This window comes from Spea bombifrons, chromosome 12, assembly GCF_027358695.1.
Source record: "Spea bombifrons isolate aSpeBom1 chromosome 12, aSpeBom1.2.pri, whole genome shotgun sequence".
In the NCBI taxonomy this organism is placed as follows: domain Eukaryota; kingdom Metazoa; phylum Chordata; class Amphibia; order Anura; family Pelobatidae; genus Spea; species Spea bombifrons.
Window position 1 is genome coordinate 26004939 of NC_071098.1, and position 57007 is coordinate 26061945.

Consider the following 57007-nt stretch of genomic DNA (forward strand, 5'->3'; position numbering starts at 1 on the left):
GCCGGTAGTCATCATGTTATGGCTGATCGATGTACTTCAAATGTTTTCTATTCTAGGCAAAGATCTGGCACAGCTTAACAAACACTTGAGCCAAGGAAATGAAGATGTCTGGAGAAAGAAAGAGGAGAATCGGCATTGTAGGTTTTGGTCGCATAGGTAAGACGTTATAACGTTGGTTCGAGGTTGGGGTTGTTTCCTTATTTACCCTGCTGGGGTAGAAGAGGTGTTTGGGTGTGATGATTGCTGTCAGTGTGAGACTGTCTGGGGTGTGAGAGTCAGACCCATCACGAGCCGAGCCTTCGCTCCTGGCGGCTCCCCCAGATCCTGGTGGGTTCATTAACATTCGTTGTTTCAGATCGTGATCTAAACCGGAGGTAAAACAAAGCCTATAATGCGATACTGGAACGTCTCTGTGACTTTACTTACCCGTCATAAACCCACCTGTCCGGAGATGCCAATCCATTCACTTACTATCCCCCAACCTGCATCCGGAACAAACCCTTCGAGAGCTCCAGCCACTAACTTCCCTACATCCCCCCTACCTCCTAATAGATTGTAAGCTCCTAGGAGCAGGGCCCTCTATCTGCCTTAACATGTGTTAAAGTTATTTGTAATTTTGTATATTGTGAATTTTACTGTTTTTGGTAATGTTGTCTCTCTCTATTGTAACAGCGCTACGGCACCTGCCAGCACTATCTAAATAAATGTGATGAATTAATACTGCTGTGGTTTTTTTTGCTCACAGGTAGGTATTTGGTGCAGCGGATAGAAGAAGAAGGTTACAAGCATGACCTGGAACTGGCCTTTGTCTGGAACAGGAGTGCGGAGGGTTTGCAGGGGAGGGTGCCCGGTCATCTACAGCTGCTAGATCTCCTTGACTTAACTGTGTTATAATTACCACCCCCTGGATGCATAGTCACATAATTACCTGTTCCTTATATGTATATATTATTGTCACGGATCCGGATAGTCCGAGCGACTACCTCCGCTGTACTCCCTTAGCCTGGCACTCACAGTCTTTCCCCGGTTCCCCAGTCACTCGCCGAGACTCAGTGTAGTCAACATACAACATAGTAATACACCATGGGGGGGGGGGACTGACATTAAACTGAAACAATGGCGGTCTCTCCCTGGTGGCAGATCCTGGCTGTCTGCCGGAGATAATCCCCTCAGCCGATGATGAGATGATACGCTCGCGGTACTTCGGTGACATCACCCGCGCAGTCTGGCGTGTAGTAATGAGTCTGAGTGCCCGAACGCTCGCGGTACTTCGGTGACATCACCCACGCAGTCTGGTGTGTAGTAGTGAGTGTGAGTGCCGGACCGCGCATATCAGCGTATAGCACGCAGCTACAATTGCAGCCCTGAAGTTTTGGGAAATAAGTGCATGTTATACGCCGGTAAATACGGTAAATCACTTATATAATTACAATTGCCTATAGATATATTTATAATCACAATATAATTACCACCCAGAGGCGTATCTACTGAAAATAGCGCCTATGGCAAGCACTGAAATTGCGCCCCTGTCCAAATATCTAAAACCCATTTACTAGCCCCTGCTGCCCATATATATATATATATATAAATAAATATTAGCCCCTGCTGCCCATATATATATATAAATATTAGTCCCTGCTGCCGATAGCAGGTATCGATCAACACACAAACCCAGATCAATTGAAATTGACTTGTGATCTCAGCACTGAGGGTATAGATCAAATAAACAGAATCAGACATACAAATCCTGTATTTGCAGGTATACAATAATAATATATGAAACGTAGCATCGCAGGTATAGATCAATTAAATACATGGAAACAGCATTGCAGGTATTAATCAACTGAATAAGACATATTAACCCTGTATTTGCAGGTACACATAAATAATGTATGGAAACATAGCATAGCAGATATGGATCTACAGAATAACACAAAAACCCAGCTTTGCAAGTAAAGATCGATTGGAATTCACATAAAAACACGGCATTAAAGGTATATTTAAAACCCCCTAAATTACAGGCATAGATCACAGGTTGCACACCCCAAAGCCAGCCCTGGCGTCCACACTGCCCACATAGAACCTGGCCAGCACCCAGATTACACACATAAGATTTGCAATCTTTGTCACCAAATAGCCCAGCACAAGTCAACTTTGCCCCCAAACAGTCCGACCAGTGCCATCTTTTTCCTATATACACCCTGCCTGTGCCATCTAGGTCCCCAAGGCTCAAACCTCCTGCTAGTGCCATCTTTGCCCTTCCACAATTATACATTTATGATACACAAACACTTTTACAGTCACTCACTAATTCACACTTTAATTCAGACAACTCATCCACACATTAACTCATGCACTCCCTCATTCACTCAATGCATCCACACATTAACTCATGCTCTCCCTCATTCAGACAATTCATCCACACATGAACTCATGCTCTCCCTCATCCAAACAATGCATCCACACATTAATGCACACTCTTTACTTATATCTACCCCCCCTCCCTGCCTTATCACTTTTTAACCCCCTCCCTGCCTTATCACTTTTTAACCCCCTCCCTCCCTTATCACTTTTTAACCCCCTCCCTCCCTTATCACTTTCTAACCCCCTCCCTCCCTTATCACTTTCTAACCCCCTCCCTCCCTTATCACTTTCTAACCATCTCCCTCCCTTATCACTTTCTAACCCCCTCCCTCCCTTATCACTTTCTAACCCCTCCCCCTCCCCACTATATATCCCCCCTACCCACTATATATCCCCCCTACCCACTATATATCCCCCCTACCCACTATATATCCCCCCCTCTACCCACTATATATTCCCCCCCTCTACCCACTATATATTCCCCCCCTCTACCCACTATATATTCCCCCCCTCTACCCACTATATATCCCCCCCTCTACCCACTATATATCCCCCCCTCTACCCACTATATATCCCCCCCCTCTACCCACTATATATCCCCCCCCCTCTACCCACTATATATCCCCCCGCTCTACCCACTATATATCCCCCCCCTCTCACCTTGAAGTCCAGCGACGGGAGCACGATGCTACTGTCTTCCTGCACCGCTCGCTGGTGCCCGCTGCTTCACTGCTGAGTGCCGTAATATGACGTCATATTTTGGCGCCCACCACTGAAGCAGCGGGCACCAGCAAGCGGCTTTTAAACGCTGTCTTCTTTTTTTTGATGCGGGGGAGAACGAGGGGCGCCGAGCGGTTGCTAGGCGCCCCTCTCTCTCCTCCGCATCAGTGTTTAAAAGCCGCTCGCTGGTGCCGGCATTTAATGCAGAGCGCCGCAATATGCCGGCATATTGCGGCGCTCTGCATGACATGCCGCCACCGGGACGGGGGTAGAGGGCGCGTGGAGGAGAATGAGGGGCGACGAGCGGTTGCTAGGCGCCCCTCTCTCTCCTCCGCATAAAAAAAAATAAAAAAAAATATGCCGGTGAGCGGCATTTAAAAGCCGCTCACCGGCGCCCCCCTAGATATGGCGCCCATGGCACGTGCCATGGCTGCCATACCCTATATACGCCTCTGTGTAGATGTATAATTAAATATAATGTGCCCTGCGTGTCACAGATTTGCACTCACAGTGTTTCTCTGTTGTTCAATGCATAGCAGGGGTCACGTGGGGGTCCACAATGGGAAATGTATATCCAAGGAAAAAACACAAAGAGGATCCAGTGGTGTGTTAATGTTTCAAAGTGCAGAAAACACAAAGGGTGGAAGTGTATTTACACTCAGGAGGGTATAAATAAGCCCGTAGTTCCTGGTCACAAACTTGTCCTGTCTGTGTGGTTCTCCAACCAGTGGAACCGATGGTTAAATGCTCATATGTGCAACAGTGTGTCATGCAGTGAATGTCCACAACATAAGTATGATCCAAAAGTCGTCACTCAATGCGTTTCGCCGTATCGGGCTTCATTATTTTATAGCTGTTTCTTTGATCAGATCCAGCATAGTGATATTGAGTAATAAATACATTTTTATCATACTTATGTTGTCACAGTAAAGGTACTATTTTATTCAAACATTTTATTATTTCCACTAAATGTTTAACCCCTTCGCGAGCTTTGCCGGTTCAGGACCGTCGTGACATGAAGGTCGCTAAATGACCTTTGACGGTCCTGAACCGTCATAAAATTAAATAAGCTTAGAAAGTGATCAACGATCACTTTCTTCGCTTAAACGGCGTTACTGTAATGCCTCGATGTCGAGGCATTCAGTAACGCCGAGATCGGCATCGGGGGCCATGTCTGGCCCCTCCCCGGGGCGTCAACAGCCGCCATACATTGTATGGCGGCGGACGCCCTTTTTAAAAGCGTTTAGGAGGCGATCGACGATCGCCTCCTAAACTTAAATGGTGTCGCTGGAATGCCTCGATCAGGAGGCATCCAGCGACACCAAACACTTACCTTTGGATGGGCTGTGACCGCTCCGGAGAGCGGTCACAGCCGCCGCTGCCGGTGATCTTCGCCATCAATCAAGATGGCGGCGGCCCGGGAAAATAAACAATAAAGATGAAAGAGTTAGCTAGACGGTCTCCAGACCCTCTAGAGAACTCTGGCTCCACTTGCAGGTTGAATACAGGTACTGCATTCAACCATGCAAGTCAATGGAACCCAGCTTTCTAATCACTATGTGATTAGTAAAATATTCAAAAAAAAATAAAAAATGGAAAAAAAAATTAAAAAAAAATGTGCTAACATTTAAAAATAATTATGCAGTGATGTCACTAGATGAACCATCCAGTACATTGCAAAATGTGTAAAAAAAATATAAAAAAAGTATTAAAAAAATAAAATAAAATAAAAAATAAAGTTTATTATTTTGAGCAAGTGCTAAAATTTCTCAAAAATCTCAACAAAGAGTTAAAATAAAAGCACTTCAAATACCCAAGGGGTGTCTAATATATATAAAAAAAAATGGCTGATGGGGTAAATTGGAGTGGCCAAGCTCAAAGATAGGGCATAGGTACAGACTGACCAAAATGGAGAAAAAAAGCGCACTTCCCAAATGTGGCATTTTAAATCTCAAACAACCCGACAAACCCATGCATATCGGGTATCACTGCACTCAGGAGATGTTCCTGAACACATATTGGGGGGTTGTTTGACAGTGGCATATACCAGGACCTGTATATCTATAACTAAAATACAATTTGTGTGAAAAAAAAATAAAAAAAAAATACTATTACAAAGTTTGACAAAGTGTAGTTCTATAATTGGTGCATGGAAAGGGTTAAAATAACAGCATTTGGAATACCCTGGGGTGTCTAGTTTTCAAAAATATATGGTTTGAATGGGTTAAATTGAGTTAACCGGCTTCAAAGATATTCCAAAGAGGAGATGGAGGCAGACTGACCAAATGACCACCTGGATTACGCATGCCCCAAAAGTAGTCTTTTACCAGCCAAACAATCTGACAAACCCATGCATGTGGGGTATCGCTGTACTCAGGAGATGTTCCTGAACACATATTGGGGGGTTGTTTTACAGTGACATATATCAGGACCTGTATATCTATAACTAAAGTACAATTTGTGTGAAAAAAAAAATAAAAAAAATTACTATTACAAAGTTTGACAAAGTGTAGTTCTATAATTGGTGCATGGAAAGGGTTAAAATAACAGCATTTGGAATACCCTGGGGTGTCTAGTTTTCAAAAATATATGGTTTGAGGGGGTTAAATTGAGTTAACCGGCTTCAAAGATCTTCCAAAGAGGAGATGGAGGCAGACTGACCAGATTTGTTAAAAAAGATTTGGAAATCATAAAACGCTGCTTGTACTTATTGCCCTATAACTTACAAAAAACAGCAAAAAAACATAAAAACATTGGGTATTTCTAAACTCAGGACAAGTAGTAGAATCTATTTAGCTAGTTTTTTTACTTGCTTTTTTAGGTGAGTAAAAGATTTTTCAAATAAAAGTCATAAAATGTGTTTTTTTTCAATTTTTCACCATGTTTTTTTTATTTTTTTTATAGTAAATAAGATGATACGATCAAAATAATGGTATCTGAAGAAAGCCCATCTTGTCCTGAAAAAAACAATATATAACTTATGTGGGTACACTAAATGGGTGAGGAGAAAATTACAGCTGAACACAAGCACCACAAAAGTGTCAAAACAGCCTCGGTCCCACAGGGTAGAAAACGAAAAATGAGCCCGGTCCTTAAGGGGTTAATCTCATACAATTGTAGGTTTGGGTTTTTGTTTTGTTTTTTTTGATGATAACCTACCAGTGCCTGTTTCTGTGTCACATTATACTGAACTTTTACATGACTAAAGAATTTTTTTAGAAAGATTTGGGCATTGAGCACTATGTATATAAATCTACACTCATGCCAACACACACTCATGCTAAATACATCATGCCAACACACATATGTGCACAATCACTCTAGCATACATAAATACTCCCTCTCTAGCTCTTTTACCTATTCACTCTATTACTTCCTCCTTCACCCCTTACCTTGCCTTCTTTCTAGCTGTGTGAGCAGCCTCGCTTTTACCACTGATCATATAACTATGTGACTGTAACAGGTTCACCAAGAGAGCTGAAGTCACTCCCAGAGATCACCAAGATATATCCTCCTGTTGTCCTCAAAACCACTTCCAGCACCAGTCAGCATGCACACCTTGGAACTCTGCCATGTGTACCCAATAAGTAGACACAGTTACCGTCTATTGAGTACAGCAAGAATGAACATTTTATTGTTGTAAAACAGCCTCATATATCCACAGAACTGCATTAACATAGATAAACAGATACAGCAATCCTATTGATAGGAATAGTTAAACAATGGAGTTCCTACCTGTGCTATCTTTGTTTGACAGCCAGGCTGAAGCCATCTCTGAGTACCTTGGGGCCCTGTATGACAGCTCATTCTGGCACAGTGAGCTTGCTGTGTTCCTACTGCAGCATAATTTTGAAACAGTTTCGGGGATATTGCATTACTGCCTCCAAGCCAGCCGACCCCTGGTCACTGGGGAGAGGTCCATCAAACCAAAATTTAGGCAAAAAGTTTATGACTAATCCTTTAAGAAAAAAACTGAAAAGTTATTGATTATGTCACGACCACGAACACCAAGGCACACACCGTAGAAGTTCTTCTGCCCAGTAGCCCACCACCAAAGGAGACCCTTAGTGACAGGGAGCTGGGACTTGGATGATTCCAACAGTCAGGAACGAACACAGCAGTGCAGGGGTATTGAATTATGGATTCTTTTAGCGTCGAGAATGGATTGTACTTCATATTCTCCGTGAGAGTCTACCAAAAGGGAACGAGGATGGGGAGTATATTTAGTGAATAGTCTGGATGGCCGGGTCGGTACACAAAAGCAGGTAGGAAAATGAGCCAGGTAGCGGGTAGTTAGATGAGCCAAAATGGAAAACCAGACGCAGGCAAAGGCACAAAATCTCTAGGCAATCGTCAGGCAGGCAAAGGCAGTTCTGGACAGCTTCCCAGAACCCCGGCTCTGGACCAGTCCAACCGAGCCCTCTTCACTACAGACAGGAGCAACGCCACTTGATTGGGAGCGGGTGAGTACAGAATACTGGGGATCAATGCTCCGTCGGGCATTATGATGCCGGACGGCAGCAAGATCCCCCGATCTTGTTTTGTGACAGCCCTCTGCATGCGCGCACCCGATTCTGAGGGAGTGACATTACCCCCCTCTCGAGGGCTGGCCACAGGCCGACAACTCGCGGGCTTATCGAAAAATTTCTTATAGAAACTTTTGAGTAAAGTCGGAGCATGAAGAACTCTATGAGAAATCCAAGATCTCTCCTCAAGACCATAACCTTTCTAATGAACTAGGTAATGTATTGAATTACAGATTATTTTAGCGTCGAGAATGGATTGTACTTCATATTCTCCGTGAGAGTCTACCAAAAGGGAACGAGGATGGGGAGTATATTTAGTGAATTTATTACATACCAGAGGTTTAAGTAGAGAAACATAAAATGTACGAGGTATCCTCAGAGAAGTAGCTTGTAAGTAACAGGGTTAATCTTGCGGACAATATGAAATAGATCAATGTATCAACTTACTTAAAAAAGGCCTAAAATTTGCCCCAGCCAAAGACCCAAATCAATTTGAATTATTTCTTGACACTCAGAAATATAGACCAGAAAGACAAGGTATAAATAGAGATATCACCATAGAAAGACAGGACACAAACAACACTATAGAAGAATTTACACACACTGAACTTTAACCCAAATCCAAATTTTACCCTCATAATGAAAGTAGCGAACATATAGGGGTTTTCACAGACCTGATACTAAAAGACATTGAACAATTAGGAAACAAAACTAAAACACATAATTTTAATGAAAATTAACAATTGGCGTTACGTTCCCTAAAAGATAAACATAATATAGTAGTTAAACAGGCGGACAAAGGAGGAGCTACTGTGGTCATGGATCACTTATATTATATAAAAGAATCTAAGTGAATTTTAGAGGATACCACCACATACAACAAATTAAGTAAAGATCCTACAAAAGATTTTAGTATAGCTCTATACGATATATTAGAAAAGGGTTTGGAACAAGGAGTCCTAAACAAGAAGGAATATAACTACTTGAGAAAGGAACATCCGAAATGACCAGTGTTCTACTTCCTACCCAAGTTACATAAGAACCTCAAGGAACCACTGGGTAGACCCATCATAAGTGGCATCGACTCCTTAACATGCAATACATTAGAATACGTGGACCACTTTCTACAAAAATATGTCACCAAGTGTAACAAATCATTTTTATACTTTTATTTTGTTCTGCACATCTTAGGCCTGAATGCAACTTGAGTGCTGGGAACATATGGTATCAATTAAGTGACGTAGCTTAGAGGGTCTTCTGTGGAATGCTGGTGTATCATATGACTGTTCCAATAGGATTCCTTTACGTATACCCTAACCAAATGTAAAGGGGTATAAATTGGCATGACGACAAGGACAAGGTCTCTTTCCACGCTCTCACCTTCATCTCACCAAGAATATTGAACCTACAGTACCTTTTATCATCATTTGTTCCAGCATCGGTACTGTATGAATTGATAATTTTTTATTGAATAAACCTGATTAATAGACATAGAAGCTGTGGTCTTGATTGCTGTTTGATCACTGGAGAAGTTTAGATATTCAAGACAAAGAATATTCTAACACCAAGATCCCAGCATATCTGAAGGACACTACTCACCTTCTCAATACACTCAGGGAAATACAGTGGTCCCCAGGGTGGATATGGGCCACTATGGATGTCTCTTCCTTATATATTGTAATCAACCACAAACAAGGAATAGAAGCTATAAATCTTACCCTATCCAGAGATGCCAATATGAAACCATTACAAAGATCCTTCATTCTGGAATGCATTAATTACATTCTGAAGTATAATTATATAACTTTGCGGTACAGCGATGGGCACCAGGTTCGCACCTAGTTATGTGAATCTGTTCGTAGTGGAATGGGAAAACAACTTCATATGGAATAATAACCCACACGGTGCGGACCTGGTGCTCTGGAAGAGATATATCGACAACATACTGATCATTTGGAAAGGGACAGAGGACAACTTGAAAACATTCATACAATATACTAACAATAATGAATTTAACCTAAAATTCACCTCCAACATTCAGACTGAAAAGATTGAATTTCTGGATGTAGAACTATTCTCTGAAGGTAATACCATATGCTCAAGAAACTACACCAAGCCGACAGATAAGAATGGATACATCCATTACACTAGTTCCCACCATCCTAGGTGGCTCAACAAGATACCAAAAGGCCAGCTAATGAGAATTAGAAGAAATTGCTCGAAAGATGAGGATTTTGAAACAAAAACTGAAGAAATTAAACAGAAGTTTATTGAAAAGAAATATTCGGTCGTGAGGTTAAATAGCAGCCTGCGACAGGTAGAAAATATAAATAGACAGCAACTATTGGAGGGGAAAAGGAAAGACACAGAAACATCAAAAGATTTTAGTTTCTCATTTTTTACTCAGTACAATACCCAAGCTAACAAAATTAAAAAGATTCTAGAGAGACATTGGCACATACGTAAAAACAATGATATTCTAGGTACTGTAATACCAGATAAACCACAAATCATCTTTAGAAAAACAGGGTCACCTAAAACTATCTTGGCTCCTAGTATTCTACCAAAACAAGAAAACAAACAAAACCCACAATCATTCTTAGGGGACAAACCCAAGGGATTCCACAAATGTGGTCACTGTAAAATGTGCACATTTTTACCGAGAAAGATAGATCATTTTATAGGCTCAACAACGGGTCAGACATACACGATAAAACATTTTATCAACTGTTTGTCTAAAAACGTAGTTTACCTACTAGAGTGCGGATGTGGCCTCCAATATGTAGGTAGGACAACTAGACCTATGAAGGAAAGGATCCTAGAACAGAATGGATCTTCGAATTAAAAACTTTTAAAAAGGGAGGTCTTAACATGGAGCTAGATATTTTAGCACATATCTGAACTTAACATACGGATTAGCCAGTTTTTCTATTACATATATTTATGACAGGGAGAATCAATTAATGGTGACAAGCCCCATTATATCCATTTCGTTGTATGCAACAAGAGACAATATGACTAATAATGCCAAGAAACTTGTTTTTCAAACAAAAAACATTTTATTAGTCTAGAATATACATCTTTATAAGAAATGCCCTTTTTTATTTCATTTTATTTTATTTTATTCCTATATGCACTTAATTACATTCGGCACCGGGGTTTCTTCTATCCACAAAGGAAACAGATGTAGCTTTAATCATAAGGGAACTCTTTATCTCTTAATTTTTCCACTTTCTCTTCCTCTTCTCCTGCAAAATATTTCGGGGTCCTCCTCTCCGGCTCACATCACCTACTAGATAAAAATCTATGTATAAAAATCCATGGATAAATATTACTATTATAGTCTATTTTACGATCACAATCTTTTACCCTACCATCTTAACATTCACTTTACAAATGATCATGATCATTTACCCGACTGTCCTAACACTTATTTGTCTCACCGAATACTCACCTTGAAGAGATCTGCGTAAGCCCAGGACAGATGACATCGGGTCAAACGGACGCACTGACGTCAGACGCATAGGCGTCGAAGACACTCCTGAGGAAGCCGCTTTTGGTGAAACGTGTCGAGAGGAACACGGATAGAGCTCTTTTCTTGTTACTACGGACATTTTTTACTTTGATTTTATTTGATTTTAACGGTGTATGATTCCTCTAAGAGAACTACACACACGCACATTGCATTTTATAATTCAACTGGGCAAGGGCCCAGAATAAATTATTTTCGCCAATATACACTGGTTGGTGGATGAGTTTATTCACTTACCTGCTATACATCCCGTGACTGCAAAGGATTGAGGAAACAAAACCATCAGACGACAACTAACTTCTAAACGCTTGACACATCAGTAACAACTGTAAGTGTACATCTATTCTGGCATGCCAGAACTAATAACGTTACCACACCATTGTGTTTTTTATGTCGTTGTTTTTCCTCGTATATATACTTCACACACGGATCGCGGTGGGTTTGTTCATGGATCTAGACCAGCACATCCATATTGTGAGTGCATAAATATACCATACATAAGACCACTGTGTCTCTACTACTATACTATCATAGTCTTTTTTTGTTTATATCTCCATTGGCAACCGGTTTACACAAGCGCCCCCTAGTGGACCAAAATTATCATTCCAACACCAGGAGTGTGTTGTTACAGGTTTGCAGCTGGGTATCTGGGAAAAGAAAGAAAGGAAAGTATATACTTTATTCTTGATAACACCCCCTTTTACACTGGTCTTTACACTTTTTCAGTTCTTATATTCAATGTATCTAGGAGCCAGGTTCATGGAAGGGACCTTGAGTTTAATGTTCCTTGTGGATAGCCATACTCTTATCGCCATTCGTATAAGAAGGAGCTAACCGACGATGCTGATTAGCCTGGTGTTTATAGGTATCAGCGGCTTTTGACAGAGCTTGACATACCGAATTCCACAGAGGAGGAAACATAATGATCAACAGCTGGTACAGAGGAAGTTTCGAAGAGTCCGGTAACACAATAGGATGGTAACCATTGTTACAGAAAAACTGAGAAACTTTGGAGGCTTCATGGATCGAATTATTCCTAGCAAATTCAGCCCAGGGCAAAAGTTGAGACCAATCATCTTGGTGGCCACCCACAGAAGGTAATTTCGTATGAGGAATGAAATGAGCCATTTTAGAGAATCGATCTACAATGACAAAAATGACGGTGTTGCCTTTGAACGGTGGCAGCTCCACAATAAAATCCACTGCAGGTGAGTCCAGGGGCGTGATGGAACCGGCAACGGTTGAAGTAATCCTATAGATTTAGAATGCAAACCTTTGGCAGTGGTGGAAGGAACACAGGAACCATAAACTCGTTACAGTCCTTATCCATAGTAGGCCACCAAAATTGTCTTCCTATAATCTCCTTAATACGGCGAGCACAAGGGTGTCCAGAAGGCAGAGACGTATGGGCCCAACTCAACACTTCTTCCCTATAGGCTGCGGGAACAAATAAGGTATCAGTTGGCTATTTACTGTGAACAGGAGCTTTGGACTGAAACTTAAGAATGCGAGAAACTAGCGTTGATGTCACCTGAGTCTTAACGGAAGCAATGATCTGGGAAGGAGCTAGGATGGGTTCTGGAGTAGGTTTAGAATTAGAGATAGCATCAAATTGTCTGGAAAGAGCATCAGCTTAAATATTCTTGGAACCAGGTCGATATGAAATAAGAAATTGAAACCAGGAGAGAAAAAGCTACCATCTAGTCTGCTGAGGGTTGAGTCTTTAAGCTCTACTCAGATATTCTAAATTCTTGTGATCCGTTAGAATAGTAATGGGGTTCCTGGCTCCCTCAAGGAGATGTCTCCATTCCTGAAGGAACATAATAATGCCCAAACTGTAGCAATGTTATACAAGCAACCTGCAGAGGGTGCTAGAGAGTTCAGTGTGAGTTGTAGTAACTAGAATTTGGAGCTAACCAGCTCGGCATGGTAGTTGTATGTTAGGAAGCTATGCATAATAAAGAAGCCTTTTTTACCCTTAACTGAGAGCGCATCAATCTATGCATAGGAGGTATCTGGATAATACTGAATTTCTAAACTGTAAAAGAAAACCTGGAGTTTTTGAGCAATATACAGCAGAGGCACAGAGAGGCCTTCAGAGCACTGGGAAGCCTGTTTGAGTAGCAGACTTATATACAACAGAGAACACTGTAAGTAAGCTTACTGATTATATCATGGAAGCTGTTCTAAAACAACCAGAAAGCTTGAATCTCAGTGCTGCTAACTTACTGGAGTCAAGCTATCAGACACTTTCAAATCAGTGGTCATGCCATCAGACGCTTTTTCTTTAGATTAGCAAAAGATGCCTTAGACCTGGAAATGTGATTACAATCATATAATGTTACAATTTTTAGTGGACTTTGCAGAGTTCTCACACAAATATATCTCCCTGCAAAATTAGATACGTTTATTAAACAATTTAAAGGTAAATATCCGCTCATATCTAGCAAATTACCTTTTTTAGGTGAATTAAAGTTTTATTGAAAATTTTTGAAAACATGGATAAACATAATACATCAAGACAATAGGGGGAAAGACATAATAATGAGGGTGGGGTAATGGGGCAGACAAAAAGTCGAGATCTTAAGAGCAGCGGCAATATTCTATCACAGCATGTTTACACAAGTCTGAGTAGCGCTCGGTTGAGAAGCAATGCGGAGTGAGGGCAAGGTCAGTCAGACCGCGTTGGCAAGGTGCCGCGTGCCTCCGTGAGAGACCCACATGAAAACGATAACAGGAACAGACCGACGCGAACAAGAATGAGGGAGGAAGGGGGAGGGGAAGGGAGACGGGGGGAAGGAACGGCAAGGGGAGAAGGAACAGTAAACACCGGGAGGGAAGAAGTGCAATAGCAAGAAGTGAGAGCAGCATGGCAGAGGGGAGGGAAAGACACCCAAACGCCCAGTGGGCGATCACTCCCGAAGCAGGGAGGCCAAAACGGGAGAAGATTGGAAGGACAACCAGCTAGCCCACACCACAGTATACGACTCCATCCTGTCCGAAGCCAGATGTACCATCTCCTCCAAGCCCCGAATCTCCTCCACACGAATGACCCATTGGCGCAACGAGGGAACCTCAGAACGTTTCCAATAAAGGGGGATGAGGCTGCGAGCCGCATTGAGAAGGTGGCGAAGGACAGAACGCTTCATCAGCCCCAAGGAGCGCTCCGAGTGAAGAAGGAGGCCCAGTCCCGGAGAAGGCCGAAGCGGCTCACCCGTCACCTCCTCCAGACAGCGAAATATCCCAGTCCAGTAGGGCTGAAGTCGAGAGCAGCTCCACCAGATGTGCAGGTAAGTGCCCCTCTCCACCCCACACCTCCAACAAAGCGGATCACTCCCCGGCATAACCCTACTGATAGCAACCGGAGTCCTATACCAACGAGACATCAGTTTATAAGCGGTTTCTTGGTACCGCGACGCAATAGAACATTTGTGCGCCAAGACGCAAATCTTCTCCCACTCCTGAGCTGTAAGCACCGCACCAAGCTCAGCCTCCCACTTCCCCATAAACGCCGGAGGAACCAAAGAGTCCACTTCCAGAAGAAGGCGGTAAATTGCAGAGATCCCACCTCTAAGGAGGCGATCCCGGCCAGCAAGCTGTTCGAACGGGGTGAGGGGCCGAGTAACATGATGTTTGCCTGGGAGAGACCGTACATATCTCGCCATCTGGGCGTAGCGAAAGCGTTGTAGCAGGGTGCCCTGAATGGTAGGACTAACATGGTCAAAAGCCACAGGGGCATCACCATCCCAGACGGTCGAAACTGTGGCGTCACGGGGCAGTCCCAACGTTGGAAGATAACCGACCTCCAGACCCGGGGCAAAGTCCGGGATGCCAGCAAGTGGAGTAAGCGGCGACGGAAAGGAGGAGAGAGAGCGCCGCTAACACACCGCCTCCGCCACACCCCCCAGGTCGCCTGCACAAAGGGGTTCAGACTGAGGGAGGACTGAAGCGCCTCGGGGCGGAGCCCCAAGCTGCCCCCGAGGGGTATACGCGTATCAGACTGTTCCATTGCCACCCAAAGCTTGGAGGCCGGACGGAATCTCCACTCAAGGAAACGCAATAAATGGGCAGCACGATAGTAGCCAATGAAGTCGGGCAGAGAAAGACCCCCTCTATCTTTCGGGCGCGTTAGCAGCATGTAACTGAGCCTAGGACGACTGCCCCTCCAAACATATCGCGTCACTAGCGCACGTAAGTCCAAGAAAAAAGACTTTGGGACGACAATCGGCAGGGTCTGAAAAAGATACAGGACTCTCGGGAGGACATTCATTTTGATCACACTGACCCGCCCGTGCCAAGAGAAATGAGGGAAGTTCTATCGAGCAAGATCGGCGCGTAACTGTTGGAGAAGTCGGGGAAAGTTTACCCTGTAGATTGACGCAAGATCCCTGGGAAGTTGCACCCCTAGATACTTAAGATGGTCCGGACACCACCTGTAGGGAAATGAAGCGCATACAGCGCGTGATTCAGCCGCCGACAGAGACACGTCCAGAACCTCCGATTTATCGGTATTAATCTTAAAATGGGAGAGGGATCCATAGGTCCGCAGTGCAGCGTGGATGTGGGGAAGGGAAACGACAGGCTGGGAGATCGTGAATAACAAATCATCCGCGTAGGCAGAGACCTTGTACTCGCGGCCAGAACAGATCAGACCGCGGATGCTAGGATTGTTCCTGATTGCCTCCAAAAAAGGTTCAAGAGAGACAGCAAAGAGAAGCGGAGACAGGGGGCAGCCCTGCCGCGTCCCATTGTGGATGGGGAAAGAGGCCGTGAGGGCCCCATTCAGTCGTAGACACGCCGAAGGGGATGAGTACAGCGCCATTATCCAGTGGAGCCAGGCCTGCCCGAATCCCATGGCGCGTAGGGTCTGGAACATAAAGTCCCAAGCGACCCTATCGAACGCCTTCTCCGCGTCAGTAGACAAGAGGAGAATTTTCTGTCCGGTCGAGCGAGCCAGGTGAATCGTGTTAAGAGCTCGATAGGTCCCATCTCGTCCCTCCCCGTCATGAAGCCCGACTGGTCAGGATGGATCAGAGAGCCCAGCACCCCCTGCAGCCTAGTGGCCAGCACTTTTGCGAAGATTTTCAAGTCGCAGTTCAAGAGGGAAATGGGCCTATTACTTTGGCAGAGCAGCGGATCTTTACCCTCCTTCGGCAAGACAGTGATTGTGGCCATCAGAGAATGGGGGTGCAGGAGCTCCCCCAGCCGCAACGCGTTAAGGAGCTTCGTGAAAGGAACCCCCAACTGCCCCCAAAACGTGCGGTAGTAGCGGAGGGGGAGGGGTAAGCAGGACGTAAGGCCCTCGGGCGTTTTAATCCTACTAATGAACAACGACTGCTGTTTGGCACGCATGGCCCGGGCCAGTAGCCGCCCACTCTTATTACCGTGCTCATAAAAAAGGGAACGGGTACGGAGGAACGTCCGCTGAATATCCTGGTTAAGCAGCGATGTTAAATGAAGTCGCAGGTCGTTCAATTCCAGGTAGGTGTGTTCATCACAAGAGCGCTTGTGAAGCGTCTCCAGGACGGCTATCCTCTGAGTGAGGTCCGCGATCTCACGGGTTCGAAGTTTCTTGCGGGCTGAAGCCTTACCGATAAATAGGCCCCTAACGGTGCATTTGTGAGCTTCCCACACCGTGGGCAAAGCCACCTCCGAGTCAACATGATCCCGGAAATACAACGCTAATTGGTCGGACACCTCCTGAACAAAAGCAGCTTCAGAAAGTAGGGAATCATTCAGACGCCAAGAGGTGACAGTGGGCCGATAAAGGCAAGCCCGGAGACGCAGAGTCACTGGGGAGTGATCCGAAATTGTAGACACCGCAATAGAGCATTGCTCAGCAAGGCCCAAGTGATAGTATTCCATAAGGATAAGGTCTATCCTAGAATAAGTGCGATGCGGGGCAGAATAGCAGGTGTAGTCCCGCTCCCCTGAGTGGAACGCCCGCCAACAATCAACCAGGCGATACTTCCCCAAGAGTGAGTTAAACTGTTTGACATGGGACGGAGGGGCACCAGCGGCACGCGAAGTAGAGTCAAAGCGAGGGTCAGGCGTCACATTAAAGTCCCCCCCCACCAACAGGATGCCCTCCTTAAAGGCCATGAGCTTACGGAGTATGCGCGACAGGGTAGAGCATTGTCTCTGGTTGGGCAGGTACACGGAAGCGAACGTGAAAACTTGATCCAGGATCGTGCCCTTGACAAATGTGTATCTACCATCAGGGTCAATCTGGGAAGCAGACAGGAGGAAGGGGGTCCGGCGGGAAATAAGGACCGCCGTCCCACGTGACTTAGAGCCAGAATAGTTACTGCAGTATACCTGCGGGTAGGCCGGGTGACGGAGGGAAGGAGCATCCGCCCCGCGAAGATGGGTCTCTTGTAGGAGAACCACAGAAGGGGCGGGGTTACGAAAGCTCCGGAACACCCGAGACCTCTTCTCAGGAGAGTTAAGGCCCCTCACGTTGAGACTCAAAACCTCAAGGTTTGACTGGCGAAAGGCGGGGGCAGGGGAGGGCATAGCGAGGAGTCAGAGAAGGAAAGGAGAGAAAAGTCAAGGGGGGAAGCAGGGGTAAAAGAGAGGAGGAGGGGAGAAGAGAAAGAAAGAGAGAGAAAGAGAAGAAGAAAAGAAAAAAAAAAAAAGGGGGGGGGAGGGTAAGGTAAAAGAGGGGAGGTAGGAAGGGAGCACAATAGGAGAAGGAGGGGAGCACAACACGAGAGGGGGAACACTGAACACAAAAACGTAAGCAAGCGCTAGTAGCGCGCAACAGCAGGAATCGGCGAGAGCAAAGGCGTTGCAGCCAATCTCTCAAAGTACGGGATACCGATCTGCAAGGGGTAAATGGAAGCGCTACTGCAAGTGGCAGCAAGGCAGAAAACTGAAAAACGTGAAGTAAAAACTCCGCAGTACTTCGCAGTACTTCGCAGCCATAGCTCACATAGTGAAAGGAACCAAAACCATCCGGAACAGAACTAAAAAAGCCCAAAACATATCATCGAACATTCGGACCAAACTCCCCAGAGGCGAAGCGCATGTGGGAGTAGTACAGATAACAGGTGTCGAAACGTAAGGAGCAAGACTAGCAGTGACCCCAAAATATGTACCAGGTGCGGACGGAGTCTGGCCCCCTCGGAGGTAGAGAAAAAAAAAAAAAAAAACCGTGATCAGGGAGCGATGCCGTACAGCATGCTCGGGTAGCCCACAAAACCCTCCAACTTAGCAACCAACCCGCAAATGTGTACAAATCATATTAGTTATAGGAACAACAGAGCAAATGAAGAAAACATCTGGTTATCAAATATAATCAGGTACATACAGTAGCCACCCAGCGGAAGGTCAAGTGTAATGCATTTATGTAGTGCAAGGCGTACATAGATAGATAAAATAAGAAAAAAAAAAAAAAAAAAAAAAAACGTGGTCAGGGAGCGATGCCGTACAGCATGCTCGGGTGGGCCACAAAACCCTCCAACTGAGCAACCAACCCGCAAATGCGTACAAATCGTATTAGTTATAGGAACAACAGAGCAAATGAAGAAAAACATCAGGTTATCAAATATAATCAGGTACATACAGTAGCCACCCAGCGGAAGGTCAAGTGTAGTGCAAGGCGTACATATATAGATAAAATAAAAAAAATAAAAAATAAAAAAAAAAACGTGATCAGGGAGCGATGCCGTACAGCATGCTCGGGTGGTCCACAAAACCCTCCAACTTAGCAACCAACCCGCAAATGTGTACAAATCATATTAGTTATAGGAACAACAGAGCAAATGAAGAAAACATCTGGTTATCAAATATAATCAGGTACATATAGTAGCCACCCAGCGGAAGGTCAAGTGTAATGCATTTATGTAGTGCAAGGCGTACATATATAGATAAAATAATAAAAAAAAAAAAAGAAAAAAAAAAAAAAAAAAAAAGGAAACGAACCCCGTGACTAGGGGGCAATACCATATTACATGCTAGGATGGCCCAGAAGACCCTCCAACCGAGCAACCAACCCGCAAATGTGTACAAATCATATCAGTTATAGGAACAACAGGGCAAAGGGAGAAAACATCCACTGGCTATCAAATATAATCAAGTATAACCAGTAGCCACCCAGCGGAAGGCCAAGTGTAGTGCATTTATGCAGTGCAAGGCGCATATATATAAATAAATAAAAAAAAAACCAAAAAAAAAACCAAGGCAGTTCATTTGGTCAGGGACGTGCCGAACAATAACAGGAGAGTAGAACAGCAATCGGAAGTGCGGCAAAGCAGCGCAGCATCAGACAATCAAGTCCGGCAGTGCAAGAGTCAGAGGCTCACATTTCAAGTTCTGGTGAGAGCAGGAGCGAACACAAAAAAAAAACAAAAACAAAAACAAAAAAAAAACAAAAAAACAAAAAAAAACTAAAAAAAAAAAACCCTCACACCCCCAAGGGAATTGCATAGAGACGAATATGAACAGGTACGTCACAGGTTACTCCTCAGGCGCCGTGGGATAACGTCTCCCATCATCCACGTCTCCTCCCCGCCTCGGCCTGGATCGCCTCCGCGCCGGAACATCACGGGAAGCAGGAACTGAGGAAAACCCCGCAAGGGCCCAGTCGTCAACGTGTGGAGTAGGTATTCCTAACGCGAGGGTCACCTCCGCTACATCACGGTGTGTCTTCACGTGAAAAGTGGAGCCTCCATGTAAAACAGAGAGCTGGAAGGGGAACCCCCAGCGGTATCGAATGCCCCGGTCCCGGAGCAAAGACGTAAGCGGCCGCAGCAGTCGTCGGTTGCGCAAAGTGATCGCGGAGAGATCCTGGAACAGCGCCAATTGTTGGCCTTCGAAGGTAAGTGAGCGCAAATTACGCGCCGTATTCATGACTTCTTCTTTCACAGTAAAGTCCTGAAAACAACAAATTACGTCTCTGGGTGGATCTGTGGGCCTACCGCGGGGCCGCAAAGCGCGATGCACTCTATCCAGGCGTATGGGAGAGTCCAGGTCGCGGCCCAACACCGTGTTAAAGAGCCGTTGCAGCAGCGCCCGGAGGTCTTCAGGACCGTTAGTTTCACGCAGGCCCCGCACCCGCGCGTTGTTGCGCCTACCTCTGTTTTCGAGGTCCTCTACCGATCGCCGCAGTTCTGTCGCCAGGCCGGTCAGATGAGAGGTCGTCCGCTGCAGTTCCAACACCTGTTGCGCGGTACGAGTATGCGAATCCTCGAGGTGAGTAGTTCGCCACTCCACGCCAGCCATATCCGCAACCTCTTCATGTAAGGTGCGCTTGACCTCCGCGATCAGGTTGCTGAAGTCGGCCTTAGTAGGTAGGGACCGGAACAACTCCTGCAATGCCTCAGCCGATGGGGACGCTCCGGCGGGTGGCGGCGAACGCGAAGGCTCCTCAGACAACGTGGTACTGGCCGGTGAGGACGCCATGTTGAGCGACGGGGGCTGCGTGTCTAAGACCGCAGGAGTCTGGAAATAAGTGCGGAGCGAGAGCCCCGACGAGCTCGGTCGCGGCTCAGGTGGTTCCTGGCGCAGGGAAGAACGTTTGGGTTTGCCCATGGTGGTCCGTATCGCCGGATGGGTGCGGATTGTAGTGAGCAGGCTGCGGAGCTAAGGGATCAAGCAGCCATCTTCCAGCTAGGCAAGCCACGCCCCCGAAAATTACCTTTTTTTACATTTCTGCATATATTACAAAATTCCACCGTTGGACCAACACATTTACACTGCACATATCTCACACACACACCCCTATATAATATGTTACAATATGGTGCATTTTTACTGTGGAAATTTAAAGATATAGCACCCCAAATATCATCGCAGTACTTGATAAATGTCATATTTCAACATTCTACATGGGGTTAAAAAAAATTCCCCCATTGGACCAATACAGTTACACTGCACATATCTCAAACACAACCCCCTCTATTATTTCTGAGAATATGGTGCATTTTTACTGTGGAAATTTAAAGCTATAGTGCCCCAAATATCAGCCCGGTAGACAGCAACCGTAATTTTTCAACATTCTACATGGGGTTGAAAAAAATTCCCCCATTGGACCAATACAGTTACACTGCAGATATCTCAAAGACATGCCCCTCTATTGTTTCTGAGAATATGGTGCATTTTTACTGTGGAAATTTAAAGCTATAGCGCCCCAAATATTAGCCCAATACATAGCAAATGGGATTTTTCTAAAATCTACAGAGGGTTAAAAAAAATTCCTCCATTGGACCAATTCAGTTACAGCGCAAATATCTCAAACACACCATCCTCTATGATTTCTGAGAATATGGTGCATTTTTACTGTGAAAATTTAAAGCTATTGCGCCCCAAATATCAGCCCAGTGGACAGCTAATGGGATTTTTCAACATTCTACAGGGGGTTAAAAAAAATTCCCCCATTGGACCAATACAGTTACACTGCAGATATCTCAAACACATGCCCCTCTATTATTTCTGAGGATATGGTGCATTTTTACTGTGGAAATTTAAAGCTATAGCGCCCCAAATATTAGCCCAATACATAGCAAATGGGATTTTTCTAAAATCGACAGAGGGTTAAAAAAAAATCCTCCATTGGACCAATACAGTTACACTGCAGATATCTAAGGGGTAGTAGAACTATTATTAAACACTCATCTACAGATACCAGACAAGCCAGAAGGCTTGTTTTTCCCTCAGAAAGCTCCTGATCGAGGCATTCCAGCGACACCATTTAAGTTTAGGCTCCTAAACGCTTTTAAAACGGGCGTCCGCCGCCATACAATGTTGACTGTTGACTGCCCGGGGAGGGGCCAGACATGGCCCCCGATGCCGACACTTACCTCTGGGTGGGCTGTGACCGCTCCGGAGAGCGGTCACAGCCGCAGCTGCCGGTGTTCTTCGCCATCAGCAAGATGGCGGCCGCCCTGTAAAAGAAACAAACAAGTTTTAAAAGTTCGCTAGATGGTCTCCAGACCCTCTAGAGAACTCTGGCTCCACTTGCAGGTTGAATACAGGTACTGCATTCAACCATGCAAGTCAATGGAGCCCAGCTTTCTAATCACAGTGTGATTAGTAAAAATAAATTAAAAAATAAAATAAAATTAATAATAATTAGAAAAAAATAGTAAAAAAAAAAACAGTAAAATGTAAAAATAATTTCCCACTGATGTCACTATCAGGGGAACCTTCAAGTTGAAAAAAAAATTTTTAATGGAAACAAAAAAAAGTGCTAACATTTAAAAATAATTATGCAGTGATGTCACTAGATGAACCATCCAGTACCAGCAAAATGTGTAAAAAAAAAGTATAAAAAAATAAAAAAAAAGTATTAAAAAAATAAAATAAAAAAATAAAGTTTATTTATTTTGAGCAAGTGCTAAAATTTCTCAAAAATCTCAACAAAGAGTTAAAATAAAAGCACTTCAAATACCCAAGGGGTGTCTAATATAAAAAAAATGGCTGATGGGGTAAATTGTTACTGTCTCTTACACTCTGGTACTGTCTCGTACACTCTGTTACTGTCTCTTACACTCTGTTACACTCTCTTACACTCTGTTACTGTCTCTTACACTTTGTTACTGTCTCTTACACTCTGTTACTGTCTCTTACACTCTCTTACACTCTCCTACACTCTCCTACACTCTGCTACTGTCTCTTACGCTCTGTTACTGTCTCTTACACTCTACTACACTCTCGTACACTCTGTTACTGTCTCTTACACTCTGGTACTGTCTCGTACACTCTGTTACTGTCTCTTACACTCTGTTACACTCTCTTACACTCTGCTACTGTCTCTTACACTCTCTTACACTCTGCTGCTGTCTCTTACACTCTGTTACTGTCTCTTACACTCTGTTACACTCTCTTACACTATGTAACTGTCTCTTACACTCTCTTACACTCTGTTACTGTCTCCTATACTCTGTTACTGTCTCCTATACTCTGTTACACTCTCTTACACTCTGCTACTGTCTCATATACTCTGTTACTGTCTCTTACGCAGGTTTACGACGTCTACGCGAAGAGATCCCCAAAGACGTTCACAGTATACTGAGATCAATCAGGACTATGTGATCCTAGAGGACGGTATATGCCATGTGACACTCTCTTACACTCTACTACACTCTACTACTGTCTCTTTCACTCTGCTACTGTCTCTTACACTCTGTTACTGTCTCTTACACTCTGTTACTGTCTCTTACACTCTGCTACTGTATCTTACACTCTGCTATTGTCTCTTACACTCTGCTACTGTCTATAATACTATCTTACACTCTGTTACTGTCTATTACACTCTGCTACTGTCTCTTACACTCTTTTACACTCTCCTACACTCTCCTACACTCTGCTACTGTCTCTTACACCCTCTTACACTCTGTTACTGTCTCTTACACTCTGTTACTGTCTCTTAAACTCTGCTACTGTCTATAACACTCTCTTACACTCTGTTACACTCTCTTACACTCTGCTGCTGTCTCTTACACTCTGTTACTGTCTCTTACACTCTGTTACTGTCTCTTACACTCTCTTACACTCTCCTACACTCTCCTACACTCTGCTACTGTCTCTTACACCCTCTTACACTCTGTTACTGTCTCTTACACTCTGTTACTGTCTCTTAAACTCTGCTACTGTCTATAACACTCTCTTACACTCTGTTGCTGTCTCTTAAACTCTGCTACTGTCTATAACACTCTCTTACACTCTGTTACTGTCTATTACACTCTGCTACTGTCTCTTACACTCTCTTACACTATGTTACACTCTGCTACAGTCTATTACACTCTGCTACTGTCTCTTACACTCTGCTATGGTCTCTTACACTCTGCTACTGTCTAGAACACTCTCTTACACTCTGTTACTGTCTATTACACTCTGCTACTGTCTCTTACACTCTCTTACACTCTGCTGCTGTCTCTTACACTCTGTTACTGTCTCTTACACTCTGTTACACTCTCTTACACTCTGTAACTGTCTCTTACACTCTCTTACACTCTGTTACTGTCTCCTATACTCTGTTACACTCTCTTACACTCTGCTGCTGTCTCATATACTCTGTTACTGTCTCTTACACAGGTTTACGATGTCTACGCGAAGAGATCCCCAAAGACGTTCACAGTATACTGAGATCATTCAGGACTATGTGATCCTAGAGGACGGTATATGCCATGTGACACTCTCTTACACTCTACTACACTCTACTACACTCTACTACTGTTTCTTTCACTCTGCTACTGTCTCTTTCACTCTGTTACTGTCTCTTACACTCTGTTACTGTCTCTTACACTCTACTACACTCTACTACTGTCTCTTTCACTCTGCTGCTGTCTCTTACACTCTGTTACTGTCTCTTACACTCTGTTACTGTCTCTTACACTCTGCTATTGTCTCTTACACTCTGCTACTGTCTATAACACTCTCTTACACTCTGTTACTGTCTATTACACTCTGCTACTGTCTCTTACACTCTCTTACACTATGTTACACTCTCTTACACTCTGCTGCTGTCTCTTACACTCTGTTACTGTCTCTTACACTCTGTTACTGTCTCTTACACTCTCTTACACTCTGTTACACTCTCTTACACGCTGTTACACTCTCTTACACTCTGGTACTGTCTCTTACACTCTCTTACACTATGCTACTGTCTCTCACACTCTGCTACTCTCTCTTTCACTCTGCTTCTGTCTCTTACACTCTGCTACTGTCTCTTACGCTCTGTTACTGTCTCTTACTCTCTACTACACTCTCATATACTCTGTTACTGTCTCTTACACTCTGTTACTGTCTCGTACACTCTGTTACTGTCTCTTACACTCTGTTACACTCTCTTACACTCTGCTGCTGTCTCTTACACTCTGTTACTGTCCCTTACACTCTCTTACACTCTCTTACATTCTCCTACACTCTGCTACTGTCTCTTACACCCTCTTACACTCTGTTACTGTCTCTTACACTCTGTTACTGTCTCTTAAACTCTGCTACTGTCTATAACACTCTCTTACACTCTGTTACTGTCTATTACACTCTGCTACTGTCTCTTACACTGTCTTACACTATGTTACACTCTGCTACAGTCTCTTACACTCTGCTATTGTCTCTTACACTCTGCTACTGTCTCTTACACTCTCCTACACTCTGCTGCTGTCTCTTACACTATGTTACTGTCTCTTACACTCTGTTACTGTCTCTTACACTCTCTTACACTCTGTTACTGTCTCCTATACTCTGTTACTGTCTCCTATACTCTGTTACACTCTCTTACACTCTGTAACTGTCTCTTACACTCTCTTACACTCTGTTACTGTCTCCTATACTCTGTTACTGTCTCCTATACTCTGTTACACTCTCTTACACTCTGCTACTGTCTCATATACTCTGTTACTGTCTCTTACACAGGTTTACGATGTCTACGCGAAGAGATCCCCAAAGACGTTCACAGTATACTGAGATCATTCGGGACTATGTGGTCCTAGAGGACGGTATATGCCATGTGACACTCTCTTACACTCTACTACACTCTACTACTGTCTCTTTCACTCTGCTACTGTCTCTTACACTCTGTTACTGTCTCTTACACTCTGTTACTGTCTCTTACACTCTGCTACTGTATCTTACACTCTACTTTTGTCTCTTACACTATACTACTGTCTATAACACTCTCTTACAATCTGTTATTGTCTATTACACTCTGCAACTGTCTCTTACACTCTCTTACACTATGTTACACTCTCTTACACTCTGCTGCTGTCTCTTACACTATGTTACTGTCTCTAACACTCTGTTACTGTCTCTTACACTCTCCTACACTCTGTTACTGTCTTTTACACTCTGCTACTGTCTCTTACACTCTTTTACACTATGATACACTATCTTACACTCTGCTGCTGTCTCTTACACTCTGTTACTGTCTCTTACACTCTGTTACTGTCTCTTACACTCTCCTACACTCTGTTACTGTCTCTTACACTCTCTTACACTCTGCTATTGTCTCTTACACTCTGCTACTGTCTCTTACACTCTGCTACTCTCTCTTTCACTCTGCTTCTGTCTCTTACACTCTGCTACTGTCTCTTACGCTCTGTTACTGTCTCTTACACTCTACTACACTCTCGTACACTCTGTTACTGTCTCTTACACTCTGTTACACTCTCTTACACTCTGTTACTGTCTCTTACACGCTGCTACTGTCTATAAAACTCTCTTACACTCTGTTACTGTCTATTACACTCTGCTACTGTCTCTTACACTCTCTTACACTATGTTACACACTCTGCTACAGTCTATTACACTCTGCTACTGTCTCTTACACTCTGCTATTGTCTCTTACACTCTGCTACTGTCTATAACACTCTCTTACACTCTGTTACTGTCTATTACACTCTGCTACTGTCTCTAACACTCTCGTACACTCTGCTGCTGTCTCTTACACTCTGTTACTGTCTCTTACACTCTGTTACACTCTCTTACACTCTGCTACTGTCTCATATGCTCTGTTACTGTCTCTTACACAGGTTTACGATGTCTACGCGAAGAGATCCCCAAAGACGTTCATAGTATACTGAGATCAATCAGGACTATGTGATCCTAGAGGACGGTATATGCCATGTGACACTCTCTTACACTCTACTACACTCTACTACTGTCTCTTTCACTCTGCTACTGTCTCTTACACTCTGTTACTGTCTCTTACACTCTGTTACTGTCTCTTACACTCTGCTACTGTCTCTTACACTCTGCTACTGTCTATAATACTCTCTTACACTCTGTTACTGTCTATTACACTCTGTTACTGTCTTTTACACTCTCCTACACTCTGTTACTGTCTATTACACTCTCTTACACTCTCTTACACGCTGTTACACTCTCTTACACTCTGTTAATGTCTCATACACTCTCTTACACTCTGCTACTCTCTCTTTCACTCTGCTACTGTCTCTTACGCTCTGTTACTGTCTCTTACACTCTACTACACTCTCGTACACTCTGTTACTGTCTCTTACACTCTGTTACTGTCTCTTACACTCTGTGTAAAAGCTGTAAAAGCTGTTTTATCGAAGATAACAGAAAATTGTATTAGGTTGGTCAGTAAGAGTAAAAAATTAAGGAAACAGCTGTGGTACTCTGCAGAAGTGGCCAAAATCGTGAAAGACAAGAAGTTAGCCTTTAGTAGATACAAAAATACCCAAAGTGAGGAAGATAGACAGATCTATAAAATTAGGCAGAAAGAGGCAAAGAAAGTTATAAAAACTGCCAAATCACAGGCAGAAGAGCGAATTGCCCTATCAGTAAAAAATGGAGATAAAACATTTTTTAGATATATAAATGAGAAAAGGAAAGTTAAACAAGGATTAGTTAGACTAAAAACAAAAGGCATATATGTAGAAGAGGATAAAGGTTTAGCTGACCGCCTCAATGAATATTTCTGTTCAGTTTTTACAGATGAGAATGATGGAATGGGACCTCAGTTGGGAAAAAAGACTGAATCATATGGAATATGTGAGTTTATCGAGGCGGAGGTTTTACTTCAGTTGTCTAAGGTAAAGACAAATAAGTCGATGGGGCCTGATGGGATACACCCCAAGTTATTAAAAGAGCTTGGGGGTGTACTAGCAAAACCGTTAACTGATATATTTAACGAATCATTGGTAACGGGAGTTGTCCCTGGGGATTGGAAAGTAGCGAATGTTGTGCCTATACACAAAAAAGGCAGTAGGGAGGAGTCGGGCAACTACAGGCCAGTTAGTCTTACATCTGTAGTGGGGAAATTAATGGAAACAATGTTAAAGGAAAGGATTGTTGAACATCTGAAGTCACATGGGTTTCAAGATCCAAAACAACATGGGTTTTCCTCAGGAAGATCTTGCCAAACGAATCTTATTGACTTTTTTGATTGGGTGACTAAAGTAATTGATCAAGGTGGTGCAGTAGACATTGCGTATCTGGATTTCAGTAAGGCCTTTGACTCTGTCCCACATAGAAGACTTATAAATAAACTGCAATCTCTGGGTTTAGATCCCAATGTTGTTGAATGGATTAAGGAGTGGCTGAGTGACAGAAAACAGAGGGTTGTAGTGAATGGAGTATATTCAGAACAAGGTCTTGTTACCAGTGGGATACCTCAGGGATCTGTACTTGGACCCATTCTCTTTAATATTTTCATTAGTGATATTGCAGATGGTGTTGATGGAAAGGTATGTTTATTTGCCGACGACACAAAAATTTGCAACAGGGTTGATGTTCCTGGAGGAAGAAGCCAAATGGCAAACGATCTAGGTAAGCTGGAAAAATGGTCAGAGCTGTGGCAATTGGCATTTAACGTGGATAAATGCAAAGTAATGCACCTGGGGCATAAAAACCCAAGGGCAGATTTGGTACTGTCCTAACCTCAACGTGTGAGGAAAGGGATTTAGGGGTAATTATTTCTGAGGATTTAAAGGTAGGCAGACAATGCAGTAGAGCAGCAGGTAATGCTAGCAGAATGCTTGGTTGTATAGGGAGAGGTATTAGCAGTAGGAAGAGGGAAGTGCTCATGCCGCTGTACAGATCACTGGTGAGACCCCACTTGGAGTATTGTGTACAGTACTGGAGACCATATCTCCAGAAGGATATAGATATGTTGGAGAAAGTGCAGAGAAGAGCTACCAATCCTTTTCACTGGTATGCCAGTGAAAAGGATTGGTTTGCCGCGAAGGTGAGATTCAAATCTTTAGCCATGGCTGGTAATCTGAGTGATCCGATAGATAAGTGGACACTCATTTTGTTACATCAGAGGGACCGGAATATATATATATATACTGTATATGTATGTATATTTATGTTTTTTTCAGTGGTATGATTTAATAGTGGGAATTATTAATCCCCCCCCCAGTTTTGACTGTGGTATCTAATGTGCCCCCCCTATATATTGTTCCTGCAGTGCCCCCCAGCTATGGTTGTTTAGTGGAAATGGCTAATATGCAGCTGTCTGCGAATATTATACATAATGGGGCAAAAACCACAACTGGTTAAAACATTGTTTTAATCTGATACCAGTCATAAATGATATTATATAATAATAATAATAATAATAATAATAATTGAAAGCTCTGTTAGTGATGAAGATGGTTCATTGATTAGATGGTTGGGAATCTTAGGATATTCTTAGCTGAAGTCTTTTCCAAAAAACCTTACAGAACATGGGAAATCCGGTGAATTAATATATGACAAAAGCAGGTCAATTGTTCTTTATCTTATTTATTTACATATATATATACTTTGTGATAATTGATGAATAGCACACATCCTGGATGATTAAAAGACCCTTAAGATAAACCCCCTGCGCTGTATACAGTAATAACCTCCCCAGTGCTGTATACAGTAATAACCCCGCCAGTGCTGTATACAGTAATAACCCCGCCAGTGCTGTATGCAGTAATAACCCCCAGTGCTGTATGCAGTAATAACCCCTAGCGCTGTATACAGTAATAACCCCCAGCGCTGTATACAGTAATAACCCCCAGTGCTGTATACAGTAATAACCCCCCAGTGCTGTATACAGTAATAACCCCTAGCGCTGTATACAGTAATAACCCCCCCCCCCCCCAGTGCTGTATACAACAGGCCTCCCTACTGCCTTTCATTCGGCTAATGATGAGACTTTTAAGGTTCTATAAAAGCTAAAGAGCTAGCAATCGGTTACGTCTGGAGTAGAACACCTTGTTGCTGCATCAATCCAGTAATTACCCCAATGCCCCCCGTCTGCACTCGTTATTGGAAGACCCCCTTTCTTCGAAAACAAGAGTCTCTTTGCCTACTAAGCATTGGGCTATCTAGTTAGAACCTGTCTTTGGCCATTAATTGCCAGAACTGTTAGCCCTGAGCATTAAGGTCATCAGAAAATGTAATTCTAAAGGGCCAGAGGCTTAGATGTAAAGTAAAGAGCTTTTAGTTTAGTGACAGGGTAGTAGATGAGTGGAACAGCCTAACAGCGGACATTGTAGAGGATAATACAGTGAGTGATCTGCTGGCAGGTTCCATGTTTTTTATGTTTGCTGTAAAGTAGGGTTTTTTAGTAAATGGTCGGACGGAGCAGGTAGAGAGTTCTGTAGGGTTGGTCCTGGTGATGGAAGGATCTGGTGAGAGTTTATTGTTGAGTCTTACAGATAATATAAGACAGAATCTTGTGTTTAATGCAACGCAACAGTTTTATTTTTAACATACTAACTTATTCTAACTTATTCTAACTTATTCTAACTTATTCTAACTTATTCTACAAAAAACAACAAATGCGATGACTTAATCATCCACACGCATGCCCTTCTTCATAATCCTCCTCTTCCATAATGACAGGAGTCTGCCCAGGAGTCCAGGTGTTTTTTGGCTTGATCTGATCTTGGGTCTCCATTTGCAGGGAAAGCACCCATGTTTGCCAGCCTCCTCTTCTTCCTCATCCTCCTTCTCCTCCTCATTCTCCTTCTTCTCCTTTTCCTCCTCCTCATCCTCCCTCTCCTTCTCCGCCTCCTCCTCTCCCTCTTCCTCCTCATCCTCCTTTTTCTCATCATCCTCCTTGTCTGCATCATCATCAGAAATAATGTTCATATTATATAACCCATATTCTGGGTGAGGAGTAGGGAGGTTGTTGTCCTCCTCCGACTCTTCCTCCTCCTCCTCCTCCTCTTTGTCATCTGGCATTAAGATGAAAACGTCCTCATTTAAGCCAAATGGGTGAGGAGTAGGGAGGTTATTGTCCTCCTCAGGCTCTTCCTCCTCCTCGTCCTCCTCCTCGGTGTCATCTGCAATTAGGATGTAAGAGTCCTCCTCATTAAAGCCAAATGGGCTAGGAGTCGGGAAGTTATTGTCCTCCACCGACTCGTCCTCCTCCTCGTCCTCCTCCTCTGTATCATCTGGCATTAGGATGTAATAGTCCTCCTCATTAAAGCCAAATGGGTTAGGAGTTGGGAGGTTATTGTCCGCCACCGACTCTTCCTCCTCCTCGTCCTCCTCCTCTTCTTCCTCCTCTGTGTCATCTGGCATTATGATGTAACAGTCCTCCTCATTAAAGCCAAATGGGTTAGGAGTCGGGAGGTTATGGTCCTCCACCGATTCTTCCTCATCGTCCTCCTCCTCGTCCTCCTCCTCTGTGTCATCTGGCATTATGATGTAACAGTCCTCCTCCTCAAAGCCAAATGGGTTAGGAGTCGGGAGGTTATTGTTCTCCACGGATTCTACCTCCTCATCCTCATCCTCCTCCTCGTCTTCCTCCTCTGTGTCATCTGGCATTATGATGTAACAGTCCTCCTCCTCAAAGCCAAATGGGTTAAGAGTCGGGAGGTAATTGTCCTCCACCGACTCTTCCTCCTCCTCGTCCTCCTCGTCCTCCTCCTCTGTATCATCTGGCATTATGATGTAGCAGTCCTCCTCCTCAAAGCCAAATGGGTTAGGAGTCGGGAGGTAATAGTCCTCCACCGACTCTTCCTCCTCATCCTCCTCCTCGTCTTCCTCCTCTGTGTCATCTGGCATTATGATGTAACAGTCCTCCTCCTCAAAGCCAAATGGGTTAGGAGTCGGGAGGTAATTGTCCTCCACCGACTCTTCCTCCCCCTCGTCCTCCTCCTCGTCCTCCTCCTCTGTGTCATCTGGCATAAAGATGTAACAGTCCTCCTCATTTAAGCCAAATGGGTTAGGAGTTGGGAGGTTATTGGCCTGCGCGGGGTCATATCCATTATTATCCTCCTCCTCCTCTTCATCACCGGCGATGGTAATGATGGAAAGGCCATCTCTGGTAATGGTTGTGATGGAAATGCCAAAGACATTAACGGTAAGGATGGAAACACCGTAGTACGAAATGTTCATGACTGAAAGGCCATCGTCCATATAGGTGGTGATGAAAATGCCACCTTCAGTGATGGTAAGGACAGAAAGGCCTTCCTCATTAACACCAAATTGTGGAGGTGTTGTGAAATAGTTCGCCTGCAAATAGAAAGAACATAAAACATCTTTTTCTTCACATTTTGATATCGTCATAGAAATAATCTTTGTGTAGAAATGAAATCTGGCCCAAACTATTCATACCTCATCGTATCTCTCATCCATGGTTAATCTCCTGAAGAACACGCTAAGAGCAATGGTACCAAAGCTAGATCTGTAGAACACTCCTGACCACCTGCTGCTCTACTGATGGAAAGCTTTGTCTGATTTGAGCTTACATGGGTATCAACAATGACATCACAAAGATTCTATGACATAATAGTAGGAGCTTGGTGTTGTGAGCAGGGCTTAGTTACTAGATACCAGCAGGATATTTTCTGAATGTTTAATAATAGAATCAGACTAATTGGACTTGGAAGAGCAAACATTTTTTTTGGTTGTATATGAAATAAATAACTAATAACAAAGTAACGATTTGCATTCATTGCCTGTATTAAACAGAACAATTTATAAAGATGTTTTATATAGGAGACAGTAAAAGTAATTGCTTTCTTTATTATATGCTTTGGCTGGTGTGGGTTGGAACATTTACCCCCCATATATATTTACAAACATTTCTGTATTTACCCATTAGGTGAACCTATGGATGGTAGTAGATACATGGAACAGCCGAAGCGGTAGAGGTGTGCCAGTGAAAAGGATTGGTTTGCCGCGAAGGTGAGATTCAAACCTTTAGCCATGGCTGGTAATCTGAGTGATCCGATAGATAAGTGGACACTCATTTTGTTACATCAGAAGGACCGGAATATATATATATACTGTATATGTATGTATATTTATGTTTTTTTCAGTGGTATGATTTAATAGTGGGAATTATTAATCCCCCCCCCAGTTTTGACTGTGGTATCTAATGTGCCCCCCTATATATTGTTCCTACAGTGCCCCCCAGCTATGGTTGTTTAGTGGAAATGGCTAATATGCAGCTGTCTGCGAACATTATATATAATGGGGCAAAAACCACAACTGGGTAAAACATTGTTTTAATCTGATACCAGTCATAAATGATATTATATAATAATAATAATAATAATAATAATGTTGTTAATAATAATAATAATAATAATAATAATTGAAAGCTCTGTTAGTGATGAAGATGGTTCATTGATTAGATGGTTGGGAATCTTAGGATATTCTTAGCTGAAGTCTTTTCCAAAAAACCTTACAGAACATGGGAAATCCGGTGAATTAATATATGACAAAAGCAGCTCAATTGTTCTTTATCTTATTTATTTACATATATATATACTTTGTGATAATTGATGAATAGCACACATCCTGGATAATTAAAAGACCCTTAAGATAAACCTCCACAGTGCTGTATACAGTAATAACCTCCCCAGTGCTGTATACAGTAATAACCCCCCAGTGCTGTATACAGTAATAACCCCCAGCGCTGTATACAGTAATAACCCCCAGTGCTGTATACAGTAATAACCCCTAGCGCTGTATACAGTAATAACCCCCCCCCCCAGTGCTGTATACAACAGGGCTCCCTACTGCCTTTCATTCGGCTAATGATGAGACTTTTAAGGTTCTATAAAAGCTAAAGAGCTAGCAATCGGTTACGTCTGGAGTAGAACACCTTGTTGCTGCATCAATCCAGTAATTACCCCAATGCCCCCCGTCTGCACTCGTTATTGGAAGACCCCCTTTCTTCGAAAACAAGAGTCTCTTTGCCTACTAAGCATTGGGCTATCTAGTTAGAACCTGTCTTTGGCCTTTAATTGCCAGAACTGTTAGCCCTGAGCATTAAGGTCATCAGAAAATGTAATTCTAAAGGGCCAGAGGCTTAGATGTAAAGTAAAGAGCTTTTAGTTTAGTGACAGGGTAGTAGATGAGTGGAACAGCCTAACAGCGGACATTGTAGAGGATAATACAGTGAGTGATCTGCTGGCAGGTTCCATGTTTTTTATGTTTGCTGTAAAGTAGGGTTTTTTAGTAAACGGTCGGACGGAGCAGGTAGAGAGTTCTGTAGGGTTGGTCCTGGTGATGGAAGGATCTGGTGAGAGTTTATTGTTGAGTCTTACAGATAATATAAGACAGAATCTTTTGTTTAATGCAACGCAACAGTTTTATTTTTAACATACTAACTTATTCTAACTTATTCTAACTTATTCTAACTTATTCTAACTTATTCTAACTTATTCTACAAAAAACAACAAATGCGATGACTTAATCATCCACACGCATGCCCTTCTTCATAATCCTCCTCTTCCATAATGACAGGAGTCTGCCCAGGAGTCCAGGTGTTTTTTGGCTTGATCTGATCTTGGGTCTCCATTTGCAGGGAAAGCACCCATGTTTGCCAGCCTCCTCTTCTTCCTCATCCTCCTTCTCCTCCTCATTCTCCTTCTTCTCCTTTTCCTCCTCCTCATCCTCCCTCTCCTTCTCCGCCTCCTCCTCTCCCTCTTCCTCCTCATCCTCCTTTTTCTCATCATCCTCCTTGTCTGCATCATCATCAGAAATAATGTTTATATTATATAACCCATATTCTGGGTGAGGAGTAGGGAGGTTGTTGTCCTCCTCCGACTCTTCCTCCTCCTCCTCCTCCTCCTCTTTGTCATCTGGCATTAAGATGAAAACGTCCTCATTTAAGCCAAATGGGTGAGGAGTAGGGAGGTTATTGTCCTCCTCAGGCTCTTCCTCCTCCTCGTCCTCCTCCTCGGTGTCATCTGCAATTAGGATGTAAGAGTCCTCCTCATTAAAGCCAAATGGGCTAGGAGTCGGGAAGTTATTGTCCTCCACCGACTCGTCCTCCTCCTCGTCCTCCTCCTCTGTATCATCTGGCATTAGGATGTAACAGTCCTCCTCATTAAAGCCAAATGGTTTAGGAGTCGGGAAGTTATTGTCCTCCACCGACTCGTCCTCCTCCTCGTCCTCCTCCTCTGTATCATCTGGCATTATGATGTAGCAGTCCTCCTCCTCATTAAAGCCAAATGGGTTAGGAGTTGGGAGGTTATTGTCCTCCACCGACTCTTCCTCCTCCTCGTCCTCCTCCTCTTCTTCCTCCTCTGTGTCATCTGGCATTATGATGTAACAGTCCTCCTCATTAAAGCCAAATGGGTTAGGAGTCGGGAGGTTATGGTCCTCCACCGATTCTTCCTCATCCTCCTCCTCGTCCTCCTCCTCGTCCTCCTCCTCTGTGTCATCTGGCATTATGATGTAACAGTCCTCCTCCTCAAAGCCAAATGGGTTAGGAGTCGGGAGGTTATTGTTCTCCACGGATTCTACCTCCTCATCCTCATCCTCCTCCTCGTCTTCCTCCTCTGTGTCATCTGGCATTATGATGTAACAGTCCTCCTCCTCAAAGCCAAATGGGTTAGGAGTCGGGAGGTAATTGTCCTCCACCGACTCTTCCTCCTCCTCGTCCTCCTCGTCCTCCTCCTCTGTATCATCTGGCATTATGATGTAGCAGTCCTCCTCCTCAAAGCCAAATGGGTTAGGAGTCGGGAGGTAATAGTCCTCCACCGACTCTTCCTCCTCATCCTCCTCCTCGTCTTCCTCCTTTGTGTCATCTGGCATTATGATGTAACAGTCCTCCTCCTCAAAGCCAAATGGGTTAGGAGTCGGGAGGTAATTGTCCTCCACCGACTCTTCCTCCCCCTCGTCCTCCTCCTCGTCCTCCTCCTCTGTGTCATCTGGCATAAAGATGTAACAGTCCTCCTCATTTAAGCCAAATGGGTTAGGAGTTGGGAGGTTATTGGCCTGCGCGGGGTCATATCCATTATTATCCTGCTCCTCCTCTTCATCACCGGCGATGGTAATGATGGAAAGGCCATCTCTGGTAATGGTTGTGATGGAAATGCCGTAGACATTAACGGTAAGGATGGAAACACCGTAGTACGAAATGTTCATGATGGAAAGGCCATCGTCCATATAGGTGGTGATGAAAATGCCACCTTCAGTGATGGTAAGGACAGAAAGGCCTTCCTCATTAACACCAAACTGTGGAGGTGTTGTGAAATAGTTCGCCTGCAAATAGAAAGAACATAAAACATATTTTCCTTCACATTTTGATATCGTCATAGAAATAATCTTTGTGTAGAAATGAAATCCGGCCCAAACTATTCATACCTCATCGTATCTCTCATCCATGGTTAATCTCCTGAAGAACTCGCTAAGAGCAATGGTACCAAAGCTAGATCTGTAGAACACTCCTGACCACCTGCTGCTCTACTGATGGAAAGCTTTGTCTGACTTGAGCTTACATGGGTATCAACAATGACATCACAAAGATTCTATGACATAATAGTAGGAGCTTGGTGTTGTGAGCAGGGCTTAGTTACTAGATACCAGCAGGATATTTTCTGAATGTTTTAATAATAGAATCAGACTAATTGGACTTGGAAGAGCAAACATTTTTTTGGTTGTATATGAAATAAATAACTAATAACAAAGTAACGATTTGCATTCATTGCCTGTATTAAACAGAACAATTTATAAAGATGTTTTATATAGGAGACAGTAAAAGTAATTGCTTTCTTTATTTTTTTTTTATTTTTTTTTTTATATATTTATTCAAGGATTTTCAAATAGGGGTACAGAAAGGAAAAAGGGGGAGGGGGGAAGAGCAGTACATGTCAATAAACCACTCGCAGGTGGAAAGAGCAGTTCACAGTATATTTGATCACCAGTGCAATAAATCGCACTGAGCACATGAAAGATACATTATACATGGAGCCCTGTAAGAAATAGAAGGAACAGAGTAAAGCAAGGTATAAGAAAAGAGAAGAGAGAGAAAGATAGAGTCAACAGGGTTCGTGACACAATGCCCAAGTCAAATCAAACTAATAATGGACGCGTAGTCCAGTGGGAACTCATAGAAGGAAAACACTCAATGGGAGTGATAAACGTAACGCTCCCACACGAGCAGGTAACAGTAATATAAAAATAAAATAAAAAGGCGTCTAGAAAAGAAAGCCTACAATCAGCACGGAGGTAACTCAATGTATAAGCTAACTATAGCAAATGTAGCAAGAGTGTGTGCGTCGCAATGAGGGGGGGGAGAACTTCCAACACCTGGGGGGGACAGGTAAGTTATCTGCGGGAATCTCCCGCAGACGAAGTGTATCGCAGCCAAGGGGACCAAGTGGCGAGGTACAGGCGGTACCTATTACCCAAGCTAAAGGTAAGTTCCTCCAAACTACGGATACGCTCCACCTCTACTATCCACTCCTGCAAGGTAGGAGGATCAGGTTGTCTCCAGCGTCTGGGAATAAGTGCTTTCGCCGCATTAAGGAGGTGCGGTATAAGGGATAATTTGTACTTCCGAAAAGACAATGGCGTAAGGTGGAAAAGGGCAGCCATGGGAGTGCAAGAGATGTCAACAGAGGTGAGTATCCTGACCATCTGTATTACGTTAGACCAGAAGGTCTTAATTTTAGGACAAGCCCACCATATGTGACCAGGGGTAGCGGGCGAGTAACCACACCGCCAACAACTAGCCGAATGCGCAGGGATCATTTTATGAAGTGCATCAGGCGTCAAATGCCATCGACACAGTAGTTTAAAATTCAGGAGACGGAGACAGGAGTCAGGGGACGAGGAAGACATCATGGACGCCGCTCTGCGCCACTGTTGAGGGGAAAGGGCACAGCCGAGGTCACGTTCCCAAGCTTTCAGATAAAAGGGAGGCGAGCTATACATGGCCTTACGGATCAAAACATGAAAGGTGGAGAACGGTCTAGTAACACCTTTATGGGCAATACACATCCTCTCAAAGATAGTATAGTGGAGACCAGCAGCCGTGTGTTGAAGCATAGGAGCAACAAAATGACGCAGTTGGTGATACAAGAATGCTACATTACCAGAGCTCCCCTTATCCCCAAATATGGAGGGCAAAGACCTGACACCCCCATCATCCACTATGTCATGGAGAGGCACGTAAGATGTCTTAGGACCCCGAAGAGAGCCAAGACCCGCTACACCAGGGGGAAAAAGGGGGTTGTGAGAGATCGGAGTAAGTGGGGAAAGGGCCGAGGACCAATGCATATCTAACTTATGTTTCCTCCACATCAGTAAAGTAGGGGCAATAGTGGGATGAGTGGCCAGCCCCAAAGCTGTTAACGGGACAGATTGCCAAGGAAGTGACTGTCTTGGAACTATTGAAAAAGAGTCCTCAATATCCAGCCACTGTTTACATGTATCATTCCTAGTCCATAGATACAGTCTCGTAAGCAGGCTAGCCATATGGTAACATTTCAGGTCCGGCAAATTCAGACCCCCCAAGTGCAGGGGACGAGCCAATAAGTCATAACGGACCCTCGGGCGTTTATGTGCCCACAGAAATTTTGTGAAGATTGCACGGACCTCGGCAAAAAAGGCAGGAGGAATATGAATGGGCAACGTCTGTAAAAGATAAAGCAGCCGCGGCAGAATATTCATTTTAATAATATGAACTCTACCAAGCAAATTAAATTGGGGCAAATTCCATTTCACTAGATCGGCCTTAATCGAATGAAGTAAGGGAGGGAAGTTTAAATCAAACAATGATCTTATAGTGGCAGGGAGCCTGACGCCCAGGTATTTAACCGAGGTGCTAGCCCAAGTGAATGGGTAGCGAGATCGTAGTATAGACACCTCAGCCTCCGGAACTGTCAGATTAAGAATTTCCGTCTTCTCCAAGTTAACTCTAAAACCCGAAAGAACCCCATACTCCTGCAATTCACACATAAGAGGCGGTAGGGATTGCAGCGGACTAGATAACGAAAATAAGAGATCATCAGCGAAAGCCGATGTCTTGTATTCAGATTGTCCTAAACAAAACCCCTTAATAGAGTCATTAGATCTAATAGCCTGGAGAAGGGGTTCGAGAGTCAAAACAAAAAGTAAAGGGGAGAGGGGACAACCCTGCCGCGTGCCATTGAGGATCGAAAATGAAGCGGAGCGTTCCCCATTCACCATCACCTTCGCGGAAGGATTAGAGTAAAGCGCCTGCAGCCACGATTGCCAGCATGGCCCAAAACCCATAGCCCGCACAACCCCAAATAGGAAGGACCAGCTCACCCTGTCAAACGCTTTCTCAGCATCTACAGCCATCAACATAGCCGGGGCCTTCAAAGTGCCGGAGGCATGAATAAGGTTTATAAGTTTAGTGGTGTTGTCTTTGGCTTCTCTAGCAGGGACAAACCCCGACTGATCAGGGTGAACCAGTCCTCCCACAAACGGCCGCAGTCGGAGAGCCAACACTTTGGCGAATATTTTCAAGTCGACATTAATTAGCGATATGGGCCGATAATTTTCGCAAAGCAACGCGTCCCTGCCAGGTTTAGGAATAACTGTGATCGCAGCCTCGGTAAGAGATTGAGGCACATCGGGGTGGAGTCGTAGAGAATTATAGGCACGTAAAAAGTGAGGAGCCAAGTCCTGTGCAAACTGCTTATAATATTTGGCTGTGAAGCCATCAGGACCCGGGCTTTTCCCTAACGGAGTAGCTTTGAGTGCGGCATGAAATTCGTCTAAAGAGATGGGAGAGTCTAAGTGGTGACTGACATTGGGCGGGACAGTAGAGTGTAGGTGCCTCTCCAAGTAGAGCGTAACATCTTGTGTGTGTTGCAACGAGGTCGGGGTGGGCCATAAGTTATAAAGGGTTCGGTAGTAATCATGAAAGACCCGGGCAATGTCAGGCGTAGAGTGTTGAAGAGACCCGTCTCGGGCCTTGAGCTTCGCTATATACGAGGATTGCCTTTTCGCCTGAAGAGCCTTTGCGAGCAACTTGCCACTCCTGTTTCCGTGTAAATAAAAAGTGTGTCGAGTATGTAACATGGAGCGCTTGGCCCGGTCAGAAAGCAGAATGTGTAAATCAGTGCGAGCGGCCGTCAGCAGTTTATAGTGATCTATAGAGTGGGAGCTCTTGTGTTCACGTTCAAGTTCAGCAATTCTATCCGTCAAAGCTTTCAGCCGCTTCGCCCTACCTTTCAAAAGCTGGGAGTTCAGTTGAATCAGGCGCCCGCGAATAACGGCTTTATGCGCCTCCCAACATATCATAGGGGTAACATCACCTGTCGCATTAGCTTGAAAGTAATGGCCTAACTCCTCCGAAACTGCAGTTGTAACATTAGTATCGTTTAACAAGATGTCATCAAGTCTCCAATGTCTCGGAGGCCGAGACATTGCAGACACATTTAGAGTAAGGAATATAGGGGCATGGTCTGACCATGTAATATGTCCAATGTCAGCACCTGATAACATGGGCAAAGCATAATGGGAAAGGAAGAACATATCGATGCGCGAATACGAATTACGAGGAGCGGAAAAAAACGTGTAATCGGTGTCAGTCGGGTGCATTACTCGCCAGCAATCTGTCAGCTGTGCGTTATGTAAGAGATCAAGAGCCCTAGACGTAAGAGAAGAAGGTTGGTGCGACTCATCTCGAGCGGCGGCATAGTGTCTATCTAAAGTGAAATTGCAGTCACCACCAAAAACAACATGCCCCTCAGTAAAGGTAGCACAAATCCTGAGGATCGCAGCCAAGGCACGACATTGGGAACGGTTGGGTAAGTATATATTAACAAATGTAAATAAAGTATCACCAACCTTCCCCTTCAAGAGCAGGTAGCGGCCGCCCTCATCAGATCTATGGTCTATATAAGTAAATGGGACAGTTGCACGCAACAAAATGGCCACTCCTCTAGATTTGCTCGCCGTAAAGTTAGCAAAATACCCCACCGGATAATGTCGATTACGGAGTGACGGAGCACGCTCAGCCTTGAAGTGTGTCTCCTGAAAAAATACAACGTCTGCTTTTTGGCGATTAGCTTCCTGGAGAGCCATAGTACGTCGCTCAGGAATATTCAGCCCCCTCACATTTAAAGACATCAATGTAAAGTTAGCCATTTATGTAAATCATCCGTGAAAGAAAAGCATAAAACACTGCTCGGCCAAAAGTCGTCAGTAAATGTGTCACAAGATATAAACATGAAAACAAAACCATAAAGAAAAACAAATTGTACATCAAAAAATCGCAGTGGCAGCCGCCGGAATCAGGCTTTAGTTCCAGACGGCAGCAGGTGTCAGGAGGCAAACACTGCTGTGGGGGTGGACGAGCAGGCGTATCCATAAACAATAATCAACTCAACCTCGGACACCTTATAAGGAAAATAGGCCCAAGGCCAAAAAGTGAACATGTATAGAACCCCTGAATGCGCAAGACAATGGGGACACTCAGCTACTGAAAAGAGTGCTACATGGCAGAGACATGAATTAGGTGACCCCATCAAGTACGGAGTAGCAACCATAGAGAGAGAGTGCTCGCATCAAATAATAAATAACCAAAAACCAGCGTAGTAGAAACATAACATAATATAAAACGAAACAATCAATCATGGTACTGTTATTGTCTAGTCAGGTAATATAGCAGATGTCCCGAAGGCAAGACGCAAGGTCGGATCGCAGAGGAATGCCAGCCAGCTACCTTCAGGTGATCTTGATCCGGGAGGATTGAGTAAGCGAGACCGGACCCGGACGCGGAGTCGGCGATTTGCGCTTTCGTTGAGTCGTCTGCCAGCGGTGTCTCTGGGGCTGCGGTTGGAAAGATGGTTGGAACGATAGGTCCATCCAATCCGGTATCAGGATGTCAGGTAAACCCAAAGCTTCAGTAAATGCTGGGACCTCCTGTGCCTTGGTAATCGTGTAGGTGCGCTGTTGGTGGGTCACCGTGAGGGAGAAAGGGAAGCCCCATCTATATTTAAGGTTGCGGTCCCGCAACTCATCAGTCAGAGGCTTAAGATGCCTACGCGTTTGGAGGGTAATCCACGACAGGTCCTGGTAGATCCGTGCATCTATACCCGTAAGGGCAGGTATGTCAGCATTCCGGGAAGCTGTGAGAATGGCTTCCTTATCAGCAAAGTAGTGCAAACGACAGATTATGTCCCTGGGAGGTGCCTGAGCAGTAGGTTTCGGGCGAAGCGCCCTGTGGATTCTATCAAACATCAGCGGTGTAGAGGGGGGTCTACCTAGGATAGCGTTAAAGTAATCTGTAATGAGTACCTTTAGATCTTCAGCCTCCCCCTCCGGATAGCCCCGGACGCGCAAATTATTGCGCCGATTACGGTTGTCCAAATCTTCAAGGTGTCTATGTTGTGCGTGTACCTGGTCAGTGATACTATCCAACCGGTGATTCATGTGCTGCAGCTGGACATACACCTGGTCCTTGTCAGATTCTAAATCCGCCACACGGGATCCTATCTGCGTGATGTCTGCCGAAAGCTCATTCAACTTGGCATGAAAGGAGGTTTCCAGCTTGGACATCATAGAAGCCATATCCGCCTTAGAGGGTAAGCGTTTGAGCATTTCACGGATATCCTGATCCGGAGCTGCTTGAGAGCAATCCGACACCGGACTGCTTGCCCGGGAAGAGGCTGAGCACGCTGCCGGCGCCATATTGGGGCCTGCATCCTCCATCCGCGTTGGCGTCGGATCGCGAAAATAAGCCGTCAAGGCAGCCGATTTAAGCCCCTGTGACGGCTTGGGAGTATGCTTGTGGTCCGGATCTCTTTTTTTGTTGCCCATGGTCTCTCTCGGGGTTCAGATGCTTAGATTAGCGGTGTCATGTGCGAGGAGCTCGGTCAACACACAGCCATCCGCCGCTCGTGCGTAGCCACCACCTGCTTTCTTTATTATATGCTTTGGCTGGTGTGGGTTGGAACATTTATCCCCCATATATATTTACAAACATTTGTGTATTTACCCATACGGTGAACCTATGGATGGTAGTAGATACATGGAACAGCCGAAGGGGTAGAGGTATGCCAGTGAAAAGGATTGGTTTGCCGCGAAGGTGAGATTCAAACCTTTAGCCATGGCTGGTAATCTGAGTGATCCGATAGATAAGTGGACACTCATTTTGTTACATCAGAGGGACCGGAATATATATATATACTGTATATGTATGTATATTTATGTTTTTTTCAGTGGTATGATTTAATAGTGGGAATTATTAATCCCCCCCCCCAGTTTTGACTATGGTATCTAATGTGCCCCCCTATATATTGTTCCTACAGTGCCCCCCAGCTATGGTTGTTTAGTGGAAATGGCCAATATGCAGCTGTCTGCGAACATTATATATAATGGGGCAAAAACCACAACTGGGTAAAACATTGTTTTAATCTGATACCAGACATAAATGATATTATATAATAATATTAATAATAATAATGTTGTTAATAATAATAATAATAATAATAATAATAATAATGTTGTTAATAATAATAATAATAATAATAATTGAAAGCTCTGTTAGTGATGAAGATGGTTCATTGATTAGATTAGGTTGGGAATCTTAGGATATTCTTAGCTGAAGTCTTTTCCAAAAAACCATACAGAACATGGGAAATCCGGTGAATTAATATCTGACAAAAGCAGGTCAATTGTTCTTTATCTTATTTATATATATATATATATATACTTTGTAATAATTGATGAATAGCACACATCCTGGATAATTAAAAGACCCTTAAGATAAACCCCCAGCGCTGTATACAGTAATAACCACGCCAGTGCTCTATACAGTAATAACCCCTAGCGCTGTATACAGTAATAACCCCTAGCGCTGTATACAGTAATAACCCCCAGCGCTGTATACAGTAATAACCCCCCCCAGTGCTGTATACAGTAATAACCCCGCCAGTGCTGTATACAGTAATAACCCCTAGCGCTGTATACAGTAATAACCCCCAGCGCTGTATACAGTAATAACCCCCCCAGTGCTGTATACAGTAATAACCCCCAGCGCTGTATACAGTAATAACCCCCAGTGCTGTATACATTAATAACCCCTAGCGCTGTATACAGTAATAACCCCCCCCCCCAGTGCTGTATACAACAGGGCTCCCTACTGCCTTTCATTCGGCTAATGATGAGACTTTTAAGGTTCTATAAAAGCTAAAGAGCTAGCAGTGGCGTCAGCAGGGGGGGGCCAGAGGGGCCCCCCTACATCATGCTGTGCCCCCCAGTTGAAACGCCATTTTTGTTTTTTTTTCTAATAGAAGCGGCCGGGGGGCAGGGGTGCGTACCTGGCGGGGGGGGGCGGTCCACCCGGCTGCCGCTCATCTGAGGAGTGCCTCACCGCTCACCGTCTTCCGCGCTCAGTGCACCGGAAGGACGGGGCACAGAAGAGGAAGAATGAAGAGGAAAAATGAAGAGGAAGAATTAAGAGGAAAAGTGACAGTGACAGAGGAAAGGTAGGGCAAGATTCAGGGAGAGTGGATTAGTGAGTGTGTGAGGGTGATGGGTGTTGTGCTGAATGTTTGTGAATGAGGGTTTGAGATAGCATGGATGTGTAAGTGTGGGGGGATAGCATGGCATTGGGAGGCTGTAATCACATTCCTTTCATGCCCAGATTCCAGCATGTAGTGGCTGCCTAGGCATGATAGGAGTGTGATTGCTGTCATCAATTATTTTTTTGGTCCAACTTTGGTGTGTTAACACTTTTATTGCACAGAATAATTCAATAATAGTATTAATATATATATATATATATATATATATATATATATATATATATATATATACAGCAATCGCACTCCTATCATGCTAAGTAAGCCAGCACATGCTAGAACATGAGCATGATAGGATTGTGATTGTTGTTATAGATATATATATATATATATATATTAATATTGTTATTGATTTTATATAAATTTATATTTATATATATATAAATATATATATTAATATTGTTATTGATTTTATATATATTTATATTTATATATTTATATATATATAAATATATATATTGATATTGTTATTGATTTTTTGGTGTTACTTTTAATAAAGTATTTTAAAGTTGTTGTTTTTTTTTTTTGTTTTTTTTTTTTTTGGTTTTGGCCAAGTGAATGCTGAATTTTCAGTTTCAGTGCAGAATTTTCATTTCGGTGCATCCCTACTGTATACTATGCCAGTCACTAAAGTGGTAAGCCTACACCACATCAATGTTTGGCTTAGTATATAGTGATAGGGGTTGTCAGTGTCTGGCTCAATGTATAGGCACACAGTGACGGTGGTACCGCGTAATCCCTAAGTATATAATGATAACAATTATGCTGTACCCCTGTCAATGTTTGTCTAACCATAGAAACTATGCAGTTTTAAAGTGTGTGGGGGGGTGCCACATACAGGATCTGCCCCAGGTGCCAAATACTCTAGGTACGCCCCTGCATCGTGCGGCAGTCAGACCCAATGGCCATGCCTCAGCTCTTCGTCCCACGTCTTAAAAGGGGTGGGATGAAGAGCTGAGGCACGGCCATTGGGCGGCGCGTGCACGCCGGCCGCTTTAATTTCATTAGGCGCTGGCCGACGGCCGCTTTCAACGTCGCTCGCAGCCGCTTTGATGGCGCAATGGGCCAGTTGACTAGACTTGCCCCTCAGGCCTTAGGCTGCCAGCCTTCCCCTGGACGTGGAGGAGAGAGAGGCGCCGAGCAGTCGCTGATGAATACGTTTTCAGCAACCGTTCGGCGCCTCTCACTGTTCCCCGCGAGGCCTCTGCCTTGGTCGCGGTGCCAGCATTTCAAGCTGAGCGCCAGAATATGATGTCATATCCAGCGCTCAGCAGTGAAGCCGCGCACACTGCGGCAGAACAGGGAGACGGAGGCCTCGCGATCCCACCACTGGACTTGTACAAGGTAAGTGAACTTCAAAGGGGGAGAGGGTAGTGGGAAGTGAGAAGAGGTAGATAGGGAGTGAGAAGAGGTAGATAGGTGGTTGCTAACCCATTTTCCATTTGCGACGCTTCCAGACAGGCATGCACGACCGGATCCTTTCTGTGCCCCATTGTGGGGCACTTTCTATGTACCGGTATTCATTTTCTGTAAAAGCTTCACTTGCAGCCCTTGGTTCTTTCGATGTTCATTTTCTTTGAGAAATCCAGGTGCTGTGGTTGCAGTGGGATGTGTCCAGGCCAGGGCTTATCTTTGTACAGTATTTCCCCTGTCTCTGTTTTTGCATTGGCCCTGTTCTTTTGTGTTTTAGTTGTTTTTTCCTGCTTCCACCTTTGCTGTTACTGAAGGCACAAGGCGTCTCAGACCCTATCGTCTCCAATAATACTAATGTCTTTTCCTTCACTTATCATGAGTAGTTCTTCTTCTTTCCATAGCTTTAACATGTCCTGTTCAATCCCTTTTCTGTTGTGTCTTTGAAGCTAACGTTCCCTCACTTTATTAGTCTCTACCGCTTCTGCTGGGAGGCTGGTCCATTTCTCTACCACTCTAGGAGTAAAACTTCTTTACATTACATCTAAGCCTCTAACTCACTAGTTTCAGATTATGACCTTGTTTAACCATTTCTCCTCTTCTGAAACAAACATCCCTCCTGTGATTTGTTCAATGCCTTTAAGGATGTCAAGTATTTTCTCCAAGCTTATACATATCGAGATTCCCTAGTCTTTCCTGAGCCTGCGTTCTTCTTCTTTTTTTCTTCCTTACTTTTGTTTTTGCCATTGTCTTCATCCCTTTCCCCAAGGCCGGTATCTCTTACTCTTCTAGCCTATCCTCTCTCATTGTTTTCCTCTTTTTACCCATGTTCTCTGGTTTGCAATTCACTTTTTACCCTTTTTCTGGCTTATAACATTTTGTTGTTGAGGTTTTTGTTGTTGTTGTTAGAATCTTGTTGGATCAGCATGAGTTAATATTCATTGTACATATTCCAGATAATGAAACATGTCACATAAATGATACAATGTTTTGTTCAGTATAGCATAGGCAATGTAATCAAAGTACAGATTTGAAACATAAGAAAATCCAAAATGCCCGTAAGTGCCATGTTAGATCGAATGTGAACCGTTGTATGGTTTATACACTTGGTCATCCTCTCCATCTGATAAATATGTGAGTGTCGCCAACACTTCCCCAATACTAGGTGGATCAGTCTGTTTCAGTTTCTTGCAATGATAACAGATAAAAGTAGGAACCCCAGTAACCTGTGATATTTAATTTTTGTATGCTGAGGGATGGCCACCAAAATGTGCAATTGTGGTGAAGAACCTTCTTGGTAACCTCTGAGTAATTGACACAGCTAAAGACTTTTGCTAAATGAATAAAACTCTACCCCAAATTTCTGGAGACTATTGCATGTTAAACTCTGACACCCCACTTCCTGATAAACCTAAAAAAATGGGGGACAAGAAATCTTTAAAACACACACACAAATAAAAAAACAAAACAAAAATTATAACACAAATGAAACCATGTGAATAGGGAGCTTGTGTTGACCCAGGAGAGCATGGATACATATAATAATTAACAATGTTGCAATTGTGAATAACACATTTATATCATTTTATCCAACTTTTCCATGCCCGAAACTTTTCCATTCCGCGTTTTTACCAAAAAAAATGAACATTTTTAAAAACTGAAAAAACTTCAGGAAATCATTCTTCCTAACCCCCAAATAACATCCCCGTTAAAAGGACTTGTATTGGAGGCCTGCTTCGGACGCTATCTGGGGCAACCGATTTAGCAGAAAACCTGAAAAAATTTAGACCGCGGATCTTACGTTTTTTTTTTAAAAAAAATTAATGCTCTCACTCACATTCTGCATCCCCTCGCTACACCCTGCGTCCCTTCTCGTGCTCTCACTCGCATTTTGTGTCCCCTCCCTCACGCTCTGCGTTCCCTCTCATGCTCTCACATTCTGCAATCCCTCGCTCACGGCTTTATCCTCATGCTGTCACTAACTTCCCCTCGTGGGTAAACAGCTTTATTAATTCACTAGAGCATATGTGTTTCACTCATTTTCCTTCCACGTCGGCTCTGTGAGTTGAGTGCTCCCAGACGGCGGGCCGGAACTGCGCGCTCCCAGACGGCGGGCCGGAACTGCGCGCTCCCAGACGGCGGGCCGGAACTGCGCGCTCCCAGACGGCGGGCCGGAACTGCGCGCTCCCAGACGGCGGGCCGGAACACGTTGGACCGGAACAGTGTGTTCCAAGAGGGCGGACGGGGACTAAGGGTTTCAAGGTGGAGTGTGGCGTTCCACATGAAGAAACAATATATGTGATTTATTAATTTTCGTTCGTCAGGTCTGTGAGGTAATAATATAACAGCTAAATAAACATGCGCAGGACATTGCTGCTCATTAAATGTCACAGAAGCCTTCCACAAGCAACACTAAATCCACAGAGTATGTCCACATGAGGGTGCTATAGGATAAGAAATGCCAATGCCTTAGCAGCTTTACCAATAAAGTGAATATTATTACAAGCTATGGCCACATGAAGGGGCTGCAGGATAAGTACCGGCAGCACCACAGCCGCTTAAATAATGAAACTCAAAAACACATGAAAGCCGTTCAAGCCGTTTACTTTTTGGAGTAAAAACCCCAAACCTCAATCAGTCTTTGATCTTATGTTCAGGATTCAGGAACCGCATGCCTATTGACATGCTCTTTTAAATTCCCCCACTGCGTTAGCCATTACCACTTCTGCTGGGAGGCTTTTCCATTGCATTGTGTATTATTTATGTGTTATCAGCATTTGTTATCGTGTGATCTCCCTGAGCCGGATTCCGTGCTTCCACCACCTTTGGAGACAGAACTCCTGATTGCTTGCGTTGCCGCTTGAGTAGAAACTCCCTGGATAAACTGAGGAGGTGCCATTTGCCCCTCTCCGCTGCCCTCTGCGAGTCTCCCCCGACTCTGCTGTCACCTGTCGGTCTGCTCTGCTGTCTGCTATAGTCTGCAACCATCTACCAGTCATCCTCGTCTCCACTGCCTCCTGCCAGTCTCTCCAGAATCTGCTGTCTTTTGCCAGTCTCCCCAGACTCCGCTGCCAACTGCCAGTCTCCTTAGACTCCACCTCCATCTGCCAGTCTCCCCAGAATCCACCGCCATCTGCCAGTCTCCCCAGACTACACCTCCATCTGCCAGTCTCCCCAGACTACACCTCCATTTGCCGGTCTCCGCTGCCAATCTCCCCAGACTCCACTGCCATTTGTCCTTCTCTGATGCTTTCTGCCAGTCTCCCTAGCCTCCGCTGCCATGTGCCAGTCTCTTCAGAGTCTGCTGCCATGTGCCAGTCTCTTCAGAGTCCGCTGCCATGTGCTAGTCTCTTCAGAGTCCGCTGCCATGTGCCAGTCTCTTCAGAGTCCGCTGCCATCTGCCACTCTCTTCAGTATCCGCTGTTAAACAGAGGGGACAGTGTTTGTGTTGGGTAGATCGGGCTACAATCAAAGAACTGGAACACAATTAAAAAAAAAAAAAATACATTATGAGCAAATAGAATAAAAAACAATAAGAAAACATTTTCTAATGCGATACTAGTAATAAAAACATTTGCTCAAAATATCAAAAAGTATCAATGAAAATAAGAAAAGACACATTTTTGCTCCTGGTTATGTATGATTTATAAACAACAACAAAAAAAGATAATGTGACAGATAACAAAAGGATGCTAAGTGCTTTGGACAGAAAAAAAACAAAACAAAACAATAACTGTACCGAAGACGAGAAGGATGATGGGTGAATTACCGCTCCAACCCAGAGGCAATCCCGAAAGCGTAGACATCTAAGGCTAACCTGCTTCCTACTGAGTGAGCTGTACTTTCTTAACCCCTTAAGGACAATGGGCGGTCCCTAAACCCGTTGAAACCAATGCATTTTGAGCCTGTACATGTACGGGCTTTGTCATTAAGGGGTTAAACTAAAATATAATACTTTGACGTGGACTGAGGCGTTAAACCAACTTCATCCGATGAATCAGGTCCAAAATATTTTTGACTACTGTTTTTTTTTTTAAAGAGACTGCCTACTGTCTCTTTAAATGTGACATCTGCCCTTACGGGTCCTTTATGCTCTGCCAGCTGCTAGAAAAAAATTCTTTGGTTGAAAAAAAAAAAAAAAAGTCCAATTATTTCCGATATATATTCTAAATCCACAGCTTCCCGTACGTCAACCTAATTCTCCATGAGGCTGACACTCACACTGAATGGGAATAAACAGACCCCCCCGGGGATTAGCTTATTTACAAGATAAAGTGCTATGATTGATCGAAAGTGACATTAGAGTGAGAAGAAAGCTTTTCCTAATATGACATCACCATATATTTATGCTTTCGCCCTGTGATTTATGTGAAAACACCTAAAAACCTCATTTTACCAGCTACTTGGATCTACAGCATTGGAGTAACCTCTAAACATAAAACGCCTCGTGGTTTAGTTGGCGGTGCTTTTCTATTTTTACTCCAATTTCCCTGCTGTTTTTTTTTCTAGAAAGACAGAATTGGACGGCATATAAAACCCATTCGGACCATCTAGTTTGCCCATTTTTCCCTGATGTAGAGACTGAAATCTTAATTTATCGCCCTTCCTTTGAACTCTCCCCAAGGTGTCAATATCCTTCTAGATCCTTCTACAAAAAACTATGCCTTTCACCCCAAGCACCCCACTTACTTTTTTTAAAAACTTCATTGCATCGTCTGCTTACCTCGAAATCATCACAAATAATTACTCCTAAATCCATCTCTTCTGGTGTCACTATATTCTTTATGCTATATTCTGCTTTGGGAGTTTTACTTCCCAAATGCATTATTTTACATTTATCAACGTTGAACTGCAGCCGCCACACTCATGTCCATTCTTCTTACTTACTTAAATCACTTGCCATTTGAATGGTCCAACCTGTTCCCGGCCTTTGTGTCATCTACAAACAGACTTAACTTACCGCCAACCATCTTTTGTAATAATGCTAATTCAAATATTAAAAAGTTTCGGTCCAATACTGATCCTTGAGTTACCCCATTACTAACATACAGTATTTATATATATATATATATATATATATATATATATATATATATATATATATATAATAGATAGATAGATAGATAGATATATATATATAGATATATACATTAATCTGTGTTCTTACTTTTTTCTCTGGATGGCGTAATATTTAAAGCTCAGTCCCACTATTGCACCAATAATGCTGCTTCCAGGACTCTGTTACATTAATGTCATCAATTACATTTTGTAATAAAAAATGGGCTAAAAGTTTTACATAATTTAATGTACCTGAGATGCTGAAGTTATGGCAGATCATCCATATTGTAATTAGCTTTAGTTATAGACGATCGTTTTGCGAAAAAAATATGTAGGATTTGATGTCTTTTTTCAGGGTTTTTATAATTTCCACCAGTAAAACGCATTCCTTGCGGTGACTAAACTAAAAACGTTAGATCGTGTTTGCGATGGAAAATCTCTTGGGGCGTTCATTAGTTGACATTCCGCACCCTTTGGCCGGCTCTATTACATATTTCCAAAACAATTATAATGATTTTAAACAAAAAGCCAAAATTACTAAATTTAGTTATACTATAATAATCTCCCAGCGCTGTATACAATAATAATATCCAATGCTGTATACAGTAATAATCCCCCAGCGCTGTATACAATAATAATAATATCCAATGCTGTATACAGTAATAATCCTCCAGCGCTGTATACAATAATAATAATATCCAATGCTGTATACAGTAATAATCCCCCAGCGCTGTATACAATAATAATATCCAATGCTGTATACAGTAATAATCCCCCAGCGCTGTATACAATAATAATAATATCCAATGCTGTATACAGTAATAATCTCCCAGCGCTGTATACAATAACAATAATATCCAATGCTGTATACAGTAATAATCCCCCAGCGCTCTGTACAATAATAATATCTAATGCTGTATACAGTAATAATCTCCCAGCGCTGTATACAATAATAATAATATCCAATGCTGTATACAGTAATAATCCCCCAGCGCTGTATACAATAATAATATCCAATGCTGTATACAGTAATAATCCCCCAGCGCTGTATACAATAATAATAATATCCAATGCTGTATACAGTAATAATCCCCCAGCGCTGTATACAATAATAATATCCAATGCTGTATACAGTAATAATCCCCCAGCGCTGTATACAATAATAATAATATCCAATGCTGTATACAGTAATAATCTCCCAGCGCTGTATACAATAACAATAATATCCAATGCTGTATACAGTAATAATCCCCCAGCGCTGTATACAATAATAATATCTAATGCTGTATACAGTAATAATCTCCCAGCGCTGTATACAATAATAATAATATCCAATGCTGTATACAGTAATAATCCCCCAGCGCTGTATACAATAATAATATCCAATGCTGTATACAGTAATAATCCCCCAGCGCTGTATACAATAATAATAATATCCAATGCTGTATACAGTAATAATCCCCCAGCGCTGTATACAATAATAATATCCAATGCTGTATACAGTAATAATCCCCCAGCGCTCTGTACAATAATAATATCTCTTTATCTGCAGATCTGAAGGCCACCATTGTTGTCAGTCATATTTTGGGTGACTTTGCTGTTGAAACACCACACTGAGCTGATGCTTTATGGCCATGCTAATGAAGTCTGTTCCTCCATAGACTTTTATTAGTCAGAGAGTCTGGCTGGGTAAATGAGACTGATTCTATTGTTTATCTCAAGACAGTAAGATAACAAGTCGAGGTGTTTGTCTAGTAGATGGATGTTTGTTATTGTTGTGAGTAAATTGTATTGTGGCCACATGTTACATTTTTACGGTCGCTGCTGCAGCATTTGCACAGTGTGCCAGATCGCCGGCCCGGGCCTGATATAGATGCATGGGAGGATTATGGACTATATAACCTGGTGCAAAAATTCCCCCCGAGCTACAACAGCTAGTCTGTGCCATCATTGCCCCCACACGACTGGTCTGTGCCTTCTTTGCCCCCCTTCCAACATACAACATATGTCAACACACAAACTACACACACTCACTAACACACAATTCATCTCACCCCACTTACACATCCATGCTCACACACAAATACAGATCCACCTCTTACCGCTCCTGCAGCTTTGGTTTCCCCGTGAGGTCACGTGACGTCACTTGACCCCGATACTCTCCTGTCCCCCCTGTGCCGGGTCAAAATAGTTCAGAAAGGGCCCTTCCGACCTGGATCGGTGCGGTTCAGGTCAGAAGGGCCCTTTCTAAACTATTTTGAACCGGTATGAGGAGAAAGGAAGAAGGAGTCGCAGGGGTGCACGGGCCCCGTCGCTGCTGCCTGTAGTTACCCCAGTGCTTAAAATGTGCTTCTCACCTGCCCATGCTCCTTACTTGGTCACACGGTCCTCCTCTGGTACTGAAGCCCAGGCATTCTATGTCTAATATCAAACTGCTACATGTTGTCATGAAATGGCACAATATGCATTATCAATGAGGCTGCATTTAAATATAAATCTATTACGTAACATCTCTGTAAATGTTAGAATTATTGAGTAATCCAAGTTCATGAAGCAGGAAGACTGCATAGAAATGTAGAAACACAGAATGTGATGGCAGATAAGACCCATTCGGTCCACCTAGTCTGCCCATTAATCAGTCCTTGGGAGGCTGTTCCACTTATCCACCACCCTCTCAGTAAAGTAAATCTTCCTTACAATGCGTGTAAGCCTCTGACCCTCTTGTTTCGGATGATGACCCCCCGTCCTCACGCGTCTCCTCCTTTGAAATAAACGCCCCTCTTGTACTCCATCCAGCTGTACGTCTGGCACATTTTAGTGGCGGCTTGCCTTTAACACACACCGTGTTTGTTTACTACGTCCTTAACTGTAGTAACCTCATTTCTTTTGTGGCACGATTGCAATTTCCTCTGTATACATCGGACCGAAAACGTCTCTTTTATTTCCCGCCAAATGCATAATTACATCTGAAAATTGTATTAAATTGCTGTATTCCTCTATTTGACCTCCCTATTCGGCGGGGCTACTTTCCATGACTCAGGCTCGGTGTCCAGTGATTATCAGACAATGGCGGCTGTGCATGAAGAATAAAATGAAATAAATGATGTAATTTATTGAAATAAAAGTGTCTTGTTTCCTGCAAATTTAATCCTAAAATACTCTTCCTCCCCAAGATTTTGCTGTTTATGGGTTTGAGCGTTGGGGTGTATAGCGCAGCATTAATCCTACAAGCCTGATCCGTCTTATATATCATACCAAGGATTGATTTGATAGACCTCTGGCATAAGTGATCTTCAACGGCACCTAATCTATGGTATACGTAGCCCATAGGCATTTACTGGATAATGGCATTGTCCCAAGTGATTATAATCTTACCCTATGTATGTGTGGGTTATAGAGCTGAGGAAGTATTAGTCTCCAAATTAAATTGTTAACCGCAAGTGCATTATAAATAATCAGAGACGTTGCCCAGATGATGTGATGATTATGAGAAGTCACAGGAGACAGCTCGCAAATATGTTCAAACATCATCTTCCTCCGCAGAAGATTGTTTTTGTAGCTATGTTTTCTCACCAGAAGAGGGCGCTGCAACGCATTCTATTTTTTAACTAAAAAAAAAGCAGTTTTCTGCAAAAAAATCAGGGATTAATATTCCACTTTTAATGAACGCATCACAACGCACTGCTTTGTTTATTCCCCCTTCCAATAAGCATTGAAAAGCCAGTAATAAAAAAGGTGGTAAAATATTCCAGTTTGATGGTAACATCAGTAATGCCTCTAAACATGGCAAGAACAACCTTGGACAGAATGAAGAATAACTGCCTTCAAGAGGCACCAAAGTCTAAAGGCTAAAAGGGCCAAATGCCGAGGAACCCCCTCCTCTTCCCAGTTAGGTGGCTTAATTATTACATCTTGGGTGTACGTGGCATGGTGCGGTCACAGCCAAGTTGATCAGATGGAATGTCTGAAGTCATCAACAAACTTCCGTTTTAGTAAATAGCTTTCTAGGGTTTCTTATTTGAATCAGGGCCGGGCTCTGCCAACGTGGGCCGCCTGGAGAGAAGAGTGAGCTGCAGAAGAACCAGAAGGGTCACACCAGCTCGTCTATCTCCACTAACTAGATATAGAGTTGGCGTGTGGAAATGCTTTCCTTGCTCTTTCCCCGACAAGGTCGGACATCCCAGAAGGACGAAGCTAAAGCTCTTTCTGTCCTTCCATCATTGGGTCCAGAAGTACGAGCACAAGTGCTGCATGTGCATGGGTTAGATATAGCAATAAGGCTCTGTCTTGGTCCAAGACCTCTTTGTGCCCTACTATGAGCTCTCAGCTTTGGGTTTTGGCCTTTCAGAGTTGTAGAAAACGTGTTTTGGGCTTGATGGTCTAACATGAGGTTGGATTGGTTCTTTTTTTGGTTCTGATAGAACCTTTCTGAGCAAGATGGGGGAACGATTTATCATCTTGTACTATATGAAGGTCTACTTTTACCACGGCAGAGGAGAAGACTTCAGGGTCCCTTTGCATTCTCAGTTGCACGTTCTATGGAATCTCTTAGAACTCGGAGAAACGTATTTTCTTTTATCAAGCTGTATTCGGCCATTAACACTCAAGACGATCCTAGCGGGAGTATATTCCACAGCAGCTGGAGAATCCGAGGCTGCCCATCCCTGATGGTAATTCTCAGACATTGCTCTTATCACCTTAGGAACTATTGTCCCTGGAGGACACCTGGCTGTCTGAACATAATCGAGAAGGCAAAATTATATCTAGATTATAGGTTTCTAGCTCACAACGGAGCCTCTTCACAGACTAATAACAAATTTGATTTCAAGAATACTTATTTTCTGGACTTGTTGATCCTCCAAAAGGTTCTCGATATGGAATAGGTGACTACGTTTGTCTGGACTGTCTTGAAATTATATTTGTATTATTTTATCTAGATGTTGGTCCTGATTCAGGAACCATATGCCTATCCCATGCCTGTATTATTTCCCTCACTGTATTGTCCTCTACCACTCTTGATGGGAGGCTGTTCCATTTATCCACCACCCTTCCATTCCTGAATTAACCCCGAGATTTTCTAAAGAACTTCACGGCGTAAAACATTTCCAGAATAGAGACATCTTACTGTAGAGGGAAATTATATTTTGTACGATCTGTTCTGGCTTCAGAAGAAGAGGGAGGACACCCCCTTCCTGACGCTCCGACACTTGGGCATGGAATCCATTATAATTTAAATGTCACGTCTTTAATTGTAAGGATATCTTTCGTTCGTCCCTCCCGGTAATTACAATGTACACTGAATGTAATTTATTAATAAAATGTCGAAACAGTAATTTAAAAGGGAGCCCAACTGTTCTCGTTTTTTTTCCCGACTAAAACCTCTTATTTAGCTTTAGTATATTATCAGTATTGTGTAGTATTGTGTAGTACTGTATTATCATTTCCAATTTTCACTTCTTCTGAACTTCATGCAATGCACGTCCGATACAGAAATTCGGTTAAAACTTCACAAATATTTTATTATATATTTTATTATATTTTATATATTTATTATATTGTATATCTTTATTATATTATAATTTATATCTTTATGATATATATATATATATATATTTGATATCTTTATTATATATATATTATTTTATATCTTTATTATATTGTATATCTATTTTTTTATTATAATTTAAATCTTTTATGATATATATTTATTATATTTTATATCTTTATTATATTATATGTTATATCTTTATGATATATATATATATATATATATAATATTTTATATCTTTATATTATATATATTATATCTATCTATCTATCTATCTATCTATCTTGTGTTAATACATATATATAATAAAAGAGAAGATATAGCTGTATTAGCTCAAGAGATAATTGAGTCATTAGCTGACGTCGGGTTGAAGAAAAGACCTCTGAGATCTCAAGAACTCAGTAAGTTTATTTCGTATTTCTGTGTCGGCCCAATGAGAGGCATTTATTTTAAATTATCTAACGCTGATCTTACGCATCTTTAATGAAATATATATAAACCTCATCAAGGGCCATCTTTAATATCGATTGGACCCTGGGTAAGCATTCAAAAGTTGATGTTTCTTTAAAGAAGAGACCTCTGAGGCTCTTTATTTCTATGTTGCCCCAACAAAAGGTACAAAGGTATTTCACTTCACATTTTA

General features: G+C 43.2%; 3 long non-coding RNA genes across 3 annotated transcripts in view; 1 reads left to right on the top strand and 2 right to left on the bottom strand.

Annotated features, from left to right (window-relative positions):
• The window catches only part of LOC128470670 (uncharacterized), a 2858-nt gene extending 1983 nt beyond the window's left edge, over nucleotides 1-875 (top strand). Inside the window, exons 2-3 of the long non-coding RNA XR_008346043.1 lie at nucleotides 57-156; nucleotides 746-875. This is a non-coding gene — a long non-coding RNA (uncharacterized LOC128470670). The remainder of the gene's footprint in view (nucleotides 1-56; nucleotides 157-745) is intronic.
• Nucleotides 876-30266: 29391 nt separating this feature from the next.
• LOC128469585 (uncharacterized) lies at nucleotides 30267-30658 on the bottom strand. The gene is made up of 2 exons (XR_008345963.1): nucleotides 30367-30658; nucleotides 30267-30329 (listed from the first exon to the last, which is right to left on the bottom strand). It is a non-coding gene; the product is annotated as an uncharacterized LOC128469585 (long non-coding RNA).
• A 3462-nt stretch (nucleotides 30659-34120) lies between these two features.
• LOC128469637 (uncharacterized) lies at nucleotides 34121-34528 on the bottom strand. The gene is made up of 2 exons (XR_008345975.1): nucleotides 34231-34528; nucleotides 34121-34193 (listed from the first exon to the last, which is right to left on the bottom strand). It is a non-coding gene; the product is annotated as an uncharacterized LOC128469637 (long non-coding RNA).
• Nucleotides 34529-57007: the final 22479 nt, after the last annotated feature.